The 72,089-nt window shown below is 39.8% G+C and overlaps 2 protein-coding genes across 2 annotated transcripts; both read right to left on the minus strand.

Moving 5' to 3' along the window:
• Nucleotides 1-23,498: 23,498 nt before the first annotated feature.
• Nucleotides 23,499-24,566, minus strand: LOC100761586 (C-C chemokine receptor type 1). Its single transcript, XM_035443252.1, has one exon. The coding sequence runs from the start codon at nucleotides 24,564-24,566 to the stop codon at nucleotides 23,499-23,501; it is 1,068 nt and encodes a 355-aa protein (XP_035299143.1).
• A 17,929-nt stretch (nucleotides 24,567-42,495) lies between these two features.
• Nucleotides 42,496-43,566, minus strand: LOC100761868 (C-C chemokine receptor 1-like protein 1). Its single transcript, XM_027415556.2, has one exon. It carries the CDS (start codon nucleotides 43,564-43,566, stop codon nucleotides 42,496-42,498), a length of 1,071 nt encoding a protein of 356 aa, XP_027271357.1.
• Nucleotides 43,567-72,089: the final 28,523 nt, after the last annotated feature.

Genomic DNA, 72,089 nt, shown 5'->3' on the forward strand with positions numbered 1-72,089 from the left:
CAGGTTGGAAAGGGTGGTGGCAAAGGCTGCTTGGTAAGGCAGATCCTGGAGATGACAAGGTTTGCAGCATGTGTAGATGAAATTGGAGTAAGGTGAAGATTTGAACTCAAGAAATTTGTGAGTAGAAAAGTAAAACCACTTGCCTAGATCACAAAGTCACTTTGAGTGATGGGATTTGAGCCAAATTTGACATTCATAAAGATATTTAGAACATGGAGCAAACTCAGAAGGGTCAGAGGTTGTGAGGAAGAAGAGGGAGAAAGATATGCTGGCAGCTGTCATAGTTTGCCATGAAAAAAGGTCTTTGTAAATAAGTCTTAAAAGAGAAATTCGGGTGAAAGTGGGGTTTGACTTTACAGCTGTGTTATTAACCTCCAGATGTTTGGGTATCTCTGCACTGTGTCTGGTACTGGGGACAAAGAAATGAAACACGGGTGTTGCCTTCAGTAAATGCTCAGATTAGTGGGGAAGGCAGACACAGAAGTGATTTGACACTACAGAGTGGGAACAGCTGTTGGAGCCAGCCATGAGGGCATGGCCAGCTTGGTGGTAAGGCCAGAGTTGTGAGGAAGGTAGAAGTTAAGTACTCAGGGAAGGCTCATCAGGTGGGGTCATAGCAAGAAGGAGCCTTCTGCATGCAGCAGGAGAGTTACATGTCTGGAGATGAGAGCAGATGGTGCTCTGTTACATGAGCATTTTATCCTGATGGCTTCGTGTGAAAGAGAGTGAGTGATGAGCGCAGTCTGCATCTTAGAATCTGTGAAAAGTCCAGGTGTGATGGCTTATGCCTGTAATCTCAGCCCTGGGGAGGCCAAGGTAGGGAGATTACTCAAGTTCTAGCTCAGTTTGGCTTACTTGGAGAATGTAGTCTAGCCTGAGCTACAATGAAGGACCTTATCTCATAAAAACAAAAACAAAATCCCTCGAAATAGGGGGAGGGAGGGAAGAAACAAGGGAGGGAAAGAGAGGGGGGAAAGAGGAGAGGGAGGCAAGGAGCAATAGAGAGACAGACAGACAGACAGACAAAGAGAGAGAGAGAGAGAGAGAGAGAGAGAGAGAGAGAGAGAGAGAGCACATTAACAAAGCACACAGGCTTTCACCATGTAAAGTACACCCTTAGACCTATACATGGAAAGAAAGCAGGTTCACATTGTGTTCTCTTTCCTTTCAAGAAGCTTCTTTTATCGTGACTGGTATGTTGTTTTATGATGAAATGTGGTTACTATAAAAGGGGAACACTATAGAGCTACCAGAACCACATTTTCTTGGCTGTAAAGAAGTCATAAGAAACACCAGAGGATACTCTCTCTGATTGCACAGCAGGCTTCCTGCTAGAGTGGTAAATGTATGCTTCAGGAAGGACTAAGAGGAGAAAGCCAGGAAACTAACTGGAGAATCAGCAGGTGTGGTTGTGAAGGTGAAGGGCTCTTAGCACCTCTGGCTCTACCATGAATCAGGGCAAGAAAGATTGCCCTGATTCCAGGGGAAGGTGGGTTGGAGAGGTAGAAAATCTTGAGAAGGAAAGTAGAGCTTGATGGAGGTACTAGAAAACTTGACAGAGGGACTGGGGAGCTTGATAGAGAGCCAATAGAGATTGATGAAGGGAACAGAGAGCTTGATGGAGAGACAGCTGAATAGACAGCCTATATAACTTGATGGAGGGACAGAAGAGCTTGACAGAGGGACTAGAGAGCTTGATGGAGGGATGGAACAGTTGGGTTCGAGGTCCTTACTCAGGTTAGACATGGGAAGGCAGAGCTCAATGAAGGCAGTTTCAGGGCACTATCGAGACATAGTGGACATAGACTTTGGGACATTGCATCTAATGGAAGCTACGTTTCCTGGTTTTGATCATTATTCTGTGACTGTGTATAGAAATGTCTTTGTACTTGTAAATGTGCACTGAAGTATTGAGGAAGTTCTTAAGGGTACAATCTCTGAAACTTAAGAAGATAACATGTAAGAACAAAGGCAGCTTGAACTACATTCAAAGGCTAGTCTGTAGGGCTTGGGATGGGTTCTAGTCACACAGAGAGGCCAACAACTCTCTGGACCAACAACTTCAGTAGTAGGTCTTGGGATGATGGCTGAGCATATGAGTTGAAGGAGTCACAGTCTTGGAGGTTAGTGTGTGACCCCACTGGAGTGATCTGGACAGAGTCAGAACATTGAGAACCTTACCTTATCATCACAGTCAAAGCTACAGTGGTGATCATGTGCCATAACAGTGACAACCAGAAAGCCTGTTCAAGTCCCTCCTAGGTCAGATTTCAAGGACTCAAGCTCTTCAGATACTAGGGATTTTTTTTAACCTGTTAATGTGATATACCTTAGATGGACAGTCCTGTGGAGGTCTTTTAGAACTATTCATTGACAAACTACATATGATGAATTTGTACTCAGTGGTAGATCATTGTCAAGGGTGTTCTCCCTTGTTGAATGAACTTTTTCTGAAGAGATGTGTACAAACATTTATTCACTCCAGACAGGAAAACAACCATAGAAATGGAGAAACGATTCTACCCAAAAGTCCCTGAGTTAGCCAATGGGTTTAATTTGGGCTACTTGCAGAAGCACAGGTTAGGAATTACTGGCAGGAACATGGGTATCTTACATGTAGAAAACATTACTGAAGAAAAAATTTCTCCCAGTAACTGTTAAGTGCCTATGAATCTTTGGGGAGGGACAGAGCCTACTGAACCCCTCTCCCCTTGATGGAAAGTGAATGGGGTCAATCTTGTGCAACAAAGAGAGTTTCAGAGAGAAAATAGCTGTGTCGTGCCTGGGGGCAATATTCCACAATACCCACCAGCTCCATTGTCCTTCCCTCTATACATAAAAAGATTGGATATGTTTTCCATTTCCTCCTATTTGGGCTGATGTTTGACCAAGGATGACATTGATGCACTGGTACTTCCAAGCCTAGGTCCTGGCTTGGCAGTTTCTGTGTTCTATCTACCTCACCTGCTCCCTCTAGAGATCTGGGGCTTCAACAAAAAGTCCAGTCGAGAGACACGTGGCGAGGATGGAGTTCCTGATCATCATCCCAGATGAGGTCCTGCTTGGACAGCCAGAAACCACCAGCAACTCTGTGATGGAGGCCAGTGTATCTTTCATCCTCCTAGCACCTTGGCCAACACCCTGTGGAGAGAACCAGCCAGTCACCATAGAATCTATTTTTATTTTAAGCTATTAAGTCTTAGGCTGTTTTACTTAATATTCCAATTGATATGAAAACATGATCCAAACTAATCAGATGAATGAGGTAGGGATTATAAAGAAGCCATTGGCAGATGAGGTAGAAGCTGCCTAAAGATAGAATAACTTGTACTGAATCAAGTTATCTTGGAATAACTGAAACCCAGGTATCCATGGTTACTGTTGCCTGATCTACAACTTTCTGGCCTGGGACTCAGAGATGTCAGGGCTGGAAAAATCTTTAGAGATCATAACTCCAATAGTTTCGTGTCATATATGGAAATTGAAACACAGAAAGGGAAAATTATCTGTTTGATTCATGAAGCTCGTTGTAAAGCTAGGCCATGGATCATGGGTTGGAAAAAGTCTCCCCTTTCCCCACTGCCCCAGTTAGAAGAAACAGCCTCTAATGGCTGCCCCCAAACCATCTCTCTTTGAACCTCCCTGTAGCTGACTCTTCTCTAAAACTAACCCAGGGAACTACAGGGCTGGGAGAAAGTAAGTGTGTGCCCAAGGCCATATAGAGACTCTGGAATCTAAAAGTTTAATGAAATAGCATCCATCATCAAGGGCACCATTCTCTTTTTTGCCTCACTTCACAGGGTGGGTTCAGGATTCTGGACTGAGTTTGACCTTCCTGGTGTAACTTTGAGTCAGCTATCTGGCTGTTTGAGATGAAATGGGAAAACATTGCTATACATCCAACAATGGTCAGTTAACCTGAACACTTGTACAAAAAACAAAAACAAAAACAAAAAAACAAAAACAAAAAAAAAAACTCAAGGCACAGCTAAGTGCAGCAGAAATACTTGTACTTGGGAGAAAATTCCAGTACTTGAGGTTGAAGGAGGAGCTGTCTCCTGACAGCTTGGGAGAATCATAGCAAGACACTTAAAAAACCAAAACAAAACAAATAAACAAACAAAAAAACCCACGAACCATGTTGTATACCACCTGTTAGAAATGCATTAATTTGATGAGATTTGATGAAAGCGCTATTGTTTTTTGCTTTTGTTGTTTGTTGTGTTTAGATAAGGTCTCATACCAGGTTGGCCTGGAACTCGTTATATAGCCCAGTCAGGTGGCTGTGTTAGCTGGGGTTTCTTCTATTTTCTTTTCTTTTCCTCTCTCTCTCTCTCTCTCTCTCTCTCTCTCTCTCTCTCTCCTTCCTCCCTCCCTCTGAAACCTCTTGAGCCAGTCCCCACCCAGTCCCCAGTTCAAATCATTTTCAGCACCATTGTCTTCTGTGCTCTGCCTATTAAGCAGTGCTTAAACCATTCTACTGCTTTCCTAACCCAAAGTACCAAAGTTCAAATTCCTACAAACAAAAACATGATCAGGGGTTAATTCTGTTGGCAGAGCCTAATATTGACTCTATTGTGTGATATTAGTGCTAACACTAATGAAGATTTATTATGAAAAGGTGCAAACTAAGCAAGTAAAGATATAAAATGTATAAGTTGAAGAGGAAAGGAGCACCAGGAAATGGATTGAAGCTCAGTCCTATGTTCAAGGAGATAAAAAAAATTTAAGAAATGGAATAAAGAGACTGGTGAATTCAGTACAAGATCCCACCCAGTTAAGTTTTCAACTTATGAAAAGGAATTAAAGAAAAGTTTAGAGCCAGTGTGGTGGTGCATGCTTTTAATTCTAGCACTCCAGAGGCAGAACCTGGCAGATCTGTGAGTTTGAGGACAGCATGCTCTACAGATCCAGTTTCAGGACAGCCAAGCTTAGGTAGTGAAAGCTGGCGAAGATGTAATTGAAGGAGCAGGCCATGTTCCAGACCCAGTAATTATCAATTTTGGCCACATAGTTCTGGCATCAGAGTCAAGCACAGGTGTTATGGAACCTTGCTCCATGACTAAGGTTATAGGCTTGCTGTATATTGCCTTTATTATGTTTATTTATGTACCTTGTATTCCAGATGTCTCCAAGACTTTTATCATGAAGGGGTGTTGGATTTTGTCACAGGATTTTCCATCATCTAATGAGATGATCATGTGTTTTTTTTTTCTTTTCTTTCAGTTTATTTATATGGTGAATTACATTGGCAGGTTTTCATATGATGAGCCATCTCTGCATCTCTGGGATGAAGACCACTTAGTGATGGCAGGTGATCTTTCTGATGTGTTCTTACATTTGTTTTGTGAGTACTTTATTGAGTATTTTTGCATCAATGTTCATGAGGGAAATTGGTCTGCAGTTATCTTTCTTTGTTGAATCTGTTTGGTTTGGGTATGAGAGTGACTGTGGCTCCATAAAATGAACTTGACAATTTTCCTTCAGTTTCTATCTTGTGTAATAATTTGAGGAATATCAGTATTATCTCTTCTTTGAAAGTCTAGTAGAATCCTGAGTTAAAACTGTCTGTCACAGGGCTCTTTTTGGTTGGGAGACTTTTAATGACTTCTTCTATTTTCTTAGGGATTATAGGTCTATTTAAATGGTTTATCTGATCCTGATTTAACTTTGGTAAGTGGTATCTATCAAGAAAATTGTCCCCTTCTATTTGATTTTCCAATGTTGTGGAGTACAGATTTTGGAAGTATGATCTAATGATTCTCTGGGTTTCCTTGGTGTCTGTTGTCATGTCCCCCCCCCCCCCCCGTTGTTTCGGTTATTGTTAATTTGGATATTCCTTCTGTGCCTTTTAGTTAGTTCTGAATAAGGGTTTGTCTATCTTGCTGATTTTCTCAAAGAAAAGTGAAACAACTGTGTTTCACTGATTCTTTGTATTGTTCTCTTTGTTTCCATTTTATTGATTTCAGCCCTGAGTTTGAGATTATTTCCTGTCATCTTCTCATGTTGGTTGTGTTTGCTTCTTTTTGGTCTAGAGCTTTCAGGTATGTTGTAAAATTGGTAGTATTAGATCTCTCTAATTTTTAGTGTGCAGGCACTTAGTGCCATGAACTTTCCTCTTAGCATTTCTTTCCTTGTGTCCCAGAAGTTTGGGTATGTTTTACATTTATTTTCATGAATTCTAGAAAGTTTTTAATTTCTGTCTTTATTTCTTCCTGGACCCGGTCATCACTCAATAGAGAGTTGTTCAGTTTCCATGAGTTTTTAGGCTTTCTCTTGTTCTTGAAACCCAGTTTTCATTCTTGGTGGTCTAGTAAGATACAGAGGGTTATTTTAATTTTCTTGTTATTTGTTGATACTTGCTTTGTGACCTCTTATGTGGTCAATTAGTCCCATTATGTCTCCATTTAGTTTCTGTGTGGATGACCTGTACATTGTTTAGAATGGTGTATTGAAGTCTCCCATTATTAATGTATGAGGTTCAATGTGTGATTTAAACTTTAGCAATGTTTCTTTTATAAACATGGGTGCCACTGCATTTGGGGCATAGATGTTAAGAACTGAAATGTCCTCTTGGTGTATTTTTCCTTTGAATATCTTTTGATTAATTTCAATTTGAAGTCTATTTGTTAGATATTAGGAAAGCTACACCAGTTTTTTTCTTAGGTCTATTTTCTTTTAAAATCTTTTCCAACCCTTTACTCTGAGGTAATGTCTGTTTTTGAGGTTTCGAGGTTTTCTATGCAGCAGAAGGATGGATCCTGTTTTCACATCCATTCTTTTCGGTTGTGTCTTTTTATTGGGGAATTGAAGTCTACTGATACTGAGAGATATTAATGACCAATGATTGTCAATTCCTGTTATTTTGTTGTTGTGTTTTGTTGGTGTGAAATTATTTATTGCCTGTATTTTCATGGGTGCAGTTAACTTCTTTGGGTTGGTTTTTTCCTTCTAGTGCTTTCTGTATGGTGTGTGGCTAGATATTGTTTAAATTTGACTTTGTTCTGAAGCATCTTGTTTTCTTTACCTACGGTCATTGAGAATTTTGTGGGGTATAGTAAGTCTGGGCTGGCAACTATGGTCTCTTAGGGTCTCCAAAACACCTGTCTAGGCCTTTCTGGCTTTCACAGTCTCCCTTGAGGAACTGGTTTTAATTCTAATAGGTCTACTATTATATGTTACTTGGCCTTTTCCCCTTGAAGCTTTTAATTTTTTAAAAAATATTCCTTCTTTGTTCTGTATGTTTGGTGTTTTGATTGTTATGTGGCATGGGGACTTTCTTTCTGATTCAATCTAGTTGGTGTTCTGTAAGCGTCTTGTACCTTTATAGACACATTCTTCTTTAGGTAAGGAAAGTTTACTTCTATAATTTTGTCAAATATATTTTCTAAATTTTTGAGTTGGGATCCTTCTTATATTCCTATTGTTCTTAGGGTTTTTTTTTCAAAGTGTTCTAGATTTCCTGGATGTTTTGTGTTAGGAGTCTTTTGGATTTAGCGTTTTTTTCTTTGACTAATGAATCTGTTTCCTCTATCAAATCTTCAATGCCTAAGATTCACTCTTCCATCTCTTACATTTATTCTGTTGGTGATGCTTGTTCTGTAGTTCCTGCTTACTGATCCAGACTTTCCATTTCCAGAATTCCCTCAGTTTGTGTTTTCTTTGTTGCTTGTATTTTGATTTTCATATTTTCAGGTCTGGAACAGTTTTCTTCACTTTATTTATTTTTCTTAACTTTTTTTGGCATTCTTTAAGGAATATATTAATTTCCTCAAAATTTTTAGTTGTCTTTTCCTTGATTTCTTTAAGAAAGTTTTTAATTTCCTCTTTAAAGGATCTCCATCATCTTTATAAAGCTGTTTTTAAGGTTGTTTTCTTGTGCTTTGGCTGCATTGAAATTTCCAGGTCTTGCTGTCCTAGGAAAGCTGGGCTCTGGCAATGTTATATTGCCCTGGCTGTTGTTGACTGTATTCTTACACTGGCATCTAGGCATCTCAGTTTGGGATGACTTGGTCTAGGACCTGATTTCTGAGTTTTTTTTGTTGTTGTTGTTGTTGGATGGGTTTTTTGGTTCCTGCTTTTTGTTTCCTATTTGATCTTCTAGTCTTTGTGGTCTGGATTTCTGGTGGCCAGTATGGCCTCTGATCTAGTAGGGAGTCTCTGTCCAAGTTGGGGACTGGCTTTCTTGTGGTTAGCTTGGCCTTTGTTCTAGCAGGGAGTCTCTGCTCTTCTGACTGATTGGTATGGCCAGCACCTGAGCAGGTGTAGTGTGCTGGAGTTGGGGGGAAGGTAATGAGGTGGGAGGGCTTGAGAGCTGGAATGAGTCTTTGAGAACAGAATCTAAGAAATGAAGCATTTCAGAAGGCCAGTAGGTCATTCACGTATTTTTCTGGCTGGTGTGACCTGCACCTGAGCCAAGGGAGTCTCCTGAGTTGGGGGCATGACCCAACAATAGTGAGGATGATGAAGCAGGAGCCTTAAGGTCTGTGGGGTAGGTACTGGGGAAGAGAATCTAGGGAGTGGGGGGGTGGCTGGCAGAAGGTTCACTCACCTGTCCTTCTGACTGGAGTGGCATGCCCCGGAGCAGTGGGAGTTATCCAGGATCGATAATTAGGGTTTCTATTGCTGTGAAAAGACACCATGACCACATCAACTATTATAAAAGAAAACATTTAATTGGTTCTTGCTTATATTTTCGGAGGTTTAGTCCATTATCATCATGGCGGGACTTGGTAGTGTGTAGTCAGACATGGTGCTGGAGACAGAGCTGAGAGTTCTACATCTTGATCTGTAGGCAGAGGAAAGAGTGTACATACACCACACACTGAGCATAGCTTGCATATAGGACACTTCAAGGCCTGCCCCCTGTGCTGACAGGCTTCATCCAACAAGGCCACACCCACTTCAACAAAACCATACCTCTTAATATTGCTACTTCCTATGGAGACCATTTTCTTTCAAAACACCACAGTGGTCTTGAGCAATCCTTTTGACTTAGATTAGGGAGTACTAGGATTAGAGGGGAAAGCCACTGTGGAGATACAATATTATATCTCTTACATTCTAAGAGACTGAAACTAGGGGGGCCCTCATAGCCAGAGTCAATATTATACCTTCAGGTCACTTAAGACTTAAGACTGATATTGTACTGTTTACTCAGCTTATTTTTTAACCTTCTTTTAAGAGAATGATGTAACAATCAACCTTCTTGCCTTGGATTGCACATAATCCAACTTTTACAACCTCAGTTAATGTGAAATTGTATTCTTAAGTTATATATTCTGCTTGCTCCTGACCCAGAGTAATGCATCTGAGCTTTAATAATCATTTACTGAAAGCAGCAAAAATAGAGGTTGAAAGTAGTTCTATAAATCTTGAACACAACATTTGGTCCTTGATAAACAATGATGTTTGTAATACTGTTTGCTACATGGGTCAGCCAGGATCAGTTGGAATTAGTGATTTCATTCCTTGTAAAACTCTGTTAAACTTCCATCCTTCCCCATATGATACTTTCTGTGCTGTTCAAGAAATACAGGACCAAGCTCTTGTTAGAGTCATATAACAGGCAGATACAGGCACAGGGAAAGATTCACCAAACAGCCTTCAGGATGGCACAGATAGAGACTCATGCAGCAGAGAATTCAAATCTGTGTTGCTTCTTTGTTAAATGACACCAAAGGGAAGTGCTTTGATGTATTTACTTAATGTAACACCAATGGATTATTGGTGACTTGGAGCTTATTACTGTAATCAAACTAATTGCAAGATACCATGTTTAGTTGTCTTTCAAGAAAGACTCTGAACCTCCACTTGTCTCTTGAAATACCTAATTTCTTTATCTTAGAAAATAATAAATAAAGCTGTATTTGTTTTCTCCACTTCTCTCTTTCTTCACTGTTTTATTCTGCCTTTTCCCAAAACTTTTTCTTGTCTTACCTTGTCACTTTCTCTTCCTGCCACTCTAAGTCAAGATTAAGAATAATGATCTCAAGTAAGGCAGGCTTGGAAAAAAGCAAGTGCTAGAAGGACCAAGAAGCTAGAGAGGACATGCCACCAAAAGGCAGATCCATGCCCAATCCTGCTTGGCAAACCTTTGCTGTAAAGAAGCAAATAGTGTGTACAGGCTTCATGAGCCACTTATGATTTCTGTTGTATAGTTTTTGTTTTCTAAAAGGCATTATTAGCTCCAGGCTGGTACAACAAAGGCCAAGAGATGTTGTAGGATCCTGATAGGTGTCCCTTGTGGGTAGGGAAAAGTAGGTGCAACACCAATGACATAGGCATCAGGAACAAGTTGAAACAAGCTCAGTTTGTTCCAGAAAAGGGGAAGCCTTATATACCCCTCAACCCTGCCCCATGGTAGGAGATCCCCTGAGCTGGCATCTGCTGATGTCACGGTCCATAGTTCTATGTCATCTCACATCAAACTTGGCTGCTGTTGTCAAGGCCCTCTGACTGACCCAGGTTGGCTGTCAAGAAATATCTACTACGCATGCTCTTACTATTGGTCTAGGCAGGCTGTCAGGAGATATTAACTGCACATGCTCTAGGCCAGCTGTCAGGCCCATTGAGGCTTAGTTTTCCCACAAAGAGACAGATTTAGTGTGTGCTCTGATACCTACTAACCTCTGGCTGGTGATTACAAACTTAGTTTGGCTCAGTGTCTGGTTCTCTAAGAACAAGAAACTTAAATTTTATTTGAAATTTTTATTTTATTTTATTTTTATCTGATTACCAAATTCTGGCATTTAGAAAACTGTTTGAGCCAGGCGTTGGTGTTGCACGCCTTTAATCCCAGCACTCGGAAGCAGAGGCAGAGGCAGAGGCAGGCGGGTCTCTGTGAGTTCGAGGCTAGCCTGGTCTCCAGAGTGAGTGCCAGGATAGGCTCCAAAGCTACACAGAGAAACTGTGTCTCGAAAAACAAAACAAAACAAAAAAACAAAAACAAAAAGAAAGAAAGAAGGAAAGAAAGAAAGAGAGAAAGAAAGAAAACCATTTGGAAGCTCATGTCTGGGTGTGGATTAACAAGTATGGTGCATCCAGAACCCAGCTAAGTACAATGTTCTGCCCCATGGGATCACCATTTCAGCCCATACAATGCCCTCTAGTAAAATGCCGAGCGCAGATGGCTGGTATTTCTGCCCATGCCCTTCTAATCACACAGCTTTGTTGACTCTTCCTCATTGCCAGGTTGAGTTGTTATCATTTCATCTCTTGGAGTCTACAGCCTTCTTCTGACAGTTCTCTCCTGCACTACCCCCTCTTAGTACTTTTTGTTTACATCCAGAATGATCAGTCTAAACTTGAAATCAGATTATATCATTCCTGAATTTTACTCATTTGCTGGTTGAGTTTGTTGTAGACCTAAGTGTGGCTTACGAAGTGTGTTGTGGTCTGTTGTTTGCTGACTCCAGTTTCCTCCCTCTTCCTGATCATTCAACCTAGGTTGTGTTCCTGTCCTTGTGGGTTACTTTCAGTTCCTTCAGTGAAACCAGTTATTTTTCACTTCCACATCTTTGCATCTGTTGACCCCTCCTACCTACACATCCCCTAGCCTTCCAGACATGTCATGTACATAGCGCAATAAGTTGCTTTTCTGCTTAGGCCATCCTGTTGACTCCAGTCAGATGCAAGAATCCCTGCCTATGTGCTCAAGCTGAGTCTTAAGTACTAGTTGATTTCCTCCACTCTTTGGATTTAACATAAAGCTTTTACTAATGATGTTTCCTCTTTGAAGGGCCACTTTTCTCCTTCACACCACAGGACCTAAAATACAGGCTCATTCCCAAGGATATTCAAAAAAAAGGAATGTGACTCAGATAACAAGATTAACTTTGTGCAAGTAGTTACAATGCATCACAACATCCCAAAGACTCTTCCATTCCTGCTTTCTTTTTTTTTTTTTCTTTTTTCTTTTTTTTGGTTTTTCGAGACAGGGTTTCTCTGTGCAGCTTTGGAGCCTATCCTGGCACTCTCTCTGGAGACCAGGCTGGCCTTGAACTCACAGAGATCCTCCTGCCTCTGCCTCTGCCTCTGCTTCTGAGTGCTGGGATTAAAGGCGTGCGCCATCGACGCCCGGCTGCTTTCTTTAAATGTTGATGGTTCTGTTCTCTAGGTATTTTTCTTCTATTTTTTCTTAATGATCCATGAAGAGTCCTCACTTTCTTTCCATTTCACACAATTATGTCCTCATGTGAGCACATTTCAGACTTTATGACCTGGGACCTACCTCTGTGCCTAATCACTCCTGAGCAATGGTTTCTAGTGAATTTTGCGCTACTTTTATCTCTAGAGTATTGACGTTTGGCTTTATCAGGAAAACAAATAAACAAAGCTTACCAGTGCTTGCTAAATTTGTAGTTCTCTTATAGTAATTATTTTATACTCCTTTACAAACTAGGGTACTATGGGTCATATACTATCAATTTGAGAAGGAACAGGTGGGAATACTAATGCAGAAATAAATGGCAAAGGTGAAGGAAGATTCAGAAAGATCTTCACAGACCAGGCCACGGAACCAAGACTAACAGCTGAAAGTTAGAGGGAAGAAAGTAAATTAATGCTTCTGTTCATGAATTAGTCATCCAAAAGAACCAGAAAAAATAAGAGCTATGATGAATAGTAGCTCAAAGGAAACTGTTTTGTGACTAGGTTGTAAGTAGGAAAGATGTAGAGTAAATTAAGTCAATCAAAACCAATTATGAGACACTTGCTAGAAAACTGAGCACAAGGATATGATTATCTCTGGGCTTAGAAAACAAGTGACTTGGGTACCCAATATTCAAGAATTAAAGCAACCCTTTAAGTTAAGTTACATCTCATTGAAACCAACAACCAGTTAGGGAACATATACAATGACTGCTGTACATGGAACCTGGCAGCCTCATTTCACTTACTTGGCCAGAATTAGTGAAAATTAACCTTCAGAATTATAGTAGAAAGCAAGTTCCTAGAGGAAGAAACCTGCTAGAGGAACACAGAGGGGCAATGACCTTCTTTTGGCCTACCACAGGGGGATTCCTGACCTGGAAATAACCTTATGCGGACTCTTTAAGCTTTTGTGAGGGATGGAATGTGGAAGTGAGACACTGCAAGTGACCCTAGTCTTGCAACATCTATCTTAGTGGCTATAAAGATATTCTTGAGATGGGCTTTTAAATATGAAACATATAGCCACACTTTAAAGTCAATGTCTATAATCCCTGCATTTGAAGCCATTGTGAGTTTAAGGCCAGGCTAGGCTACATAACCAACCTGAGGCTAGATTGAGCTACATAGTAAGAACTTGTCTCAAAAACAAAACAACATTAACAATAACAAAATAGACACAAGGAAGACATTTGGGATCATGTGTCCAGATGGGAAAGGAATGAAGAATAGCCATCAACTCCCTTTTGGTTGGCTGGCTAGCTGTAAGAAAGGTAAAACTGTGACCATGGTGTCTATATGAATTTCCTGTAGCCACTGTAACATTTCACACAGAACTGTGGTTTTAAAATAACACAGATGCAATCTCCTACAGTGTGGGTGTCAGAGGTCTCAAATGACTCTTACTGGGATGAAAAGGACTGGCTTCTTCTAGTGACTGCAAAGTCCCTTCTATTATCTGTATTTAAGACCCAGTTATCTGTACAGGCCATTACTTAGCCAGTGTCTTTCTAAGAGGGCACTTTCATCTTGGAAGGTGCTCATTCCTGAGCATACCATGAATGGCTCTCAGCACAAGGATGGGTTTCTACTACAGAAAGTCAAATAGGTGGTTACAGACAACAAAGATTTAGGGTCTATGAGAGTGGAGGGAGTGTAAAGTATTCAAATATAAAGGTGTTAATGTGAAGACAACTCACCACACTGTCAGATGACTAAACTGGCAGTTTAGTTCCGTATACACATTTGCTTTGTTTCCTGTTGCAAAACTGTTCTACTGAAACGTCTCTGAAAGTGGGATGTCTAAGAGAGAAATCCCTTGAGAAATATTGGTTGTATCCTTTTTAAATAAGAAGACAAAGTTAATTTCTAAAAGCCATACACATTAAAAAATATGTCAGATGGAAGCAAATATCTAATTTAAAGTTCTGAAAAGCTCTTAAGTGCTTGTTCTATTACTTAGTCACGTTTATTAAAATAGAACATCCCACATGAACTCCTTATTCAATAGGTGATGACTCCAGTCTTACTACACTAAGCTTATGTGAGACCAGCTGTGAGAGTGTTCATGTTTTGAAGACTAAATATCGTAAAGAAGCATTCCAGAGGAAGTAGGAGAGGGTGCTCTGAGTCTTGTTAGCTTGGCAAAAAGATTCTGTATTTTAAATTCTGGGATTTCTTAGGGAGCTGATAATTGATGATATTGCACTGGAATATTGTACACTTAACAAAAATGCTATTTATGAAGTGTTTATAATGAAATGGTCTGCCTAAAATGGTGACATTAATCACATATAGGCCATAATTATCATAAGCCAAACTAAACACTGAACACTAAAAAAGCAGAATTCTTTCTTTCTTTTGTCAGTAGTTTCTTCAAGTTTCAAATATTCTTCAGGGATAAAAGTCACATAATTTTAGGGGCTGGAGAGATGGTTTAGTGGTTAGGAAGATGTCCTGCTCTTGCATAGGACCCGAGTTTGATTCCCAGTATTCATGTCAGGAGGTCTACAACTGCCTATTACTCTAGTCCCTGAGGATCCAACATCCTCTTCAAGCCTCTGGGAGCATTGCATATAATCACACATACCACACAATTGAAAATAAAAAGGTTTTTTAAACAATCACATAAATTTTAGTAACTTTATATGTTCAACATATTATAAAATATATTTACTCCATGTATAAGATACAATAGTATTTTAATGTTACTTGGTGTAGTCATCACCCTAAGTTTGTTTTTGTTATTCCTCTAACAAGGTTCACTCATACTCTTCATAGTTAGTCTATGTTTCCAGCCCAGGCTCTTTCAAGCTGATCTATTTTCTGTCTGTATTTGTTGTCTGGACTTTGCATGTGAAAGAAATCATGTCAGAGGTGATTTCTTGTGGCTGAATCATTTCACATAACATAATGTTTCTGAGGGTCTCCTACCACATAACAGATGCCAGTATTTTGATGCTTTTCATTGTGAGACAGGATACTTGCTACTCTTGCAGAAGACTTGGGTTGATGTTCTGTTCGGGAAGTATCTCCTGTGTCATTGTGTTCAAGGCTATCCCAGCTATCCCCCAGTTTCTCTTCTATCAGGTTCAGTGTATCTTGTTTTATTTAGGTCTTTGATCCACTTGGACTTGAGTTTTGTGCAGGGTAATAGATAGGGATTGATTTGCATTATTTTACATGAAGAAATCCAGTTAGATGAGCAACATTTGTTGAAGATGCTTTCTTTTTTCCATTGTTTCCATATTTCTGGCTTCTTTACCAAAAATCCAGTGTCTGTGGATACGTGGATTTACATCTGGGTCTTCAATTTGATTCCACTGATCAACATGACTGGTTTTATGCCAATACCGAGCAGCTTTTATTATCACAAATCTGTAGCAAGCTTGAAATCAGGGATGGTGATACCTCTAGAAGTTCTTTTATTGTACAGGATCGTTTTAGCTATCCTAGTTGTTTTTTTCAAGGTCCGAAAAGAATTGCATTGTAATTTTGATGGGGATTGCTTTGAATATGTAGATTGCTTTTGGTAGGACGGCCATTTTTACTATGTTAATCCTACTAATCCATGAGCATGGGTAATCTTTCTATCTTCTGATATCTTCTCCAATTTCTTTCTTCAGAGACTTAAAGTTTTTATCAACAGGTCTTTCACTTGCTTGGTTAGAGATACACAAGATATTCTATGTTATTTGTTATGTTTCCTTGATTTCCTTCTCAGACTGTTTGTTGTTTGTATGTAGGAGGGGTACTGATTTTTTTTTTTTTTTTTTTTTTAGTTAATCTTGTATTCAGCTACTTCGTTTGAGTTCCCTGGTAGAATTTTTTTTGTACAAATAGTGATACTTTTATTTCTTCCTTGCCAATTTGTATCCCCTTGATTTCCTTTTGTTGCCTTATTGCTCTAGCTAGAACTTCAAGAACTATATTGAATAGATATGAAGAGAGAGAACAGACTTGTCTTGTTCCTGATGCACTAGGGACACTGGTTTCACTGCCAGTGGCCCCATAGACTGCCCTAGCCCCCATGTGACACCCACATTCAGGCCCAGTTCGGTCTTATGCAGGTTCCCCAACTGTCAGTTCAGAGTTCATGAGTTCATGCACAGGTTAACTGTTTTTGTGGGTTTCCCCAGCATGGTCTTAACCCCTTTGTTCATCACTCCTCCCTCTCTACAACTGGATTCCAGTAGTTCCGTTCAGTGCTTAGCTGTGAATCTCTGCTTCTGCTTCCATCAGCTACTGGATGAAGGTTCTATGATGGCATTTAAAGTAGTTATCAATCTCATTACAGGGGAAGGGCATTTAAGGTAGCCTTTCACTATTGCTTAGATTCTTAGTTGAAGTCATCTTTGTGAATTCCTAGGAATTTCCCTGGTGTCAGGTTTCTCATTAAGCCCATAACAGCCCCCTCTATCAAGGTATTTCTTTCCTTGCTCTCCTTCTCTGTTCTTCCCCCAACTGGACCTTCCTGATCCCTCATGTTCTCCTCACCCATTTCTTCCCCCTCTTATTTCTCCTCCCTCCCCACATGCTCCCACTTTACTCAGGAGATCTGGTCCCTTTCCCCTTCTTGGGGGTACATCTCTCTTAGGGTCCTCCTTGTTTCCTAGATTCTCTGGGGTTGTGGATTGTAGGTTGGTTATCCTTTGCTCTATGTTTAATATCTACTCATGAGAGAGTATATACTATGTCTGTCTGTGTTTCATTTATCTTACTCAGGATGAGTTTAATTCTAATAGGTCTACTATTATATGTTACTTGGCATTTTCCCCTTGAAGCTTTTAAATTTTTTTTAATATTATTTCTTTGTTCTGTATGTTTAGTGTTTTGTTCATTATGTAGCATGGGGACTTTTTTCTGATTCATCTATTTGGTGTTCTGTAAGCTTCTTGTGCCTTTATAGGCACATCCTTCTTCAAGTTAGAAAAGTTTTCTTCTATAATTTTGTTAAATATATTTTCTGAGTTTTTGAGCTGGGATCCTTCTTATATTCCTATTGTTCTTGGGGTTTTTTTCATAGTGTTCTAGATTTCCTGGATGTTTTGTGTTAGGAGTTTTTAGTGTTAACATTTTTCTTTGTCCAATAAATCTGTTTCCTCTATCAAATCTTCAATGCCTGAGATTCACTCTTCCATCTCTTACATTTATTCTGTTGGTGTCTGTAGTTCCTGTTTGCTGACCCAGACTTTCCATTTCCAGAATTCCCTCAGTTTGTGTTTTCTTTGTTGCTTATATTTTGATTTTCATATTTTCAGGTCTGGAACAGTTTCCTTCATTTGTTTGTTTATTTTTCTTGACTTTTTTGGCATCCTTTAATGGATATATTGATTTCCTTCAAATTTTTACTTGTCTTTTCACTGGTATGTCCTGCTCCTATTGTTTGTTTGCTTAACAACTCTTTAAACAAAGATTTAAAAATATGGATATGCAGGTCAACTGGGGAAGTACTTGCTTTGGAACATGAGGACCTGAGTTTGGTTTCATTAGCCATCTTTTAAAAAGTCTAGGTTTGGTGACATGTACTTGTAATTCCAGGAACTCACTGGCCTAACTGGCAAGTTCAACACCTGTGAGAGCTCCTATTTCTTTTGTTTGTTTGCTTGTTAATTTTTTAAATTTGAATTAGAAACAAGATTGTTTTACATGACAATCCCAGTTCCCTCTCTCTCCCGTCCTCCCCTACCACCCCCCCCCAACTAAAACCCTATCTATCACATATCCTTTCTGCTCCCCCTGGATGGCGAGGCCTTCCATAGGGTGTCATCAGAGTCTATCGTATCCTTTGGGATAGGACCTAGGCCCACCCTCGTGTGTCTTGGCTCAGGGAGTATTCCTCTATGTGGAATGGGCTCCCTAAGTCCACATCTATACTATGGATAAGTACTGAACTACTACAGGAGGTCCCATAGATTTCCGAGGTTTCCTCACTGAAACCCATGTTCCTGGGGTCTGGATCAGCCCCATGCTGGTTTCCCAGCTATCAGTCTGGGGAGCAAGAGTTCCCTGATGTTCAGGTCAGAGAGCTCCTATTTCAAAACCAAATGGAGGGCTCGTTAGAAATGACTCGAGGTTGTTTTCTCACTTCCATGCTAGCACACACACATAAACCTTCTCAAACATGTGCACACTTGTGTGACCACACATAAAATCTTGCTTGAATGTTTTCTTCTAAAAGTTTCATTGTTTAACTTTTACATTTAAGTCATCTATCACTTGTTTTTATTTTGGCTCTTTCCCCCTCTTTTAAAAATTCTTCTCACATACTTCACATACTGACCATAGTTTCTCCTCTCCCCACTCCTCCCAGTACCCACCCCCAATCTTTCCTGTCACCCAGACCCATTCCTCCTTTGTTTGCTTTCTAAAACAGGCAGACTTCCCAGGGATAACTGGCCAAGATATAACAAGCTATAACATGTCTAGGCATGGACCCTCACATCAAGGTTGGACTAGGCAGTTTAGTAAGAAAAGGGTTCCAAGAGCAGGCAAACATTATGACCTACTTTTAGTTAATTCTTGGGCATGATATAAGTGTGGGTCCAAGTTCATTTTTGTGCATACATATAATGAGTTCTCTAATGCTATTCTACATTATTACTGAGAGTAGGTTAATACTTCACTCAATGAGGATATTATGAATAATGTTGACACTGGTAAGACACTGTCTTTCCAAAGAATGTACTGATTTGTAGCATTTGTCAGTTTCTCCAAACACATTCAGTTACAAACTACTGCTGAAAGCCAAATCATTGAGGTGGAAAAACTCACATCATTGGTTTTGAACTCTTTCATTCTAGCTCTAGCAGAATACTGAATCTGTAGATGGAAGCCTTTTTCCTGCTTGGACCTGCAGCCATTTAATCCCAAATAAACACACAGAGGCTTGTGTTAATTATAAACTGCTTGGCTGATGGCTCAGTTATCTTATTGGCTAGCTCTCTCTTAATTATTATCCCATTTCTATTCATCTGTGTATCTCCACATGGTCTTGGCCTACTGGAAAATGCCCAGTGTCCTATCTTCCCAGTAGCTACATGGTGTCTCTCCCTCCACTCACTCTGTGTTCTCCTCTCAGCCTTCTCCTAGTCTGGTAGCTCTGCCTGTACTTTCTGTCTGGCTATATTCTTCCTTCTCCATTGGCCAAGACAGCTTTATTCACCAACCAATAAGAAAAACATATTCACAGTATTCAGAAAGACATCCGCCATTACAATCTGTTTAGTTAACCTACTTAGGGCTGTCCCCCTTTTTACTCTAATGGAACAGAACATGCACAGAAAAAAGAATCAGTCTATCTACACCTGTTACAAATAAAGGTGGAGTTCTTGGGGGTTTCTAGATCTCCCTAACTATTTAAATAGCTGTGGCTTCTTCAGCTTTTCTGTGGGTATGTTATTTTCATCTATCACATTTACTTTCAGGACAACTCTCAGCTTTGTTTTCTTATAGAGATAAGAATATTTAATAAAGGAGGACCCTAAGAGGGATGGATGTATCACCCTGGGAAGGGGAAATAGAAGCGATATCCTGGGTAAACTGGGAGCAGGGGCAGTAGAGGGGAGGGGATGGGACATGAGAACATGAGGAATGGGGATGGTCAAGTTGGGAGAGGGACAGAGTGGGAGAACAATGAAAGAGATATCTTGATAGAGGGAGCCATTATGGGGTTAGGGAGCAATTTGGTACTAGGGAAATTCCCAGGAATCCACAAGGATGACCCTCGTTAAGACTCCTAGCAATAGAGGAGGGGTGCCTGAACTGGGCTTCCCCTATAATCAGATTGGTGAATACTCTGTCACCAGAGAGCTTTTATCCAGTAACTGATGGAAGCAGATACAGAGATCCACAACTAAGCATCTGGCCAAGTTCTGGGAGTCCAGTCAATGATGGAGGGGGTCAGGACAATGATGGGGAAATCCACAGAGACAGCTGAACCAAGCTGCTGGGGACTCGTGAACACTAGACCGACAGTTGGGGAGCCTTCATGGGACTAAGCTAGGCCATCTACATGTAGGTGACAGTTGTGTAGCTTAGTTTGTTTGAGGGGCCCCTGACAGTGAGACTGGGATCTGTCCTTGGTGCATGAGCTCAGCTTTTGGAGCCCATTCCCTGTGGTAGGATGTCTTACTCAACCTTGATGCAGGGGAGAGAGGCTTGGTTCTGCCTCAACTTAAAGTGCCAGGCTTTGTTGACTCCCCATGGGAGGTCTTACCATTTTCTGAGGAGTGGATGAGGGGTGGGTTGGGAAAGAGGCAGGGGAGGAGTGGGGAAGGGAGTGGGAGGGGGAACTGAGGTTGGTATGTAAAATGAATTAAAAAATTAAATTAAAAAATTTTGATTTACTATGCTAAAAAAAGAGAAGTAAAAATTGTTCAAACTTTTGTAATCTCACATATACTGATTCAAAATTTAAATTACAAAGGTGACTCACCTTCCCTTATTTTTCCTTCCTTCTTGGGAATCAAATATGAAATTAAGAAAATGCCAAAGAGCAAAATATTTGCCTCCACAGGCACTCAGATGACACCAAGTGCTGCTTCCTGAAGGCACCAGAGGGACGCAGTGCCACAGGTCTGTGACACTGACGCAGCTTCCTGTCCGTGTCTGGTCAGATGTGTTTAAGAAATAGCTGTTGGAATGTATGTGCAGCTACGGGCATGCAGAGCTTTAAATACATTGTTACAAAGTGGGGAGAGGTTCCAGAGGGGAACTAGGAGAGGTGAGAGAGTCTGGAGGAGCAGCCTGGTTTGAGTTCCTGTTATTACTTGACAATGTCTTTATTCAATGCCTTTATAACTGCCATTATTTTAACTACCCGTTTGGAAAGGAAGGATCAGAGACATCAAAATGCCAACTCCAGGCCTTTGACTTGTAAACACCTGTCCTTTTAAAGCTTGTGTTCAATGTGAGCTGTGAGTATCATGACCTCCTGCCTGGCCAATGGTCCATTCCCTAGCACCCTGGCTCTTTATACACTATGAGATTATACCAAACTTTGTGCCATAATCCAAGGGTGTCAGGCTTCTGGGATTTGTTCATATTAAACCCTCATCTTGGAATGATCATGTTGTGTTTTCTTCTAAGAAACATTTGTTTGCCATTTTATCTCTTCCGTCTTTCCTCCTCAACTTTCTCCCTTTCTCTTTTCATCTTTTTTTCCTTTCATCTTTTGTTTCATTCTTTCTGTTCACAAAGAGTGGTTGTCCTTATGATATTGCTGTGTGGAAAGTTGGGCAGTATTGAAAAGTGGATAGAATATAAGCATCATTCATTGTGTAGGCTTTGTAGGTAAGTCTAATTCAATTAGAACTACATTCACCAGAGTTCTTTTCCTGTGGGGTTTCAGAATAGCCCAGGCAAGAATATCTATTTATTTATTTATTTATTTATTTATTTATTTATTTGAATTAAAGTTTAAAAAAAAGTGTGTGTGTGTGTGTGTGTGTGTGTGTGTGTGTGTGTGTGTGCTGTCTGTCTGTGTGCCATGTGCATGAAGGTAATAGAGGATGCCTGAAGCAGGTGTTCAGTTTCCCTGGAACTGGATTTACAGGTGGTTGTAAGCTGCCTGATTCGAGCTCTGGGAAGAGACCATTGACCCTCTGTAGGGCATCAAGAACTTTTAACTGCTGAGCCATCTCCCCAACCCCCCAAAATAGCTACTTAATGTGATATTTAGAAGAAAGTGATATTTAGAAGAAAGTGGAGCCAAGGCTGTTGTGTTGTGTTGAAAAGAGGGGAACATGTCTCAGTTCCTGTGGTGGTTTACACACACAATTATCTACCTGTTGGATCAAACCCTGCCACACCTATAACCACTGAGTGTCTTCTCCTTGATATGATTTAGAGTCAACTCTAAGGACTCATGTTGGTGGCTTGATTCTCAGTATATGGGTGGTAAGACCTGTAATATCACTGAGCCAAGTGTGAGGTGATTATGTTATCAGGGATATTACTCTTGAAAGGGAATTCTCAGAGGACCCCAAAAGAGATGGGTCTTTCTAGCTCTTCAGCTCCCTGCTTTTCTATGTGGTTTTTGCTTTCTCACCTGTGCTCTGGTCATGAAGCCTTTACTGTGTAGTGATGCAGTGACACAGTTTTTATGGGAGCTGAGTAGAGGTGGCTGTCATATTGAGCTTCCAAAACTTTGAACTAAGTAAACCTTTATTATTTATAAAGTACTGGCCTTAGGGATCTTATTATAGCAGAGGAAAATGTATTGGTGTATCCTTTTATTTTGTTCTTTTTGTATGTAAAATGTGGACCAAAAGTATCTTATATTTTTAATTTTTACATTGATTTATTTGTGTGTGTGTGTGTATATATGTGTGCACTTAGGGAAATCAGAGGACTATTTGTTAGAGTCAGTTCTCTTCTTTCATCACGTGGGTTCTGAAGACTGAACTGAGGTTGTCAAGCTTGGTGGCAAGTGTCTTTAACCAGCTGAGCCATCTTGCCAGTTTTTTTTATTTTTCCATTTTAATTTAATCATATTATGAACATATTCCCAGATCAATACAAATTTTTCAAATATTTATGTTTGTATCATATGCCATATTGACTGATATTTAATATTTCTGAAATTATTAAACTATATGGCATTTTATTAGTATTTGCTAATATTACTCTAAAATGGGCTACTTAGCTTTTTAGTGATCTTGAACTTTTTTAAATTGCTTCTCAGAAATGCTTCACTAATATACATTTATTTCAAACCACTTGTCTGTGACTATTTTTGCCTTATCTGGACCTGTACTGTGCATTTTCAGTAATAAAATGAAATAATATTTCTTAATCACTTTTAGCAACCAAAAGAATTATTTTATTGTTAATTCCTTGTGGTCAATATTTTTATACGAATGCTATTGCATTTGTTCTGTGATTTAGTAGTATCTTTGCTAATTATTTAAAATAACTGGATAAATTAACTTCAGTTTACTACAGTTTAAGTTTTTGGCGTAACATCTTAGGCTTTATAATGTATGTCAATATGCGAGTATGTGGAATTCTTTTCTATTACAATACTTTTCTTGAAATTTTCTCAGAATATCACATCATTAGGAATGGAGTGTAGTAAAAGTTCAGTTCAGCTTTGTTTGTTAATGACCACAGATCCTAACTCATGTTGGGCCCAAAAGGCCTTCATTGGCACCCGTTAACCCACTTTGTTCATTCATCTACTTTCCAACAGAGAGGCATTCAAGGAAAGTGTTGAAGAGATGACTTACACCAAACCACCTTTAAGTTCCCTCTGACCCTACAAGATTGCTAGTTCCCTTTGTGACAGCTGCCAGTGTTTGTCCCTCACTCTCTCCTAGACCTTGGTTCATGCCCAGGAATCTAAATCAGAAGCCAGCAGAGAGCTCATGCTCTCCTGTGGATGGAGACATGGAACTGGCCCTTTCTGGTTGGTCCACAAAGCAGGAGGGCAGCCATTTTGCCAGGGGTACAGCCACATGCCTTTGAAACAGCTGCCGGAGGTACTTCCGGAACCGCTCACCCACAAAGACATAAATGACCGGGTTGACACAGCAGTGGGTATAGGCAATCACCTCAGTCACCTGCATGGCCAGGTCGAGCTGCTTACTCTGCTCACACTGATTGGTGAATAGAACATCTTGGAAAGCAGAAACAAATACAGTCAGATTATAGGGTGTCCAGAGGAGGAAGAAGAGAAGCGTGATAGCAAATATCAGACGCACTGCTTTGGCCTTCTTCTCACTGGGTCGTCGGAGCAGAATGCTGATGATCCCTGTGTAGCAGATGATCATGACTAACAGAGGCAAAATTAGCCCAAGGAAGTTCAGCTTCAGAGCCTGAAACCGCTTCCACTGCTTCAAGCTCTCATAGGGGTAATGAGGACTACAGGTATGGTGGGTGAACTCCCACTGGGCTTGGAAAAAGTATAAGCTGGGGACCGAGGCCAAGATGGCTAGGATCCAAGTAATGATACTGGTGATGATGCCAAAAGTGACAGTCCGAGCCCGCAGGGCAAACACTGCATGGACAATGGCCAGGTACCTGTCAATCGTCAGCAGGATGATAAAGAAGATCTCACTGTATAAGCCCAGGTAATAAAACCCAGAGAGGAGTTTACACATGGCATCACCAAAAATCCAGTTGTCTTTCAGTTTGTAGTCAATCCAGAAAGGCAAAGTGAAAAGGAAGACCAGATCAGAGATGGCCAGGTTGAATAGGTAGATGCTGGTCATGCTTTGAAGCCTCCTGTACTGCATGAGCACCAGAACCACCAGGACATTGCCTGTCACTCCAATGATGAACACCAGGGAGTACAGGGGGGGTAGGAGTCCAGCCCCAAAGGCTCTTACAGCAGCCTTTTGGCATGGGGTGAAGTCCCCATAGTCAAATTCTGTGGTTGTATAGTAGTCTTCTGTGGTAGTTGAAATCTCCATCAGGAACTGATCAGGAATGACGGCCTCTGTATTAAAGACAGAGGGTTCTGGGCAACAAAGACAAGACAATGGTTACATTTCTTTAACCAATAAACTCCTGATTGAAGCTTAGAAATTACAAAATCCTAGTGATGAAATGGAGGGCAGGAACACTTGCACTTTCTATTCACATGGACCTTATACTCCAAGAGGAGCACAGAACAAACAAATGAGTGTGTAAATAATTCATTCAATTATTTCAACAGTGACTGTAAGAATTTCAATGGATCAAACACAAAAGAGGACCCTATCTCACTGTTGTAACTAAGGATTTCTAAGTGACCCCAAGCAGCTGAGTTGGGACTTAGTGTTCAACACCTATTAAGGGGGCAATGCCTATTAATGGGCATTTTAGAATGAAACAAGGGTGTATATTGCCGCAGGATACTACAGTGTAGCACAAGACATTAGAAGTGATTGCACAGATGTCCATATTGCCCCAAGTTACTGCACGTGGTACACGATACAGAACAAGAGCTAAAGTAGAAAGCCATGAGTGTGTTGTTCAACTCCAGCACCGAAATTATTTGACTCTCCTGCCTCTAATCACAGTGTTGGCTCTGCCAGATGAGTTGCCATGAAAGCTCTGAGAAAGAGGATAGTCCTAGATAAGAATAAAACATTCATAGCTATGGGAAGTTATTATTATATATCTTATTCTTCAAAAGACTAGAAGATGCTACTTTCAGTTGGTAATGTGACAATGCATGCTTTTTAATGGAAAAGAAATAATTCTATGCCAAGATCTATCTATCTAGCAAATTCCTACTAGAACAACCTATCACATTATAGGTTGAGACTCAAGGTATCAGGCTGATTGTTTGGCTTAAGTTGATCCATATCACATGGCTTTTATGTGGTATAGGTAGTTTTACAGTTAATTCAGTAGACCTCTGTGAGCACCATGAGAAGGCTAGAAGGCCATGACATGGAGACAGAAATGAAAAATGGGCTCAGGGAGGAGGAGATGCCTGGATCCAAAAGGTGATGCCTCATAGGAGCTACATGGAAGACAGGATTCTGATGAAATGAGTTCAGAGTTGTTGTTGTTATTATTATTATTATTATTATTATTATTATTATTATTATTATTATTATTTATCCAGGATTTCCTCGAGATAAACAAAAGACCCAATAGATTGCTTGTCACTGTAGAACTTCTTCCACACCATGCATGATTGTACACCTTTTGAATTCTTTCCAGTCAGCTTTTTAAGCTACTCTCCAAAAAGGGAGAGTAAGGGCTTTGTTATAACATGTTAGTGGTGTGTCCTTGGATGTATTAACCTGTTTCTTTGAGCCTAAGTTCCTAATCTGGAGTGGGGGAGAGTAATGAATATATACCTTGCAAAGATGCTATGCAGCCCATGTTAAAAAAAAATGTACCTTCATCCCTAGACAGTAAATACAAGGGACCTGGCTGTCATGCAGTGGTCCTGCTCTAGAGCCTGTCATTTCCAGACATCCTGACCACAATGTCTGCATTCCTTCTCTTCCTACTAAGGTTTCTTCAGGGGTAACATAGATTGTTTTTGGTTTCTCGATTGTCAATGACAGTTCTTCCATATGAAACATGCTATAAAAACTCCAGAAAACTGGTCTCACAGAATGAGAAATTCAAGTTGTGTTTACAGAGCCTGAGGAGAGTTTGGGAGAAGGGTGGAGAGAGGACAGGTATCAGGACAGCAGCAGGGCTATTCTCATGCTCTATAGCACAGTAAGATGACTATGGCCAATAACACATACTTTAATATTTCAAATTAGCTAAAGAGGAGTGTTGAGGTATCCAGGTATCCAGAGACATCCATGACTCTGGCTGACCATTGCACACTTTGCACATGTATTGAAATGTCTCCTGTATCCTTGAAATATGCAGGAGTGGGAAACGTGATATAAAACCTAAACAGATGGAAAATAAGCAAACACTTCAGTATGTTGTCACTAACCAGAGTTTTAGTATTTGACCCAAACATCTATCAGTAAAGCATGCTTCACCCTCTCCATTAGTCCTGTGATCATCCTGGACTTCTACTTCTCTCCCTTCTGGGGTCCTTAGTGAATGCTTCCTGATTACAAAATCCACACCTGAACGGTGGTCTTTGGACATTAAGGCACATGGCAGGAAGGGGGAAACTTCTGCTGAAGTGACAAGGGATGGCCTTCATTTCCTGTCAGCTCTGTCTCTGTGATTCTTCCTTCTTGTCTTCACTGTCAGTGCTCCCTGGAGAGAGTGGCAGTCAGGGATGATTGAGGCAGAGCTTTTTCCTTTCAGCTGCTCTTGATGGTGCTGAAGAGGAAAGACACTCAGCTTGGCAATCAGGACTTCTAGCTAGGATGGCAGCTTTACAACAGAGTCAGTGAAAGTTGGGGAGCAATATCATCTGGGGTTAGGTGGTCTTTGGGAGCCCATATCCTTGGCATCCTAGCCAAGGTGAAGGCAGGTTGAGTTCAACACTGTCAGGTGCCATGTTCAGCAGCTATCTGCCTACTGAGGTGCCCCAGCTCTGTCTGTTCTCCCTAAATTGTCAGGTGGCAACAGTTCCAGGGTACACTGCTGCTAAGAAGACCTGACCCTGGCCATGGGTGGAGGAGAAACAGAAGGCCCATGTTGTCATTGACTCTCCCAGGCCTGTGAATAGCTGCTTGCAGAAGTCTGCCCCAGGGCCCTTTCACAGTGCTCATGCATAGCCCTCGAACCTGGAATCTTCTAATAGTAGTGTCCTGTAGCTTGTTCATTTGTGAAGTGTCTGGGCAGACATTATAAGAAGTACCCAGGCCCAGGGTGATGCCAGATGCTTGTTGTGGTTCATAAGAGTCAGTTGTGTGTATGTGTTCAATCTTGGCATACCATGTGGACAACTTGTAACTGTCCACCATAGAAGCCAATTAACATCACCAACCATGGCTCTCCATTTCAGGCAGGGGTCAGCTTTTTGTATTTCCTAGCAACTCACCAAGGTCTTCTTGGTTGAATAACCTGCAGCTGCCATGCAACCTAAGGTGAGTCTATTGCTACTTATTTGCTAGCAGTATATGGTTTCATTGGGTTAGGAACTGAGAGCTTCATGCTGCGTGGTGTGTAGATAATCTTAAGATCGGAAAATAATGTCTATGAAAATCTAAGGGTTTCTTGCTCTTTGAAAATTTGTAGCTCTCCCACGTTTTCCTAGCCCATAGAAGGAAAGGCAAGATGGGTATTTGCTACAATCAGTCACATCCAGCTTTTTTCTCCATAAAACCATCACACATCATATTAGAGTACAACAGATATATCCCAAGACTCTATCTGTGCATCTGCTACCTCTAGGTGGTGACTTTCCACCTCCTCCATGACAGTAGTCCTTGTTTTGTGATTCTAATTCTAATCTTACAAAATTGGTTCATTATTCTGTCACTTTTGCATTTGCAACCTTTTTCCTCACTAATATTTATTTTATTTCTGCCATTTCTCCATATGCCATATTTTGTTGGCCTTTATATGAAGAAGTTTGGCAAGGATATCTTTGAAAATACTTCATTTTTCATAATTTCCAAATATGGAAAAATTTTATTTTCCATAAAAGGCATTTATTGTCTCTCTGTACTGGTTCACTCTCTTAATCATCAACAAAAAATTGTCAAGTTTACTTTCTGGAAAGAGTTTTATACCTGAACATCCAGCCTTAGGAATACATACAGCATCTTCAGAATTTCTTGAGTATTAACTGCTTTATAGAGGAAGCCATAGAGTACATAGGATCAGTGTAGTTCTCACAGCATTGCCCATTGTTGAGAATTCCTGAGCTGCACTCATTCATGCCCTTAAAATTTCCCGTTACAGTAACTAGCAGCATAGAAAAGACAAGAACCACTTACTCTGATTCCAGAGGATTTTCCCCGCAAAGACTTTGTTTCTGAACTTTTGAGAGTCTCTATGAATTCATGGTCAAGGTCCCGAACAAGTAAGAAGTTCTTAGCTTCCTGTGAAATGGTGGAGATTAGACTCTGGTTTTATAGTCTTTCAAAATGACAAGAAAAGTTCTTCTTTTTGTATGGTTGATTGCCTATGAAGCGCCACGATGCCCACCAGAGGCCAGTTCCTGGGGTCTAAGTACACTACAAGTATTTTTTCTGTCCTCTCTGATACAGTTCCAGTAAAGTTCTAGTCTTCTCAAAAGGAGCTCTGCCCTACAAGGATTGCGTAGGTTGTGGTTGGGTGGAGTTGAGTTGGACCATGTGAATGACAATGAGTTGTTCCCCAGGACTCATGAATGTGTAAGTGTGGGTGTGTAAATGTGGTGGTTGGTCACAGAGTTCTTGTGGTCAGTGAGGAGCCTTTTTTTTTTTTTTTTTTAAAGATTGCAGTTAGAAAGACCTAAAGAAGAACCCCATGTCTTGTTCCTCAAAATCATCTGGCTGATGAATGAGGTCCTAGAGAGGCATCCCCTTCTCTTTGGGGTTCTATACTGACATTATTTCTATTTGTACTTTATCTGCTCCCCATACCTCGTCTCTGCTCCCAAATGTCTTGCCAACCTCAAGCACATCTGGCATGAGAGTGTACGCTGTTTCCCCTCCTTTTTTGATAGATGTGATGGTGTATGCCTTTAATCTCAGCACTCAAGGCTGAGGTAGAAGGATTTCTGTGAGTTCCAGGCCAGCTTGGTCTACATAATGAGTTATAGAACAGCTAGGACTACATAGAATTACTGTCTTAAAAACACGCAAGCAAATCACACATTAAGACATTGGAAATGTTAAGGGTGGTATGGCTGTAGATTCCTCTTCTCTTCTTGATACTCTTGATTTATATATGCACTGACCAAACATGGTCCAAGTACAAAGCCCTTGGGTATGGATCTAAACAGAGAATTCTCAAAAGAGGAAACCCAAATGGCTGAAAAGCACTTAATGGAATATTCAATATCTTAGCCATCAGGGAAAGGCAAATCAAAACTACTTTGAAATTTTATCTTATACCAGTCAAAGTAGTTAAGATCAATAAAACAAATAAGAACTCAATGCTGATGGGGATGTAGAGTAAGAGGAATACTCATCTATTGGTGGTGGAAATGAAAACTTGTCTAGTCACTATGAAAACCAGTGTTCTGGTTTCTCAGGAAGCTGGGAATCAATATACCTCAAGATCCAGCTATACAACTCTTGGTAACATACTTAAAGGACTCTTCATCATACTACAGAGATACTTGCTCAACCTTGTTCACTGCTGCTCTGTTCATAATAGCTAGAAATCAGAGACAACCTACATGTCCATCAACAGATGAATGAACAATGGAAAATGTGGTGCATTTACATAATGGAGTATGACTCAGTCACTAGAAAAATGAAATTTGCAGATAAATGGGTGAAGCTAGAAATAAATTATCCTGAGTGAAGTAACTCAGACCCAGAAGGACAATTACGGTATGTTTTCATTTATATGTGGATGTGCTATAGATTAGCAGAGTGTAAGAAACAAGCAAGGTATTTTTCTCAGTCAGTTCTTTTGCTGGCAGGTTGCATTTTGTGGTTACAAAGGAAGGATCAATCATTTTATTGCTTATCTCAAAAGATAATCTTATAAGGAACCTTAAAAGAATCACAAATCTAAACTTTTATAATATGAAAAATAATGTCATCTCTACTGTAAATCTTCAGGACACATACCCATTCATAAACACTTTTTTTTTTCATCACAAAACTGATGGCAGAAATGAGTACAAGGAATTAATCATCATCTTTGATCACCAACCAATCCTAGCAAGAAAGGCACGTCAGCTAATAATAATTGGGCTGCTTTGTCCTTGTTATTTGACCTCAAGGAGTCTCTCACTCAGCTATTTGCCTTTCTAAACTTTAAATTGTTTCCTTGCAGTTTTTACCTCAAAGCTATTAAACAAAACGCCTTAATTTAACATTAATTTATACTTTAAAGCTTTGTTTTAGCTATGATGCACACTGAAACCTGTGAACACATCTCTCAACATTAAGATTAAAAGAATTTGAGCTAGCTGGGCTTCTGGGACTCAATTATTTACTTAATTGTTAATCTAAGCTATATGGCTCCTCGTAAGAAACTAGCTGTATGATACTTCCTTGTTCTTATTTTCTATCCTGTGCAGCCCCTGCTTTATCAGGGGTGAGAGGCAATACTGTGTCTTGGTTTTATTTATATTAGTTTCCCCACTAAGCTAACCTCTATTAAAGACCCCCAATCCTGAAAATCCTATTTAAACTAACACTATTATTGTATATATAAAATATTTGCTTCAGTTAAACAGTACACCACAGGAGGAAATCATCTTCATAATAATCCACAGGTAAAAATGCCTAGTAGAACAGGATATTTCCATGAGATAATTGCATCACATTAAAGGCAGAGGGGATCTTCCCACACCCATTCACATCATGCCAGATATCAGAAAAAAATGACATCGGCAAACATGTAAAGGCTCAGCAGAAGCAAGAGACATTTTGGGGCTGAGGCTCTTGGGATCTTACCTATCAGAGCTTTACTTCATGGTTGGACTACTTCCTGAACTTCAACTGCCACCGACTGCTCCTCTGACAAGGCCACTCCCATATAAGCAAGTTACAATTAACATAACCACAGAGGTTCTATGTGGAGTAAGGGACTAGGGGAAGAGATGGATCTCCCCAGCAAGGGGAGATAGAATCAATAGCTATGGATGGATAATGGCTGGGCTAGAATGGGAAGATCAAATGTGGAGGGGGAGGGAAGAGGGAATTGGGGGGGACAGGAGGAAAAAGATAGAAAACTAAGGGCCATATGAGGGTCATATGGAAACCAAATACAGTAGAAGCTTCCTAAAGTATATACACATGAAGTTGATCTAAATCAAATCCCCAAATATAGGGAAGATAGAATCCCAGCTGGACACCTCTTGTCCCCAGATGAAGCTTCTAGTACCTGGGAAGGTTTACACATAATCGAGTTGTTAGCCGAAAAGTCCCATTGGAACTCCCAAACAACCCATACTATTGCCAAAGCTATTTATTGGTTGCTTCCCCCACACTGGTCCTATTGCTGAAGATAACACCTGCACAACTCATTGAACATGCCTGGTGTCTACTAGAGCCTTTATCTCTGTGTACTAATAATGTTCACAATACTGGAAGGTATTCTGCATGCTACCAAAGGAGAAAGGTAAAAACCAACACTGCTACATACCCTTTGATCCGCAATGGCGACTTGGTGCTTTAGTGGCACAAAGCTTATGGGAGTAACCAACCAAGATCTGATTCAATTTAAGGTCTACTCCCTGAGATGAAACCCATACGCAACACTGCTCTGGTAGCCAAGAGCCTGACATTAGATAGGCCAGGGATTAAGGGAAAAATAAAATACTACTGTTTTGCCAAATTGGTGGTTCTCAACATGTGGGTTACAGCCCTTTTGGGGTCAAATAACACTTTCACAGGGGATGCATATTTGATATCCTGCATATCAGATATTTACGTTGTGATTCATAACAGTACTAAAATTACAGTTATGAAGTAGCAATGAAATAATTTTCTGGTTGGGGGTCACCACAACATGAACTGTATTAAAGGGTCTCAGCATTAAAGGAATTATTAAATGTATTAAAGGAAGGTTGAGAACACTGTGCTGAAGGAACATAGCAATAAATGACTTCTAATAACATTTTGCTATAATCATAGATCAGTGCCTAGCTCAGCTAGCTTCAGAGAAACTTATCCTGTAGCAGATGGTAATAAATACAAAGACCCATAGCAAGATAATGTGTGGAGGGTGATAGATCTTGGAACACTCAGCCCTAAATGGAATGTTTTCATCAACAGCATCTCTTTGGGGCTCAGGGAACTCTACAGACTAGGAAGCACAAAGAATGCAAGAGCCAGAGGGGATGGAAGACCCCAAGATAACAAGGCTTTCAAACCATAGAATGACCAGCACACATATGAACTTCCAGAGACTGTGGTAACATGTACAAGGCTTGCACAGGTCTTCATCAGATGGGGTCCTAGAGGAAAAAAGACAAATGGACACATGACCCAATTCCTAACCCAGAAGCTATTCTGAACTGATAACCACTTGGAAATGGAAAATTAGTTTTCTCTAAAGGAGTCTTACAGGGAAAACAGACCCTTAAAGGTAACCCCCATGTTCAAACTCAAAATGAACTCTGGCATCTTTGGAGGTTATTTGTCTTATATTGTTGTGCCAGGGCATTTATTTGATCATTTATTTACCTTGTAGGCCCTTTGCATGTGCATTATTGTTCCTAGTGTTTTTATGGGATTCCTGTGTGTGTGTAACATGTGTGTCTCTGCATCTGTGTTTCTTGCGATTTTTCTTTTTCTGTTCATTTGTTTTGTCCTATTCTGGCTGGTTTGTTTTTGTTTTTATCTTACTTTGCTTTATTATCATTCCTTAGATGCTTATTTGTTTACTAATCAGAGACATAAAGAGTGTGGATCTGCATAAGAGAGGAGGTGGGGAGGAAGAGTTTGTGTAGGAGAAACTGTTATCAGAATGTATTATATGAAAAAATGTATTTTCAACAAAAAGAATAAAATCTGAACAATAGTGCTCCCAGTGATAGAAGCACAGCAACCATCACTTTTCTCATTGTGTTTGTGTTTCTGTGAAATGGGAATTCTCTAAACCTTCCTTATTGCAAAACAACATTTTAGAGAGTATCAATGACAATGTGCTTTGAAAATGTCCATTGGTCAGTGAGGTCATAATACCAGACTAGGTTATGTAGGCTGAAGAATTTTTTTCAGAGACTTTTATTCAGATGTAACTGAGATTTGAATAACTTACAGAAAATGGTTTCAGGATGGGCTGGTTTGAAGTGTGAATTTAAGAAAAAAGTTTCAGATAAGGCTGAGCCAACTCTGTGTTATATCAACTTTCAGAGTATTTAGCCTTGAATGATGTCATTTTATCATATATATACTTGACTGGAGTTACTACATTTTGAGCATAAATACCAAGAAAGAATGACTCTATATCATGTTTATATAAGTAAGCAATCACTGTTTGCCAGCATACCAGGAGGCAAAACATTATTTATTTATGTCAATAAATAATGACTTTTGAGAACATACCACATCATATCATCCACTGTAGATGGGATCCCCTTACGTTGTACAATAAAAAAAGGAACATCTAAGACTTACATGTGGCAAGTATGCTAATTACCCTGTCAGTCATCTTGAGCCTGTTTCAAGAAAATTGTCACAGTGAAGGACCCAACTTAACTCTTGGTTCCAACTTAAGCTTAGTAACACAAACCACTTCAATCTGAACTTCACTTGGCCTGCCATCCAGACCTACACTTGGTATTTCTGCCCTTGAACAGGTATGAGACTGCAGTAAAGACTTCTTATCTGGTCCTTATAGACTTTTCCTTATATGACGGGGGAAGTACTTCTGTGTATATTTATCTTATTGATTGTTAAATAAAATACTGTTTGGCCAATGAGACAGCAAGTAGATGGGACTAGGAGTCAAAGAGGATTCTGGGAAATATAGTAGAGAAGTGTGATCCAGGCAGGAAGTGACATAGCAGGGAGACTCATATTTAAGTGAAGGAGAAACAGGAAGCGTCTCTCTTTTCCCCTCCGCTCCTGCTCCAGCGGCACAATGTGAGCCACCAGCAAGGAGGGATGCCAATAAGGCGTCCAATAAGATAAGTCTTATAAAATATATAGGTTTATGATAGTTAAGACTGAGCTAACAGATGAGAATCCTAGTCATTGGCCAAGCAACATTGAACCTAATACAAGTTTCTGTGTATTCATTTGGGCCCTAACTCGGGCGAGCAGCTGGCATAAAGCTCACACATGGCGGTGGGGCTCAGGCAGCTTTTGGTGGAAAGATTTATCGTAACACTTATAGCTGTATTAAGTTCCTACCTCACACTTCAGGATAGCTTCTCTGAACTCTGAAGCCTCTTTAACATTTTCTTCACCATTCTTTTTTTTTTTTCTTTTTACAGATTTTATTTGAATGAGGTCAGAAATTGGGGGATTCCTCTCCCATTATTTGTGCTTTCAGCTGCTGGCCTCTTGTCCCCTTGACACACTGTAGGGGAGGCATCCCAGCGTCACTGCTCTGCTCTGGTGCCCAGCAGGCTTGACAGAGGAGCCCCAGGCTCATGGAGCCCCTCCCTCCTAGCATCTCTGGTCTCACACCTTGGGCTCTGAGTTGCTCTGAAAGTCTGGAGACTGGTACCTGATAGAGCAGCTGTTTCCCAACTTCTCCTGGCTTTGTGATTGTATTAAGGAGTCTCTTTGCTTGGTTTCAACTTTACAGTATCAGATTCAGCGAATAAAGCTCAATAGGTTGGCTGACACTTGAGAACCCCTGAGGAAATCTTCTCTTGAAAGCCTTGCAATCTTCTGGAAGGTTATCGATTTGTTAGTGGTACTTAGAGCCTCTTCATCTCTCTTCCTCTTGGAATGAGTCCTGCATGCCTCCTACCACTGTTAAGATGTCCTGTCCAGTCACTTCATGAATATATGTTCTGATTTTACCATGGAAATAAAATTTGAGGAAGAAATAAAGGAATTTCATAAATCCAGACACAGGCACATTTTAGTGAAAGCATTCGAATAGCCATGTCTAAAGCTGGATGGGTGAATTACAACATCTCGGCATAGTAAAAATGAAAACAGATTTTAGCTTTGAATACGAATACCAAAAAGTGCCTGTGGTCTCCTCTCCTTCACCATTCTTAACCTGAATATTTGTATACCATTATGTTAAGTGTTAATGTGTGATACAAGAGCTAATTTGTAATAATTAAAATGCTGGGGTGAGAGTTCATTTGGTAAAGTGCTTACCTTGCAAGCATGAGGACATGGATTGATCCCTCATATCAATTCATATTTTAAATCATATTTTAAAAGCTGGGGTTGTTGGCATGAGTTTGTGATCCTGGTGCTGGGGAGGAGGAGACAGGCATATATCCCCGTGTCTCACTGGCTAGCCAGCTTAGCTTAGTGAGATACAGGTCAATGGGAGAGCCTGCCTCAAAAAACAAGACTGAGGCTAAAAAATAGTTCAGTGGTTACTAAGCACTTACTGTTCTTCAAAAGGACCAGAGTTCAGTTCTCAGAACCCACAATGGATGGCTTACAACCACATATAAATTGAGCTCCATGTGATGCTATACTCTCTTCTGGTCCTCATGCCGCCCCCCATGGTATTCACATACATAAAGTAAAAAGAACTTTTAAAAAGGTGGGTGGTCAGTAATTGATGGAACTAGATGCAGACCTCCACAATTAAGCATCAGGACAAGCTCTGGGAATCCAGTCAAAGAGAGGGAGGAGGGAATATATGAGCAAGAGAGGTCAAGATCATGATGGAAAAATCTACAGAGACCGCTGAACCAAGCTCATGGATTCTAGACCAACAGCTGTGGAGACTCCATGGGACTGAATTAGACCCATTGTATGTAGGAGACATTGTGAAGCTTGGACTACCTGGGAGGGGGCAGTAGAACCAGGATATAACCCTGGTAAATGAACTAGTTTGTTGGAGTCCATTCTCTAGGGCTGCCATGCTCAGCCTTAATGCATAGTAGAGGGGCTTGGTCCTGTCCCAACTTAATGTGCCAGACTTTGTTGACTACTCATGGGAACCCTTACCCATGAGGAGGAGTGGATGGGGGAAGGCTGGGGTGGGGGAGGCAAGGGGAGAGAGAGGAGGAGTGGGAGGGAGAAATGTGGTTGAAATGTAAAATAAAATTTAAAGATTTTTTAAAGGTATATGGTATTTGAGGATATTGAGGCTGTCTAGCCTCCACATGTGTGTATGCACATGTGCACACACGAACACACAGGTAACTACACACATATGAACACACACATTATTGGAATAAAGGAGTTATTGGTGATATTATGTTATTATGATAACCATCAGCTATCCAAGCAAGACTGAGATTACTTGACAAATTACAGTTGACAAACTGATATGACTTGTAACTTTATTGCTTATTCAATAAATTTTGACATTTTTGGAAAGACACAGTATATCCTTCTATTCCTGATATAACGTGCTCATGGCATATAGATTTAAACACAGAGGAGAACAGACATGTAACAGGAGAGTAGGGCATGCCCTATAATGGGTATGGCTGCTCAAGAGAGGGGAATTATCACATATAAGTTTTTTTAAAGAAATATTTGAGACAGCGTTTGTTATGTAGCTCAGACCAGTTTCATATTCATGATATTCTTACCTGATCCTCCCAATTTCTGGGATTACGGGATTACAGGTATGTTCCATATGCTCAATACAGTTAGCAATCACTGTGGAAAATGTGGTAGTATTAGCTTTTTAATCTCACTGTGTTTATTTATTTGTGTGCATGCACATGTTTAAGCATACATGCAAATGTGCAGGCATGTGTGTGAATGTGGGTATGATCATGCCATGGCATGTGTGTCAGGGGACAATTTCAAGTGTTGGTCATTGACTTCCACCTTGCTTGGATTTCAGTGAGGAAACCTCGGAGATCTATGGGACCTCCTGTAGTAGTTCAATACTTATCCCTAGTATAGGTGTGGACTTTGGGAGCTGTGTGGACTTTGCTTGAGACTGTGTCTCTTTGTTGTTCACTGTTGGACACACCAAGCTAACTGACTCAGAAGCGTCCCCAGATTCAGTCCCTGCCTCCTGTCCTTCTGCAGGAGAATTGGGATTATTGATGCGTATTACCACCTCTGGACTTATATGGGTTCTGGGGAATCCGAACTTGGGTTCTCGTGCTTGTGCAACAAGCATTTTACCCAGAGACCCATTTCAGTCTTATTCTTTGAGACATATTCTTAGGTTGACTTCAAATTCCTTAAGTTCCTGCTTCTGCCTTGAGTTGTGATACTGTGTCATGTTCTGTGGTGCTAGGGATCATACCAAAGGCATTGTATGTACTAGGCAAGTACTCAAAAGAGTTACACCCTCAACCCAGTAAGTGTTTTGACAATAGCTGTTTATAGGATTGGGGTGGCTATTAGAGTTACATTGTTTGTTTGTTTTTTCTTTGCAGATTTTTTATTTGAATTAGAAACAAGATTGTTTTACATGACAATCCCAGTTCCCTTCTCCCTCCCATCCTCCCCTACCACCCCCCCCAACTAAAACCCTACCTATCACATATCCTTTCTGCTCCCCCTGGATGGTGAGGCCTTCCATAGGGTGTCATCAGAGTCTATCATATCCTTTGGGATAGGACCTAGGCCCACCCCCGTGTGTCTTGGCTCAGGGAGTATTCCTCTATGTGGAATGGGCTCCCAAAGTCCACACCTATAATAGGGATAAGTACTGAACTACTACAGGAGGTCCCATAGATCTCCGAGGTTTCCTCACTGAAATCCATGTTCTTGGGGTCTGGATCAGCCCCATGCTGGTATCCCCTATCAGTCTGGGGAGCAAGAGTTCCCCAATGTTCAGGTCAGCTGTTTCTGTGGGTTTCACCAGCCTGGTCTGGATCCCTTTGCTCTTCACTCGTCCTTCTCTGCATCTGGATTCCAGTTCAGTTCAAGGTTTAGCTGTGGGTGTCTGCTTCTACTTCCACCAGCTGCTGGATGAAGGCTATAGGATGCCATATAAATCAGTCATCAATCTCATTATCAGGGGAGGGCATTTAAGGTGGCCTCTCCTCTGTTGCTTAGATTGTTAGTTGGTATCATCTTTGTAGATCTCCAGACATTTCCCTAGTGCCTGATTTCTCTGTAAACCTAAAATGTCTCCCTCTACTATGGTATCTCCATTCTTGTTATCTTCTATTCTTCCCCTGACTCAACCTTTCTGTTCCCTTATATCCTCCACATCCCTCCTTAGAGTTACATTGTTTAGGGGATGTAAAATATTATTCAAAAATGTTTCAGTATTAAAGTGGGAAAAAGAAACTTTCTCCTTATAAAGTTTTAAAAACTATTCTTTAGTGTATATTTATATTATGTGTTTATGTGGGAGTGGTGTGCACATGCCACAACATGTGTAAGAACAACTTCCAGGAGTTTGTTCTATCCTTCTGCCATGAGTTATGGAATCTAACTCAAGTTTGTGCAGCAAGTGCTTTTACCCATGAAACTATCTCACCACCTCAGGAACTTTCTTTTAGTAATGAAATCCTAAGGTGATTTCTAAACATAGTTCAAAATAATGTTTATAAGATTTTCCTGAATCTTGGCCCATAGTAGTGAAGGGCCCCTTTTCCTTCCCACATTCCCTTGGATTTTCTTGTGTTCCTAGACTGCCTCATCTTCGTGATTCAGATTCATATCTATAAAACTGTCATCACACAGTTCATCCCCAAAGAAGCAGAGTCTGTGTGTGCCTGGATGCTTGTAATTGTGGAAACCCAGAGAGAACATAGGTTTGTAAGTCCAGGTAATATGTGAAAGGATCAGATTTCCTGAAAGGAGGCCTTAAGAAGTCCTTATACATGAAACTGTGAAAGTCAATTCTGAGTTTCAGTGAAGACCTCAGAAAGGAGGCAAAGTCAGGACTGTGGGATGTGCACTGAGGAAAACTGTAGGCATAGAGTGGAGGCAACCTGGGAGTTATAGGACTGGGGTTTTCTGAGACTGTTGGAGACCAGATTATTCTATCATGCATCTCAGGTGCCAGGTGTGGAGCAGCAGTGTTTATGTTTTCCCTTTTGGATTTTCATCTTGCTTTGGACTGGTCTTCTCTCCTTATTCTCCCTTTCTAACTTATGGAACTGGAATGTTGACTTTGTGCTGTTGTATATTGGACAATGCAACAACCAATTTCAAAAAAGTGATTAAAAAGTATGTCCTGGGGAATGATTTTGTAATCCAAAATTTCCCCCTTTTCTTCTATTAAAACCATATCAAAACTTTCTATTATTGCTGTGGAGCAATATTTTTATATACTCTGAATATTTGTTACTCTCATTGGTTTAATAAAGAGCTGACTGGCCAATGGTTAGGCAGGAAAAGGTTAGGCAGAACTTGTGGATCATCAGTGAGAAATGCAGAGGAGCAAAATGATCATGCCAAGCTGAAAAAAGGTACCACAACGTAGTAGAGTGTAGATAAGAAATATGGGCTAATTTAAGTTGTAAGAGTTAGTTAGTAACAAGCCAAAGCTATCAGCTGAGCATTTATAACTAATAATGTCTCTGTGTGCTTATTGAGGAGAAAACAGTTCTGACAAAAAACTCCACCTGCATATTATAGTATAATTTAATATATAAATTGTATCTCTATATGTAATAAAAGTATTGTTTTTCATACAAGAGTTATAACTCACATTTTTTATTTTACAGGGGCTTCCAGGTAAGAGATAGACTGAGACATATAAGAGAGACTGCATTTACAGTTTTGAACAATTTTGTATTCGTTAAGATGCTGGAGACTTCTGGATATGGAAATTACCCTGTGTATTATGAGTTGAATATGAGACTCTAGAGCCCAAAGTTGTCAATTTGATAAGGGGTATATTTGTGCTGTCTAATCTTTCCACCATGATGAAATTTAGGTTACCTTAAATACAAAGTTCTGTACATTTTTATGAAGTCATTCCAAAGAGGTTTACCTGAGGTGGGAAAGCCCATCCTGAATATGGGTTGAACAATTCTATGGACTGTGGTTCTGGGCTAAATATAAAGGAGAAGGCAGTTGGAACACTAGCATTTTTCTATCTGCTTCTTATTTGAATGCATTATGACCAGGCAACTCTCACACTTATCATGAAGCACTGTGAATTCAAACTGTGAACCAAATGCACCCTTCCTTAAGTTTCTTTTTTTTTGTGGGGTGGGGATAGGGGTGGGGGACTATTCTGTCATAGTGATGATAAAAGTCACTAATATACAGGGCAAAGTTATATTTGCCCATGGAAATGGAGGGACTAAGCTGCTCCAGGTGGGCAAGATGGCTGGTGTGTCAAGGTGATGCTTGATGGGTTCCTATTATGGAGGTATGGCAGGGGACAGGGAGCATCTGGAGCAATGCTTTTATGAAGACAGCATCCAGATGTGGCACAGAACAACAGTCTACCAGTTCTTTTAGACATTAGCTCTTACTCTAGAAAGTGAGAATGGGAAGTGAAAAGACTAAAAACAAATATTGGGCAATTTTAGAAGATGCAGAGCTGCAAAGACCAAATCCATGCACTGCATGAAACTCTACAGAGAACAAACAAAATCAGCCTATGCCAAGACTTTTTAATGCTCCTGTTGACACTGCCTTCTAATTATGAAAAAGTAAAATTATTTTTTTCTGGTTGGTATTTCTGAAGCTTCAATTATTAGAATCATCTGTTTTTTGCTGCATCTTCAGATACTCCATGACTTACAAAAATATTTTAACTACATATGTTTATTTTAAATATACAGTCATTTACATGATACTATACTCACATGGGCACTTTGTGTACACTGTCAGTTATTCTTCATGACAACCCCATCAGACAAATGCCATTATCATCTACACTTCAAAGACTGGAATAATTAATTTCTGAGAAGTTGAGTAGCATGTCACAGTTACATGTCAGATTAAACATCTAAAAAGAAATATTGTAGTGACAGAAGAAAATATAAGACAAATTAGAAAAGATGGGCCCATGAAAACTTTAAACAATATTTAAATAGCAGAGGCAATTTTTTTAAAAAAAAGATGAAATTTATTACATCAAAATTAGGGATTTCTAGCTGGGCAATGGTGGTGCACTTCTTTAATCCCAATACTGGAGAGACAGAGGCAGATGGATCTCTATGAGTTCAAAGCCAGCAAACTCATATTCTACTGAGCATGTTCAGGGCAGCTAAGGCTATCTAGAGAAACCCTGTCTTGAAAACCCAAACTAAACAACAAACCAAACAAATAAAGAAGACCCCTCTCCAAAACCCAAAACCAATCAAATAAGCACCGTTCCCCCCCCAAAAATTGGGGATTTCTATTCAACATAGTGTAAGGTCAATGAAGTAATACGTTGATAGAAGTCATTTGTGATGAATAAAACATTGCAAAATAAAATTCTTTTTTCCATCATGGGATAAGAGTGGTAAATGGAGTTATCAAATTAAGTGAGGTCTCCTGGAGAAAGCAGGTAACAGCTACTGAAAATGGAACCACTGGGTGAACCAAGTTCCAAGGTCAAACATGGTAAAATAATTCCTGAGTGTTTCTCACACCACACATATTGATCATGCTGTTAAGCAAAGACAAAGCACTAGGAAGTATTTTTCTAGACTAGATACATAGGACCTTCAGGATTAGAAAAGGTAACATAAAGACTAATATACAGTACATATATTATATTAATTATATTTTGCTATATTATATACCAAGAGGCTTCTTCCCTTAGGGAGAAGAATATAATAGGGAGGGTAAATGTCCTTCCCTATTTACTTGCCATAAGTCTTTGGTTTTAACAAATGTAAATTTCTGTCTAGTGATTTTTCTAGCCAAATGATGAAGCCATACCTCAATAGATCTCAAACGCAACCTTGAATTCCAAGGTTTTCAAGAGTTCAGGCCCTGAAGAGGTGGTGCAGTGGAGGAGGTAACTGTGAACTGCTATTGACTTCAAGGTGCAAAGTACACACAGTTGGAGACTTAACTGGTTCAACAATCATTGGGAATAGGGTTTGCTTTATTTGACAATCCTAATGAGCGCAACCCCTACCTCTTGTTGAGCTTAAGCCTTTCCTTGGAACCTATTGACCCAGTCTTTGGAATATCACAATTTGTTCATACATCTTCTTTCTGACAGGAAGACAATCATGGCCAACATTAAAGAATTGACATATAGCTAAGCTACCTGCAAGGTCCAGCTGATCTACCAGACAATGAATCCTCAGACAGTATCTGTTTTGGAGAGTCACTCTGTCTTTTGACTCTCTCCTGGATCTTTGTTGGCATTCAGGGGTCTGAATTATAAGCCAGCAGAGAGCTCATTTTCTCCTGTGGATAGAGACATGGTATTGGCCCTCTGTGTTCGGTCCACATAAAGGAAGGGCAGCCATTTTGCCAGGGGTATAATTGCAAGCCTCTGAAACAGCTGCCTGAGGTACTTCCGGAACCTCTCACCCACAAAGACATAAATGACTGGGTTGACACAGCAGTGGGTGTAGGCAATGGCCTCAGTCACCATCAAGGCCAGGTCCAACTGTCGGCTTCTGTCACACCTGCCTGAGAATAGGAAATCTTCAAAAGCAGAAACAAATGCAGCCAGATAGTAGGGGGTCCAGAGGAGGAAGAAGAGAAGGGTGACAACAAAAATCAGACGCATAGCTTTGGCCTTCTTCTTATTGGGTCTTCTGTGTAGAACACTGATGATCCTTGTATAGCAGATGATCATGGCCAAGAGAGGTAAAATTAGTCCAAGGAGGTTCATTGTTAGAGCCTGAAACCTCAAAAAATGTTTCAGACTCTCTTTGGGTAAAGCTGCTCTGCAGTTATGGTAAGTGAACTCCAACTGGGCCTTGAAAAAATACAGACAAGGAATGGAAGCCAGGCTGGCCAGGACCCAGGTTATGATGCTGGTGATGATGCCAAAAGTGACAGTCCGGGCTCGCAGGGCAAACACAGCATGGACAACGGCTAGGTACCTATCAATTGTAAGCAGGGTGATGAAAAACATGCCACTGTACAAGCCCAGGTAATAAAACCCAGAAATGAACTTACACATACCATCACCAAAAGCCCAGTCTCCTTTTATTATATAGTCAATCCAGAAAGGTAATGTGAAGAGGAAGACCAGATCAGAGATGGCCAAGTTGAATAGGTAGATGCTGGTCATGCTTCGAAGCCTCTTGTGCTGCAGGAGCACCAGAACCACCAGGACATTGCCTGTCACTCCAATGATGAACACCAGGGAGTACAGGGGGGTCAGCACTGTGACTCCAAATGGCCGCACATCCATGCTCAAACACAACATTCCAGGAAAGAAATCATTCTTGGTGACTGTGCTGTAGTAGGACTCTGTGATGCCTGAAATCTCCATTGTAAACTCTTCTACAGGTCAGGGGAAATGGCCTCTGTATTTACTTTGCTATCAAATGCATAGGGCTCTGGGAAACAAAGACAAGAAAATGGTTACATTTCTTCAACCAACTGAACTAATTAGTAGTACCTAGAATCTATCTAAACTTGAAGTTGAAATGGTGGAAAGGGATGCCCATGTCCTTTCTGCCCACATTAACCCAGTAATCTAGGAGAGTCACCTAACAAACAAGTGTGTAAATAATTTACTCAATGATTTCATCTGTGGGTATATATAAGGATAACACAAACAGGGACATTATCATACTGTGCAAACTAAGGATTCCTAAGTCTAAGTTCAAGGGCTTAGACATCTGACTTAGTTTTCAAAACCTCCTGAGGTTCCACATTATTCTCATTTTATAGGTGATGACTCAGGGGTGCACTGAACCCCAGGACACAGAATGGTGATAATGAGAGCTGGATTGAAACACAGGACGCTCAAACCCAGCTCTGCAACTGTTGGACTTTCCTAGTTCAAATCAAAGTTCTGGCTCTGCTCCTGGAGTCTCTACAAAGGCTCTAGGACGAGACATAGTCTTGGCAAAGAGTAAACCTGAACAAATTCATGGATTTCATTCTATAAAGGTTCTGAATGAGAAGGGTGATGGCTGGCCTTGTCAGCACTTGAAAAGGTTTTCCTTCCTTCCTTCCTTCCTTCCTTCCTTCCTTCCTTCCTTCCTTCCTTCCTTCCTTCCTTCTTTCCTTCCTTCCTTCCTTTCTTCCCTCCTCCCTTCCCCCTTTCTTTATCACCTCCTACCTTCCTTCCATTATTGTTGCCTTAAAAACTGAGTCTATAACTGTCATTTGGCAGACAGGGCCATGAGTGTTGCATAATGAAGAAATCCTCCCTCTCTGACTCTATTATAGCAGAGACAAAGAATTCTTAGTACAACAACCTATCATATTATAGGCTGAGACTAAAGGTATCAGGCTGATTGTTTGGCTTAAGTTGATCCATATCACATGGCTTTTATGTGGTATAGGTAACTTTACAGTTAACTCAGTAGACCTCTGTGAGCACCATGAGAAGGCTAGAAGGAGGCCATGACATGGAGACAGAAATGAAAAATGGGCTCAGGGAGGAGGAGATGCCTGGATCCAAAAGGTGATGCCTCATAGGAGCTACATGGAAGACAGGATTCTGATGAAATGAGTTCAGAGTTGTTGTTGTTATTATTATTGTTATTATTATTATTATTATTATTATTATTATTATTATTATTATTATTTATCCAGGATTTCCTCGAGATAAACAAAAGACCCAATAGATTGCTTGTCACTGTAGAACTTCTTCCACACCATGCATGATTGTACACCTTTTGAATTCTTTCCAGTCAGCTTTTTAAGCTACTCTCCAAAAAGGGAGAGTAAGGGCTTTGTTATAACATGTTAGTGGTGTGTCCTTGGATGTATTAACCTGTTTCTTTGAGCCTAAGTTCCTAATCTGGAGTGGGGGAGAGTAATGAATATATACCTTGCAAAGATGCTATGCAGCCCATGTTAAAAAAAATGTACCTTCATCCCTAGACAGTAAATACAAGGGACCTGGCTGTCATGCAGTGGTCCTGCTCTAGAGCCTGTCATTTCCAGACATCCTGACCACAATGTCTGCATTCCTTCTCTTCCTACTAAGGTTTCTTCAGGGGTAACATAGATTGTTTTTGGTTTCTCGATTGTCAATGACAGTTCTTCCATATGAAACATGCTATAAAAACTCCAGAAAACTGGTCTCACAGAATGAGAAATTCAAGTTGTGTTTACAGAGCCTGAGGAGAGTTTGGGAGAAGGGTGGAGAGAGGACAGGTATCAGGACAGCAGCAGGGCTATTCTCATGCTCTATAGCACAGTAAGATGACTATGGCCAATAACACATACTTTAATATTTCAAATTAGCTAAAGAGGAGTGTTGAGGTATCCAGGTATCCAGAGACATCCATGACTCTGGCTGACCATTGCACACTTTGCACATGTATTGAAATGTCTCCTGTATCCTTGAAATATGCAGGAGTGGGAAACGTGATATAAAACCTAAACAGATGGAAAATAAGCAAACACTTCAGTATGTTGTCACTAACCAGAGTTTCAGTATTTGACCCAAACATCTATCAGTAAAGCATGCTTCACCCTCTCCATTAGTCCTGTGATCATCCTGGACTTCTACTTCTCTCCCTTCTGGGGTCCTTAGTGAATGCTTCCTGATTACAAAATCCACACCTGAACGGTGGTCTTTGGACATTAAGGCACATGGCAGGAAGGGGGAAACTTCTGCTGAAGTGACAAGGGATGGCCTTCATTTCCTGTCAGCTCTGTCTCTGTGATTCTTCCTTCTTGTCTTCACTGTCAGTGCTCCCTGGAGAAAGTGGCAGTCAGGGATGATTGAGGCAGAGCTTTTTCCTTTCAGCTGCTCTTGATGGTGCTGAAGAGGAAAGACACTCAGCTTGGCAATCAGGACTTCTAGCTAGGATGGCAGCTTTACAACAGAGTCAGTGAAAGTTGGGGAGCAATATCATCTGGGGTTAGGTGGTCTTTGGGAGCCCATATCCTTGGCATCCTAGCCAAGGTGAAGGCAGGTTGAGTTCAACACTGTCAGGTGCCATGTTCAGCAGCTATCTGCCTGCTGAGGTGCCCCAGCTCTGTCTGTTCTCCCTAAATTGTCAGGTGGCAACAGTTCCAGGGTACACTGCTGCTAAGAAGACCTGACCCTGGCCATGGGTGGAGGAGAAACAGAAGGCCCATGTTGTCATTGACTCTCCCAGGCCTGTGAATAGCTGCTTGCAGAAGTCTGCCCCAGGGCCCTTTCACAGTGCTCATGCATAGCCCTCGAACCTGGAATCTTCTAATAGTAGTGTCCTGTAGCTTGTTCATTTGTGAAGTGTCTGGGCAGACATTATAAGAAGTACCCAGGCCCAGGGTGATGCCAGATGCTTGTTGTGGTTCATAAGAGTCAGTTGTGTGTATGTGTTCAATCTTGGCATACCATGTGGACAACTTAGCCAATTAACATCACCAACCATGGCTCTCCATTTCAGGCAGGGGTCAGCTTTTTTTATTTCCTAGCAACTCACTACCCAGATCTTCTTGACTAAATAACCTATAGCTGTCATGCATTCTCATGTGGGAACTAGTAAAGGGGTAGTAAATGTTGTCTAAGTAAACTTCCATCTTTTTTTGAAAAATGTAGCACTCCCTCCAAAGACTTCTACGGCATGCCTATATTTGGGTATCACAAATATATATTCTTTCTATGAGCCTTTGCCCTCGAGTCTCATGCCCATTTTCCCAGAATATCCAGTCAGGGTCAGAAGGACTTTGGCCCTTGTCTTTTAGCTTGGGTATTGCTATTTCTTTCTTTCCCCAACCCACATGAAGTAACATTCATATCATTTCAAGAGGGTAGACCAGGTCCCAATCTACATGTATATATTTACATGTACAGCCTAGTTTCACTGTGACATTTGTATATAGTAAAGATGTACGTATTAGATGAGAGAGGAACATGTAAAGAGCAATGTTTGGTAGTTAATTGTAGAACTCACTATGTGCTTTGCCGTAAGTTACTCTGAGGGACTAGAGGCTCGACTGATCCTTGGCAGGCAAATAGGTAAGGAAAGGACTCATGACAGATAATAAATATGGCAAATTTCTGGCTTCTTCCTCACCTTTCTGATCTGGGACAAAGGCCAGCAGAGACTTCCTTCTGGCTGACTGGTCCAGACTGGTCAGATATGATAAAGCCATTCATGAACATGTGTACCTGAAGCTGACAGCCTATTAGCTCCCCTTTTTTGTTTAAGTTGACCAATCAAACATGGGTGAACATCCCAAGCCACCCAAAACACTTTTAAATCTCATCCCTCCAGTGGCAAAACAGATTACTTTGTCTCTAGATCTTCTTTCTACTTTTTGAGGGGTCCTCCTTTCTGCATTGGTTTGTGTGGGGTGCCTCAACTTAACTCTTTGTGGATACTGAATCAGCCCATTTAGGATTTTGTTACATGGTGACCTCTGGCTAGTATAAGAGCTCTGAAGGTACATTCTTACATCTTACCATCACTTCTTCTGCATTCTAATACCAGAGACACTCACTAAGCCAATCCGCACTCAAGGAAAAGCTACTGAGTTACCATGTAAAAGAGTATACAAGAAGGAGAGTATATAAGGCCATTGTTTAACTTCTACCCTAATCTTCAATGCACACACTTCTGTATTAAGTAAGCAAACAAGCAAACAAGCATCTCCAGGTAGTTTCCTCACTTTTTGTTACAGTAGTTACTTGACAGAGTTGTCTTTATATTTGTTTACTTCCTTTCACTCTGTTCTTTCTGGAACTTAGTTTCTGCTGCTGGTTCCTGTTTAGAATCTTATCTTGAAGGCTTGTGTGCTCCAGGCACAGTCTTTGAGCCTGCATTCTCTTACTTCCTTCATTTCTAACTATATGCTATTTTCTCAGTAAGGCCGTCTTTTTGGTTTGTTTTTTTTTTTTTTTTCCTCTGTATTGTTTGGGAGCCTGTCCTGGAACTCGATTGGTAGATTAGGCTGGCCTAGAGCTCACAGAGATCCACCAGCCTCTGCGTCCTGAGTGCTGGGATTAAAGGCATGCTCCAGCAATGCAGGGCTAGAATTTGGATAGGGGAAAGGCCATCTTTAACCATCTTATTTAAAGTAGAATTTGTAGTTCTTTCATTGTTTTACTTATCACTACCTAACATATAAAAATTATAATTTAGCAACTTGTTGAATGTTCTCCTGTAACATGAGCTGGGAGAAATTGGAATGGTCTCTCTTCTGTTCATAGCTATAATTCACAGGATATTGTTCAATAAGCACATTTAAATGATTAGAAGTTCCAAGTTGGAGGTTTGCTACAAGGAGTTTGGTTAATAGAACAGCTGTGTAGCTCCATCTGAGACTCAGATGTCTCTTATACAGTATGCCTTGCCCTGTTGAGACCAGCTTCACTTGGGGCAACCACATGGCTGCTAGTGTCATTCATACCCAGGTGTGATGATACCCAACAGAGAAAGGAGTTCTCTTATCAGTTGGTAGACATAAGGAATCATGGACAGACACTGTGAGAAAGCAGTCACTTTGAAGGGAATTTCCTAGGTGTATGTAAGTAAGACAGAAGTATGTGTATGTACACTCATAAGAATAATCCATTAGAGCAGCAGTTCTCTACGTGTGGGTCATGACTCCTTTGGGGGTTGAACAACCCTTTCATGGGATTTGTATTTCAGATATTCTTAATATCAAATATTTACATCACAAAAGTAGCAAAATTGCAGTTATGAAGTAGCAACAAAAATAATTTTATGGTTGTGGGTCACTACAACATGAGGAATTGTATTTTAAAGGGCTGCAGCATTAGGAAGTTTGAGCACCATTGCATTACAGCATTTTTAAAAAATAGCAAGACAGAAAACAAAAGTTAGACTGTGGCCTTGAATGGATGAAGTAGGTTGGGGTCCTGCACAAAATGAAAACAGGGCTAGGGAGAATAAAAGGGCTAGGGAGAAGCCAGAAATTTGCCATGTTTGTTATCTATATATGACCCCTTTCCTTAGCTGTTTGCCTGCCAATGATTTTTCTAGCCTCTAGTCCCCCAGAGTAACTGAGAGCAGGGTGTAGCCTGAGCTTCACAATTACCTACCTAACAAAGAAAACAGATGAATAGACTTTCTCATCTAGTAGACACCCCTCCACTGTATACATATGCCAAGCTGCATCTGCCTTGGCCATGTCCACTGCAAGGCAGTGGGAAGTATGGGACAGATACCTCCTTTCAAGCCTTCAGCCACAGCAAGATGTACAAAGCAGACACAGGGGGGCAGGATTTGAGAGTTTATGAATACAGGAAGAGCACAGTTCTGGCTCCTAAGTTCTTTCCTTTCCTGGTCCTACATGCTTTGTGTGATGGCTCTTACTGGCAAAGGCCACTGAACAGGACCACAAAGGGCTGCTTACCAGGACAGCAGCACATTGTGGTCTGAGCCTAGTTAGGGGGTAGGCAGGAAAGAAGAGACTGATAAAATGATAAAAATATTTTGTACTCCAAGCTCAAACCTCAGACAGTCTAGTGCACATACCTGAAAGCTAGCTGTGGTACAGCTGGATCCTGTTGTGTCTGATGTCTACTCCCCTTTATGCCAAGCTTGTCATGTCTCTGAAGTGCATGTGTCCTCCATGGAGTCCTGGGTAGTGTGAATCAGCCAAAGCCAGGAACTAGTGTTACTCCAGGTGACGTGGTGGTGCAACAGTGTCATTAGGATCTAGCTGGACATATGGCTTCTGGGTCCAGCCCCTCTCAGGGGGAGGAGCTACCTTAATAAACTCATTGCGTGTGTCTTATTTATGCTAGACTTTGAGAATCCTTGTCAGACCTTTGCGAGTCAGTGATGGCAAGACCTGAGGGCCAATCAGAAACACAGACACTGTCCCACAGGCTACTGAATGGAAGTCTGCACTTTCACCTGATCCCCTGGGGACCTGTTTATACATTGCTGCGTGAATGTATTATGGTCCAGTCAGATATAAGTCTGCATAGAGTTCAAGAGACACCTGGGAGAGAGATGGTTGGAGTAAAATCACACATTGTGAAGATGCGCTCGGTCAGGGTCTAGTAAGACAAGTTTGGGTTAGCCCGATGATCTGGGAGTAGGAGATGGCCACAGAATCTGAATAGGGAGTCAGTTACAGTGACATATGTTATTATTGGCTGTGACCTAAGGACAGACCCACTATGTTGTATAGATAGATACCTACTTCTAAGTCCTATTTTGATTCTGAGACTTACTGAGGGCCACTGGAGTCTGTTCTGACTTCTGAGTGGTGTGTGTGTGTGTGTGTACACGTATGAGAGTGCACATGCATGCAGGAAATGTCATGTCTTCCTTTTGCTGGTAAAAGTGGAAATGAAGTTTCCTGCCACAGGGGCTGTTTGGTTATATTTATGACGCAGTGGGTATATACTTTGATCCAACAATTACATTTCTAGGAATTTATCTTACAGATTATAAGTTATGAGGAAAGGATGGTTGCTGGGGGTGTGTAAGTGTTGGCTAGTTTTACATGAAACACTAGACAACCTTGCATCCATACTTAAAATAAGATAGAAGGCCAGAAAAGTGAACAAATGCAGTGTGATTCTTCAGTGAGTTCCTGAGCAGTTTCCCACTTTGAGATTTCTCTGGTATCTCTGGAAGAAAACTCAATGAACTGCTAGTACTCATGGTCTCTAATGAATGGAATTGAGTATCTATCTACAGTCCTCAAAATGTGTTCAAAGGATCCTTGGGGGTTCTCAAAATCAATGCAAGGGGTCCCAATTATCTTACTATTCCAATTATATGCCTGTATAAAGTTGGTTTTACTTCATGAACTTTGGTCAAATCAACATCATACCTGATCTTTTGGAGAAGAGCAGCAAGAAGTCAATTGACTTGTACTGTGCCAGGCAGTATGCAGTTTGCAAAAATGGAGAACAATGGCATTATGCTCACAGAAGTCTTTCATTTTGGAAAATATTACTGCCACTTTTCAAATTTTCTTTTTAAAATTTTTATTTTTGGGCTGGAGAGATGGCTCAGAGGTTAAGAGCACTGACTGCTCTTCCAGAGGTCCTGAGTTCAATTCCCAGCAACCACATGGTGGTTCACAACCATCCGTTATGAGATCTGGTGCCCTCTTCTGGTGTGCAGATAGACATGGAAGCAGATGTTGTATACACAATAAATAAATAAATCTTAAAAATTATTTTATTTAAATAACATTTTCCCATTTATTTTATACACTGAGCACAGTTTCCCCTCTCCCCTTCTCCTTTCAGTACTCCCTCCACTTCTGATTTGAAGACCACCTATCTATCTAAATATATCTGTTTAATCAACATACCTAGTATGACTACAACCTTAATTATTATAGATGACTATTGACCTGCATTTCTTAATTAACCTAAATAGTTTGTAATAATAACTTTCAAGGACTAGAACTTCACATTACATTGTTAAATAAGGTGTATAGGAACAATACCTTAAGCAAGAGTAGAAACATATATGCAATATGTTATAGCAAAAATAACCTTAGTTTGTTTCAATATATAAAAATTCATACCAATGTAAAAATATTGAGACAGAGAGTTGCTTTTTAGCTCATAAGTAGATTCAATAATCTACCCTTTTATCCTATCATTCCTATGTCTCCCCTTTTTGTTTTCAGAAAGAGATCCTTGAATCCAATCTCCCTTGTTTAGTTTCCTCTCATACCATGACCAGTAACAATTTGAAACCAACCGCCCTTAACAATGACAAACATTCATAACCCACCAAATGACCAAAAACCACCCACCCCATCTCTTGTAAATGTGGGTATCATGTTCTTAAAATAACTTCCTGTTGTCTGGGGGAAGTGGCATCTTCGGGGGACCCTGAGAAAATTGAGATAATGGTCAAGTCCTGGGAAAGCTAGTTGTATCATTTGTTATCCAGTCTCTGTGTAATGAGAAGGGTATGAAGTCCTGACTGAAGTAGTCTGCAAAGCTGGACCGTCTCAGCTAGCTGCTTTGAAGTTGTTCTTGATGCATTTTTTTTTTTTTTTTTTTTTTTTTTTTTTTTTTTTTTTTTTTTTTTTTTTTAGGAAACAGCAATGGAAGCATTCTATGAGGTTGTATCACCTGGACTACTTGTCTTTATTGGTGGCTGGCCTTTTTTTCTGAAAACATACAAACTTTTAAAAGCAACATGCCTATCTGTGTTAATACAAGTATGGAATGTGCAGTGTACACAAATCAGGTAAAGATGTCTCTGCTCTATGTTTGATCAGGTAAAAGGCATCTGTCAACTATATAAGTCCATTTGGACTGCATAATAAAACTGCAAAATAATCCCCATCCATGCCATATGAAAGGATGGCATGCAATAATAAGCCATGAGGACTCTGTAGCCAACAAGATTCATTATGTCTCATCCAGTCTCAGAGCTGTTCGCATGTTGAGGGATTAGTTTATATGCCATCTGTCTTGTAGTTTTTCTTGGTTTCTTCCTTAATGTCTGTAGACAAGATTTTCATGAGGTCTCCTCCAGTCAATCTTGTCTTTATTAATTTCTAAGGAATCCATAGCTTTTCATTTCTTGTGGAAACAAGGGCATAACCTCTCCTCAAACACAACAGATTTCCTGACTTCCCTTCTGAAGTTGACATTCTTAAAATGTATAGACTGGTTTAATTTAGCAGTTTTTTTCTATAATCCAGTGTCTCTCGGTGGCATTTGCCCTTTACTTATCAGCATACAAAAAATCAGTCAATAAAGCATCACACAGGATCTAGATGTCCTGTTTTTCCCATCCTTACGTGGCTTATTCTTTTTATATTATATCACTCCTTCTTTAAAAACTTCACTTTATTGCTTTTAAGCTATTTATTTTTTTTCTAGGACTGCCTATGCCCGTTTTCTTTTATTTCTTCGGCACCTAAGCACATTTTCAAACATGTTGCACTTGTTTTCTAGGTCTGGACCTAACTTTTTGCATATCTGCAGCCTTCTCTAACTACATGAGCCAAACTTAAAACTGCTAGGAAGCAGCTAGGTTACCCACCACACAGCTCCACTTAGCATATAGCACTGGCAGCTGGCTCTTCCCCTTTTGGATCCAGCAGCAACTGTGCCTCTATACACTGAGAGTCCAAGAGACCATGGTTGCTAAGGAGCTCCGTCTCTACATTCAGAACTCCCCCCACCCCCCGCCAGTCTCAGGTCCTATGTGGATTTACATGCCCCAGTATTGGGCACCATTTGTAGTTTGGCTTGCCTTTGTTCTCCCAACTCACAAATAATGACACAGAGACATATTATTAATTACGAAAGTTTGGCCTTAGCTTAGGCTTTTTCTCAACTAGCTCTTATAACTTAATTAACCCATATTTTTAAAACTATGTTTTGTCACATGACTCAGTTACCTCTCCTCTGTATTATATGTCTGACTCCTTTAGTGTCTCACTGGTGTCTCTTGTGCACCTAGATTAATCCCAAATTCCTCTCTCTGCTCCGGAGTCCCACCTATTGTATCCTGCCTAGCTATTGCCACTCAGCTCTTTATTAAAGAAATTGTAGTGACACATATTCACAAAGTGCAAAAAAATTCTGCAACAAGACCTCTCTTTCATGACCCTCACTTTATTATTCTTATCCCCATAATAATCTCCTTCTTGCATCCAGGGGCTTTCAGGTACCTGTCTTTTGTGTGCTCTCTACAGGGTCCCAGAGTCTTTCCAAAGGTTTTGGTTGGAGTAGTGTTTCTCAAATTAGGTAGTTCTGAAATTGATGAGACATTCTTGCTCTTAACCACTTAGCCATCTCTCCAGCCCCATAGTTCTATGTATTTTTATTTTCTTTGAGGCTTTCCTTTTTTGTTGTTAGGTTTGTTTATTTGTTTGTTTGTTTTGAGACAGGGTTTCTCTGTGTATTCCTAACTGTCCTGGAACTCACTCTGTAGATCAGGCTGGCCTAGAATTCAGAGATCCACCTGCCTCTGCCTCTTGAGTGTTGTGATTAAAGGCATGCACCATGATTTTATTTTTGACACATATATTATTTAGAAAAACATTTCTGAAGTTTCCAGAAATTTTTCCATTTTTCTTTTATTGAAAATAAAAATAAATTGTTTTCATGCAACATATTCTGATATGGTTTCTCTTCCACCAAATCCTCTGAGCTCTCCCCATCCTCCTCCTATCCAAATTCACTCCTTTTCTGTCTTTAGTTAGAAAACAAACAGGCACCTGAAAAAATAGTAAAATGGGATAAAACAAACAAATTGGAATAGGACAAAACAAACAGAAGAAAAAGAGACAAAGAAAAAGCACAACACATGGATGCAGAGACACACCCATTTGCAGAACATTTACTATCTTTCTATTATTAAATGTTACTTGATTCCATTTGTTTTAAGAATACACTCTTAGATGTGATTTATTTTGGTGACTACCAAGGCTACTAAACAAACTTACTGACTGTGAAGTCATGTGACTTTAGTTATATATGGGGACACTTTCCCGCTTAACATATCCAGAGAAGAATTTTCATGACTAAACTCTGAACAACAGGGAAGTGACATGCACTGAACTTCCTGAAACCACCCCACCCCCGTCATTTGTGTCATTGATGGCCAACTGTTTTCTTACTTGCAGCCCAGTTTCCAGGTCTCTTTCTGCTTCTAGTTCCCCAGCTTCTCAAGTGTCACTGGCATCTGTCTTGTCTTCCTCCTCCAGACTTACATCACACCCATACACTAATCCCAGTTCTCTATTTTTTTTCTTCTATATAGATTTTTTTCTGATTTTAAAATTTGCATTTTCATCTACCATTTCAAAAAGATTTTATTTGTGACATTCTATTTGTCAACCCCCCCTTTTATCTGTGGTACAGATGTTGTGAGGAATAAGTCATAGGAAGTATTTTGTCTAGTATCTCTAGAGTTCTTGAACAACATAGCATAATCTTGATATTATGGTGACCTCTGAAATTTGTTTTTGGTGTTTTATATCTCTCAAAGAGGAGGGAACAACTGTAATTGATTTGTTTTGCTTGATGTTATTATTACAGAATCTATTCATCTGCTCATATCCTTATGATTCCACATTGCTTCAATCCTCATCTGCAAGTAGGAAAGCCATAGAGTTTGAAGAATAAATGTGATATTGTATGATTAAGAAATTGGCATATGACAGTTCAACAGACAGTATTTCTTCTTTTATGTTTGTTTTTATTATTACTGTTTTATGATAGGGTCTGGCTATGTAGCTCAAGCAAGAATCCAATTCACAACCCTGTCTTTGCCTGTTGAATTCTAGGATTACAGGTGTGTGCCACCACGCCTACACTGAGGACAGTTATTCTTATTTATGCTTGATTGCTTTGTTGTTGTGATGTTCTGTTACCAATGATGCTGATATTAGAATCTTTCTTCTTTCTCTTTCTAGCTTTTCCTTTGCTGGCCAGATAGCTATATGCCAAATGAGAGCATGTATACATGGTGCCTAGGCATGTAGGTGGCTACATTTCTAGCTTGTCTAACCTTGATGTGTGATTGTTTCACTGAATGAGCCAATGAAAGGGACAAAGTGAATGAGAAATTTCTGGAGTTTCTCTGTGTCCCAGAAGTCTCCCCCAAATAACCACACAGAGGCTTATTGTTAATTATAAATGCTTGGCCGATAGCTTAGTCTTGTTACTAACTAGTTCTTACAGCTTAAATTAACCCATATTTCTTATCTATGCTCTACCAAGTGGCAGTACCTTTTTTGAGCACAGCATGTTCATCTTGCTTCTTTCTGTGTCTGCTCAAAAATTCCCGAGACTACATGCTTTCTCTTCCCCATCATTTTCTCTGCCCTGAAAATCCTGCCTAGGTATCAACCAATGAGCTTTTTATTAGCAATGAGAGAAACACATTTTCACAGTGTACAGAAGGATTATTCCACAACATAGAGTGGCCTATAAAACCCTTCCGTGAACATTATTTTTAAGTATATATTTTGTTAGTTCTTTGAGATTTTTACACATCATTAACATTCTTTTATACTTTCCTTTTCTCTTGGGTAGCTATGTGAAATGTGGTCTTGCATACTGACTTTTATGACACCAGAACTGCAGCATGAAAGGTGCTTTGATCTCTGAATTAATGCTTAGAGGAGACTGCTGATCAATTAGAAACCCTCATTAGTGCTACATGAGCAATAAATATACTCATCTATTTCAGCCATTTTACATTTTGGAATTTATTTGCTATAGTACCTAGAATTTTCTTAACTAATACAGAAATTAGTACCTTGGAGAGGGAGGCTGCCATATAAAACTTAAACAAGCAGCATTTGCTAAATGTTAAGGAATCCTATCTTCAGGACCAGAAGCAGTGGTTATCTAGAGTCTGAGGTGGAAAAAGGATACTCTATGAAGAAACACAAGTAATCTAGTGTGATAGACAGATTCTTTGTTTATAGTAGAAATCATTACAGTTATAAACAGCTGTGTGCTGGCTAGTTTTTATGTCAACTTGATACAAGTTAGAGTTATATGGGGAAAGGGAGCCACAATTGAAGAAATGCCCCCATCAGATTGGCCCATAGGCAAGCCTGTGAAATATTTTATTGATTGATAATTAATGTGGATGGGCCCAATCCCACAGGGGACAGAGCTACCACTAGGTGGGCTGCCAGTGGCCATACCAGAGGAGCAGCAGGTGGCAGTTGAAGTTCAGGAGGTTGGCCTACCAAGAAACAAAGCTCTGATGGGTTAATCTTGACTAGTTAAGGCCCCAAGGGCTTTGGCTCCAGAATGTCTCTTGCTACTGCTGTGCCTTTACATGTGTACCAATGCCACAAAATATACAACAAAACCCACTCTGAGAGTTTTATTAGTAAAGAGTGGGAAAGGGGGAGGGAGTGTACACAGGCCTATCTGGAAGAAGCATGAAGAGAGAGAGAGACAGAGACAGAGAGAGAAAGAGAGAGATGGGGGAGGATCGGGCATGTCTACTTTTGCATGCATATGGGGGCTTACGTAGCCATACCACATATGTGCATAGGTTACATAGGGCCCTGGAATGATTAAGCATTTTACCTGAATGCTGATGACACATGTGCAGCAGACCCTGGAAATGCTAACACCTGGGGTAACTTAAGCATTTTTGTCTGAATGCTGATGGCCATGTGTGTAGCAGTGGGACCCTGGGTGTTGGAAATGATAACAGTTAATTTAGTGGGAAAAATTAATACATGGAAAGGTAGGATATAATGTTGCCTTCACCACTGGGAAAGCAAGAGCTGCAGAGGATAGCAAATAAGAACAAGGAAGTGTTACACAGCTAGTTTCTCTTGAGGAACTGTGTAGTCTGTGACTTAGGTTAATGATTAAGAAAAACAACTGAGTCCCAGAAGCCCAGCTACTCAAGTTCTGTTAACCTTAATGTTGGGAGGTGTGTTCCCAGGTTTCAATGTGCATCATAGCTAAAACAAAGCTTTCAACAATGACTTAAGGTTAGGTTAAGATGTTTTTGTTAATGGCATTAAGGTAGAAAATCTTGGAGAACAATTTAAAATTATTCGTTTAATAGCTGAGTGAGGGACTTGCTGAGGTCAGGGAGCAGGAACAATGTTAGTCTGGCTACCGTGGGCTGATGTACCTTTCTTGCTAGGATGAGTTGGTGATCAAGGGTTATTAATTCCTTGTACCCATTTCTATCATCGGCTTCCTGATATAAAAAAAGAACTGTTGAGTGGATATGTACCCTGAGGATTTAAAATAGAGCTGACTGATTGTTCTTCATATATGCAAGTTTAGATTTGTGATTCCTTTAAGATTTTTTTTATGATTACCTTTTGAGACAAATAATAAAATACTTAGTTCCTTCTTTGTAACAGCAAAATGCAGCCTTCCAGTAAAAGAACTAGCTGAGAAAAATACCTTGCTTGCTTTCTCTCTATTAATTTATGATAAGTTGCCTGGACACGAATGCATGGGGTTCTTGGGAAAATTTGTTTTTTACTTGTAATGTGTAAAATGTTTAAGCATGTAAAAGATATGAAAAACATATTGTTTTTTTACTTGTATTCATTATAATCATTCACTTAAAAATAGAATGTAACCATATTGTAATTTTATACTGCTTGAAAGAGTGTTCCAGGGTATATAAACTGTAAGAAAAAAATAAAGTTAGTTAGAAGGAAAAAAATTAAGAATAGACAGAAGGGAAGCATCATTTTAGGAGAACAAAACAGAAAAAATAGAGTAGAACAAGCAGCAGAAAGAATAAAATAAAGAACTAAACTTTGACCCTCAGCAAAATCCTCATGTGTCTGTTTTTTGTCCATTAGTTTGCCTACTCTGCATCTTCTCTTCAGTTTCTGTGACCTGCTGAAAGCTTGCCATTCATCAGCACCCTAGGTGAGATCCTGATATATTGGCGGTGTGTGTGTGTGTGTGTGTGTGTGTGTGTGTGTGTGTGTGTGTGTGTGTGTTGTGTCCCTTTTTGCCATCGGCCCCAAAGAGTTAAGTTTTGTACCCCTTGTCGGCCTCGGAGAATTAAGTTTTACTCCCTCAGATAGAATAATCAAGTTGAATATTTACTTCACCATCTCCATGGATCCCTATCAATCCCTGAGCTGCTGAAGGTTGACCCCCACGGCAGCAGTGAGTGGTCCTGAATGTTCTAAGAAAGCAAGCTGATCTTGGCATGGTAGCATATGCATTCTTCAATATTAGTACTTGGGAGCCAGAGGCATGTGGATCTCTGTGAGTTTAGGGCCAGCCTGGTCTACGTAGTGAGATTCAGGACAGCTGGCACTACACCGAGAGATCCTGTCTCAAAAACAAAACAAAAACAGTCTGAGCAAGTGATGAGGAGCAAGGCAGTAATAAGCACTACTCCTCCATGGCCTTTGCATTGGTTCCTGCATTGTGTTTTTGCCTTTACTTCCCTGGATGATGGACTAGAAGCTGTAAGATGAAATAAATCTTTCTCTCCCCAAGCTGTTTTTGGTCATGGTGTTTTATTCCAGCAATAGAAATTGAAGATAAGAGAAGCTGTCAAGATATTTTTTTAACTGTAGAGATTGAATGATATAATTTGGTGTGCATTCATTATAGTTAACAGCTTGAAAAGTTAACATAGTAAACTCCATGTTTTAGCTAGGATCCAAGTAATCCAGAGACCAGAGCATCCAAACATGGACAGAGGACTGGAGAATGTAGCAGAGCATTTATTGCCAATGTCCACACTCTCTCCTCTGGGAAGAGGTCTCACTCTTTATAATAAAGCCACCACATGTAAATTTTATTCATTTTTTAAGATAAGGGTAGAATTAAAACAAAAATGTTCTGACTTAAGAACAATTGCCTGAGACTTGGTCTTGGGACATTGGAAATCTAGGTGCCCACAGAACACTCTCTCATACATAGCCACATGCCACTTGCACATTCGTCGTTTCGGCTGGCATATGCTCAGAGTTGCATTGAGATGTGGCACTTAGAAACAGGACTGGAATCTGATAGATAGAACCATTCCAAGTTGAGCCCCAGTCCTTTCTTGGTGTGTAATTGTTGCCTTGTTACTTAACAGTTTGCTTCAGTTCCTCTTCTGATAAGCTGTGAAAAAACAAATGCACTTACCTCACAGGCTTGCTGGGCAACATCTCTTGTAGAATGTCAGTAAACTTGCCCCTTCTTCAGGCCTTCATCTATTCTGGTCACTGTGTGGTTCCTTAGATTGAACACATTAACACCCCTGGGATTCAAGACTGATACCCCTTTCCATCAGCTTTCCCATTGGCTCTTTTCTTTTGTATTTCAGAGCAGCTACCCTAGTACATTTTAAAATTCATTCACTATTTTCCCGAGCAGAAACTTTGATGTGTTTCTGAAGCTCCTAGACTAGTCTTGGAGGTGGCTGCAAAACATCACTCCAAATGAAATGGACTCTCTGAACTCCCAACCCTACGTGGTCCTTATATTGTGAATCTATTAATAGATTAGTCCATTGATTGTGTCAGGGGCCCCATGGTCTAATCACCTCCCCACCTCCTTATAAAGCCTCTAAACACTGTACTGTAGACCCAGTTTTTAATATTTAGTTTATTTGGTGAATACTTTTTGTCCAAACAACACTACTGAGTATCCTCTCCATGCTTAGCTACCGGTAGGCACAGGCATGGGGCTGTCATCAAATCATAAGCTCATAAGACGTTCACAGCTTCCCTAAATACTAGTATAACTTCCACATTCTTAGTCTTTTTTGCAAAGTGGCCTACTGTGGGAACGTGTTTTTTTTGTTTTGTTTTGTTTTGTTTTGGTAAGACTTGATGCTGTTGTTTGGGCTCCACAGAGACTGGAATGCTTTGCAAAGTGGGGCACAGAAATATATCCAATCGCTACTGGGAAGCATAAGAGTATCTGCATAACATTTCTACTGCTTTTCTTGGGGAAATAATAGTAAGCAGAAATCTTGACTGGAGTCTGACATTTCTGTCTCAAGTGGATACAAGACTCTTCACTGTGGGACTGTGTAACAAAAAAACCTGAATGTTAGCAAAGGAAGCACTTACTTCTCCCTGCTCTATTTTTTTCCCTGCTGCTTTAGCAATTACTTCCTTTCACATGCTCAAGGTTACAGCTTGACCTGGGTTCTCCTGCAAGAAAATTCTGGCTTTTTCATAGTTCTGATGTGTGTTTAGAGACAGGGTCTCCATATTGCCTAGGTTAACCTCAAACCCATGCTGGGATTACATGTATACACTACCAGACCCACAAGAAAGGTTTGCTTTCTCTTTACATTCTCCTATAAGCCTAATCTGTCTTATGGTGTTGTGATTTGGGAATCTTTTCCCCAGAGATGTTTTTCTTTAGTGTAAAGTGACACTGACAATTGGAAGGTTAGAAAGTATAAAAATTTTGTTCGGGATTTCCCATTTGCCTCAGTTTACCCTATGAGCTAAGAGTCCTAAGCATACAACTCCAAAATAAGTGCCTCAAATACTTTGCCCCGTTTAGAAAGAGCCTAGAGAGTACAAACCATTCTCAGTTTCAGATAGAAATGTTGGGTTTTGCTTCCCTTTGGGTTTGATGCCATCTTTAGCTGAAGGATGGCAGACACCACCTGGCTATAATAAAACAGCAGAAAAGAGAACTAGCCCTTCTCTCTCCATGGCAGTTACTAAGTCTCTGAATCACTTTTTCCTTATACTTATAGAGATAGCAGGGTCAGTGTTACTAACCCAGGAACTTCTAGGGACATTTCTAACAAAGTGAGGTTATAAGACTAAAGTACCTTGTATGGGCTATGTGAACCATGCAGCAGGTTATCAAACCAGTGCCTCCCAGAGGTTCCTAGGAAGCCTGGTCTTGAGGGGTGTTGGAAGTTGTTTGAGATTAATGTATTTTTCCCTCCAAGTTTTAAGCAGGTTTATTACTACAGGATTTCTTAGGGACTTTAATGCATCATATATCTCCACAAGGTTAATTTCCCTCAACAGTATATAAAAAAACCTCTCCTCTAAATTTGATGGGTCCATGACATACACTTTTAAAAAGACCATCTTAGACAATATCATGGTTCTTGGATGGAGGACACAGCTACTTGACTTAGTGCCAGCTATGAAGCTAATGCTTGTATCTTAAAGGAGTAAACATGGGGATTGATCCTTGGTTTAATCATTGGGGAAGCTATATTCTCAAAGGTAAAGAGGCTTCTTGTCACCTGTGAGAACGATGCAAGATCTCCCAGGGCTATAACCTACTACTCAGAATTACATTCTGGCTCCAGCATCAACACATTTTCATCAAGAACCATATGTAGATGTTTATCCTCATACAAACTAACCCAACTTCTACTTTCTCAGAGACTTAATCTTTCAGCTGGTGGTCAACCATTGCCTTTTCTGTGCTTAGCAGCTGAGTTTTATTTGAGTTTTCATTGTTTACATGTGAAGGGCACAGTGAGTCTACTCCTGGGTTACTGCTGATGCCATTCTTTCTTTATTTTTTATTTTTAAAATAAAAATTTAAAATAAAAAATGAGGATCAAAAGTTCAAGGATAGCCTAGCATATATAAAGAGACCCAGTTTAAAAGACATCACAACAAAGTCAAAGAAGGATGAAAGGAAGGAATGAAAGGACAGAGAGAGGGAATAAGGAAGAAAGAGAGAGAGTGAGAAAGAGCTTTGAATAAGAATTCATATATTTGAATACTTAGCCATCAGGGAATAGTACTACTTGAGAAGGATTAGCAAGCTCCCAATCAAATGTTTTCTTTTATAAGCTGCCTTGGTCATGGTGTCTCTTCACAAAAATAGAGCAATTACTAAGACATATGTATTAATTATACATAATGAGTTTCATTTTGACATTTTCATACATTTATGTAATATATTTTTATTGTTTCACCCTGATATTTTTTGTTTTACAGTATGTGTGTGGCACATTGTGTGAGTAATCAACCACTCTCTGATTGAATTTAAGGCATATTTCATAAAATGGAACCCATACCTGACATTGCTCAGTTGGCCATGAACCTTAGATTGGATAGGCCATAGGCTTAAGAGAAAAACAAATTATTGTTCTGGTTAAGGTTACAGCAATAAAATGACTCCTAATGACATTCTGCTGTACCCATAGATCAATGCCTCACTCAGCCATCATCATCTATTAAATGGAACTTCTTCATCAACCCCCTCTCCTCAGGTCTCAGGGAGCTATTTAAAAGAGGAGAGAGAAAGATTTTAAGAGCCAGAGAGGATAGATGACTCCAAGGAAACTGTGTCTTTCAGACACAATAGGACTGATGCAGATATGAACTTACAGTCTGTGGTAGTATCCACAGGGTTTGCACAGGCTCAAGCCAGATGGGGGTTCTACCACTGAGAAGGGAAAGTGGACACAGGCTCCCACCCCTAACCAAGAAGTTTTCTGCAATTGACACCTACTTACAAAGAAAAAATAAGTGTTTTCCAAAGGAGTTTCACTGGATATAGTAACTATAGTTCAGGGTAGACCCAAAGCTCAGCAGTAGGTGGCTAACACAAAATGAATTAATTCAATGGCATTTTTGTAGAATTTAAAAATTTTTTATATTGTCTTGTTTGGACATTTTTTTTTGTTTTACTGGTCTTTTGTCTATGTATTATGGTGTCCAATCTTGTGTTTTTATGGGTTTTGTTGTTTGTGTGTTTCTTACATTTTTAATTTTTTAAAAATCTGTTTGTTTGCTTTCTAAAGAAAGGGTAAGGTGGTAAAGTTCTGGGAGGAGTTGGGGAAAAGAAACCATAAACAGAATCAATTAAAAACAAACAAACAAAAAAACAAGGACCATTTAAAATTGAAAAAAAAACAGTGTTCAAGTGTTGGGGAGGAAGGAACCTGTCTTATTTTTAAAGCAGTTTCAACACTTCGCATTCCTGCTTGCCTAGCATGATTGTTCCAGTGCGGATGAGGGAAATCCTCATCCCAGTACAAAGGGCTGAGAGTGTTCTGCATTTAATTATGGCAGCATTGCAAGGGAGTATGTGACTGTCACATTTATTGAATTGTAAACCAAAATGGGTACAAATAAAAAATAAAAACATTGAACCATGGCTAACTTAAAGAACTGTTAGAAAGATTATTAAAACATTATGTAAACAAACAACTTTGTTTTCAAGGGCCAGAAAATACTTCCTCTTTCTCCCTTTGTTTTTCTACAGGTTCTAGAAAGCTAAATGAAGACACTTTTTAAATAAGTTTTTTAAATTACCTTTCAAAAATCTTGTGCAGTAGTATCTTTACAGGAATCTCCTTATATTTCTAAACTCTCCACAACTTTCTAGGAGATACTACATTTAATGGTTTCAGTTTCTTAGTTTCTTCTCTGCAGAGAGGTCATTTTGTAGCTGAGGTTCCTTATCAAGTCTCTGTCATTTTAGCTACAGTTTCCACTGCACTGAGTATCTCATGCAGGTGACTTGAGTGAGGCTGAGGTGAACACATGTCTAGTTTAACTAGTCCTAAGCTCTGTCTAATTGGTGATGTTAATTCTGCCACACCTTCTCCACCATGAGATAGAAGAAATCCTCAACTCTTAAGAGGTTTCTGGCAGGTATTTTATCACTTGGATAAGAAAAGTCTAAAATACCTAGCAACTCAATAGGTACCTTATAGTAAGAATCAAGCTCTTAATTTGCTCAGGAGATCTTGTCCCTTTCCCCTTCTCTGGAAGAGCATGTATATCTCTCTTACAGTCCTCCTTGTTTCCTAGCTTCTCTGGTGGTGTGGATTGTAGGCTGGTAATCCTTTGCTGTATGTCTAAAATTCATATATGAGTGAGAGCATACCATGCTTGTCTTTTTGTGACTGGGTTACCTCACTCAGGATTGTTTCTTCTAGTTCCATCCATTTGCCTGAGAGTTTCGAGAGTCCATTGTTTTTTTTCCCCCGCTGAGTAGAAAATGTACCACATTTTCTCTATCCATTCTTCATTTGCGGAGCATCTAGGTTGCTTCCAGCTTCTGACTATTGTAAATAATGCTGCTATGAACATAGTTGAACAGATGTCCTTGTTGTATGGAGGGGCATCTTTTGGAGCATGGGGGCGGGGAGAGGGAGTTAGGAGAAAGAGAAGGGGAGAAGAGGAGGGGAAAGGAGGACATGAAGGAGCAGAAAGATTGAGTCAGGAGAAGAATAGAAGAGAACAAGAAAAGAGATACAATAATAGAGGGAGCCATTATAGATTTAAAGAGAAATCTGACACTAGGGAAATGTCCAGAGATCTACAAGGATGACCCCAACAAACAATCTAAGCAATAGTGCAGAGGCTACCTTAAATGCCATTCCCTGATAATGAGATTGATGACTACCTTATATGACTACCTTCATCCAGTAGCTCATGGAACAGACACCCACAGCTAAACACTGAGCTCAACTCCTGGAATCCAGTTGCAGAGAGGTAGGAGTGATGAGCAAAGGGGTCAAGACCAGACTGGAGATACCCACAGAAACAGCTGACCTGAACAAGAGGGAGCTCATGGACCCCAGACTGATAGCTGGGAAACCAGCATAGGACTGACCCAGACCCCCTGAATGTGGGTGTCAGTTAGGAGGCCTGGGCAATCTATGGGGCTTCTGGTAGTGGATCAGTATATATTCCTAGTACATAAAAGGACTTTTGGAGCCTTCTCCATATAGAGGGATACTCTCTCAGCCTAGACACATGGGGCGGGGCGGGGGGGGGCAGGCCCTGCTCCAAATGATGACAGACTTTAAAGATTCCCCCATGGAAGGCCTCACTCTTCCTGGGGAGCAGAAAGGGCATAGGATAGGGAGTTGGTGGGGAGCAGTGGAGGAGGGGAGGGAAAGGGAACTGGGATTGACATGTAAAACAAGCTTGTTTCTAATTTAAATTTTAAAAAGGAAGGAAAAAAGAATCAAGTTCTTTTCTTATTTCTATTCTCTTTCTTCCTCTTTGTTCATCTTTCTTCCCCCCTTCTGAATATCTAATAAGTACTTGTCAAATTCATTGACCTGTCCAGTTAGTCAGTATCAGAGATTATACCATGCAGTTGCCACTATTTCTATTCCCATCGATATTAGTGAATGGGTCTAGTGTTCAACATTACACTAAGTCCCTTAGGATGCCAACATAAAGGGAAGGTATATTCCTAGTCCTGGGAAGCTATGTCAGAGTGGAATTCAACCTACACTTTACATTGGTTGAGTTCTGCACTTTACATAGAAACTTTCCAGGTTTATCTTAATTGACTTAATAACAGTTGTAATTATTAAGGAAAAAAACTGGGGTCCAGCAAGGCTGGCTCAGTGATTACCCTGAGATCATTAAAACTATGGCAACACAGCTAAAATGCAAACTCATGTCTTCATGAATTGTCAAAACCTTTACTGATGTGCTTGCCCTCATCATTGTCAGTTGCTCCCAGCAAATTTGCTGTTCTCATATTTCCCTTAAGGGGAATTTCCCACGTTGTTCTTCTGCCAGTCTGTCCATGGGTCAAAGCAATAATTATTGGGAAGCTGTCACCCCCACATCACATCTAAAATGAGCAGTGCCAAATGGGTAAAGAGCCTGCAAGACAGCTTCTGAATGTCAGCAGAATCCATCCCCAGATACCTCAACCGAGAATTGAGTATGTGCAGTAAATAGCAAAAGGAAGAACTGTAACAAGTTGATATCTTTCTGAAAACTTGCAAAACCTGAGGAGCTTGCCTATTTAAAACAGGAAGCTGTGTTGTTTACTACCTGACTGGTGTATATGATCAAATGTTATCTCCGTTTTATCGTCAGTGAGACCTAAGCTACTACTGGACTCATAAAGGGCTTAGCAAAAATCACCAGGTATCGTTTCTGCTTTTTGTTCTCTTCTGGGCAAGAAATATTGAAATTCAATAGATGTTTCATTAGAAGATATTTCTATGAAGGCTGTCAGAGCTCTAAGAAAGGAAAAATGGATATATTAGTCCAGGTAGGTGGAAGAAGTAGGTTCCAGGAGCCCTCTTGCTTCCAAGGGGGTGGTGGTGTATAGTGATTTAAAGGTAACATGAGGTAGAGTGAGAAAAGATTTTGCAATGTATTTCCATTTTCTTCTTGCTTTCCCCTTTCCCATCGTTCTGCCTCCCTCCTATACTATGATACACTTACCTTTCATACTCGTCTGAACATGAACTTTATGGCCTCTTAAGCTACATTATTCATCACCAGTCTGTACTTCTTATAAATCATACACCATGGAGAATAGCATCATTCCCAAAGTGTTACACGTGGTACTCAGTGTTTATTAATACTGACTTGTAAGATCATCATAAAAATGTAATCTATTGTGTGCATGCATGTGTATTAGCATGTAAATGTATTCATGTATTTGTGTGTATAATAAGTGATTATGTGTTTAAATGTATAGTGTTACAGTTTTCATTGGAAATTCATTCTAAGTTGGACTACTAGATGGATTGTTTGCTGATTGCCTTAGTGTTTTCTTGTCTGTATAGATTAGGTTGGTTGGCTGTATTTGGTAGATCTCTGTAAGAGGGTAGAGACAGAAAATCCCATTTAACCTTCTGAAAAACCCTAATTTGGCTGCAGTTAGATTTTAAATGGTTTTGGTGAGCACTTTGAGAGAAGGTGGTAACTTTCAGTATACAAATAGGTTGGGGCTAGAGCAGTGGTTCTCAAACTGTGGGTTGCAACCCCTTTAGGGGTTGCATATCAGATATCCTGAATATTAGATATTTATATTACAACAATATTTGTAGATATTTGAAGATATTTACATTCATAAAGTGGCAAAATTACAGTTACAAAGTAGCAACAAAATAATCTTATGGTTTGGGTCTCAACATGAGGAACTGTATTAGAGCTGCAGCATTAGAAAGGTTGAGAACCACTGGCTAGAGGATCATCTAACCCCCTTCAGAAGATGGTAATGATTACACTGAAACCTGTCACTGAGTAATTTATCCTGGCATAAGAAATGTGAGTACCCTATGACTCAACAAAAAAGGAGCAAATATGCTCAGCAGAAGAAATTAAGAGTAGTCAATGCACAGTAAAGGAAATATAGTGATTAATAATTACAATTTAAAAATCCCTCTGTAATTAATGGAATGGTAATTGCAGCAATAAGACAACCCTATATCCACCTAATTGGCCCAGTAAAATTTTTTTTAGTTATTTCCCATGTTGATGGACACGTTGTTATTTTCAGTGTTGATGGACACTTTCTATAACTGGCAACATCACCTTCAGTGCTATGAATTTATCATTGATATACATTTCCTGGAAGCAATTTGGCAAAAGCATCAAGAGCTTTGGGAATGTTATTAGAGTTTGAAAATGTGTCTTGGGGTAAAAAATTTAGGGAAATAGGTTTTAAGACACAGACAGAGATGTTTGTTGCTGTATTATTTATAGAAGGGCAAACTGGGAACAACTTTATTCAGCAATAAGATGATTAAATATCATGAAGATTTACCCAATATGTTAACACCATTATAAATTATATTTCAAATAATTTTAAGCCACATGAGATCAGGGTGTTGAATCTAAGTAACAGAAAGCAGTATCGCGCATGTGGTTGATTATAATGTGCAAACCACACAAGGGAGGCACATAGAGAGTTTCTTAGTATGCTTACTAGAAACTGGTAATGCTTGATCATGCTGATCACATTACTTTGGCAGCATAGGTATATTTACCTATGAAAATATATTCTTCATGACCATCTTGTTTACCTAAATAACATCAGTTTGTATTTAAAGCTATCAGCTATATATGAAACACTTGCTTTTAAAAGACAATGGCCAACTTTAATCTTCGGGTAAACAGGTTGGTAAAAGTCCTTGACAGGTGCATGAAGCCTAGTCACTCAAGATGAACTGACTACATTTTGAAATTTAGAACACTAGGCTGGATAGGATCCAGGTCACCAAAGCAATATTTAGTCATCTATCTAACTCAAACAACAATTGAAAATTCCAAAACAAATCTATGTAGTTATATAGGTGAAAAAGACTTGTCTTTTACAGCAGAGATTATTTGAATTTCTTAAAAATCAAAGACCTTGAGAAAAATCAACATGAGACAGAAAATAATTTTAATGAGACATAGTCTTTCCTTTTAAAGAACAAAGAAGAAGAAACTTAAGAAACTCAGAATGGCAGTTCTAACTACAAAAGAGCTTATTGAGATGTATAGACTGTGGATCAGGCTAATTTTTGGTGTGTGATATTTGTTTGCAAGCTTTTTATAATAAAGTTTATAAAATAAAAAAGTAAACCTTTTAAAATTATTTTTGAGCCAGGCAGTGGTGGTGCATGCCTTTAATCCCATCACTCAAGAGGCAGAGGCAGGGGATTTCTGTGAGTTCGAGGCCAGCCTGATCTACAGAGCTAGTTCCATGGCAACCAGAGTTGTTACACAGAGAAACCTGTGTTGAATCACCCCAAAACATTACATTGTGAGAGCAGACTAATAAATCATATATAGATGAATAAATAGATATAGACAAGTTTTAAAGGACAGAAGGAAAGAAAAAAATAAAAATCTAGTTTGCTAATAAGGCATAAAGTTTCCTAAAATCAATCCAATTTTAGGCAATTTAGTCATGAGTCTCTGTCTCTGTTCCCTCTTGTCTCTGCTTCACGTTCTCATCCTCTCCCCACCCCATTTATGTCTATATAGTTTTTATCCTCTTTACTCTTCATTTTGAAATAATTTTCAAAAACCTCCAAGATAGAACAAAATGGATCATTTTCTCCACAAAAGCACACCCTCAAACTGCACCATTTATCTAACCCACAGTGTACTGTGTCTTCCTGACGTATGTACAAACCTGCCTCTATTGCTATTTCTTGGAGCTCTAGTTAAAATATGAATTATAATTATTCATCTGGGCTAAGGATGTAGCTCAGTGGTAGAGTTCTTATCATGGTCTATGCCCTGAATTCCATTCCCACCACTGAACAATAATTCTTCACCTTTACTTACTTTAATATCCAGGAAGCTCACGGTTGCATGTACTTCTTACTACTCTAATTTTTAATATGACACAGGGCATGTCTGTAGATATACACAAACATCTATCTGTGCAGGAAAAAATTTTTATCTCTAACTGATCACAATTTTTAAATGATCACAGAACTCAATAATTGTGTAGAGCTTCTTAATCTTCCAATCTTGAGTATAAAAATATTAAAATCTTTAGGTACATAATAGTCTTTTCACATGAAAGATTTACATCTTTTTTCTAAGAAGTAAGAGGAAAGGCAGAGTTACTCTTCTCTTGGAGGAAGACCATTTTGTTTGTAATGGGTGATTTTCAATGTCTTTAACAAACTATGTCATCAGAGCTGGAGAGATGGCTCAGCAGTTAAGAACACTGGCTGCTCTTCCGGAGGACCTGGGTTTAATACCTAGCAACCATATGGCAGTTCACAACTGTGTGTGACTCCAGTTCCAGGGGATCTGACAATCACACACAGACATACATGCAAGCTAAATACCAATAAATAAGTAATTGATAGATAAATAAAATAGTTAAAAAAAACTATGTAGTCATGCCTGGCACATAGAATTTTTTAGTCAGTGATAACAGAATGTACAACAGTGGTCCCAGAAGATGGTGAGGGACCAAAAAATCCCTGTCATTTAGTGATGCCATAGCTTTTACAACACCATAGCACAGTGTACTGTCAGTGTGAACAGAGATGACGTGTGAAGAAACCTATTGTGTAGCCAGTCCTGTAGAAGCCTAGCACAAAGCCAAGGATGTAGCTCTGTGTCTCGGTATTTGCCCAACACTGAGTGTCTTGGATTCAGTCTCCAGAACTACATAAATAAACAAATTACAAATTTACTTTAAAAATATAGCAATACAATCATGTATGAAATCCACAGTATTTGATAATGATGTAGATGACTAGGTGAGTGATTTGTAATTTCTGTACTATGGTTTAATTGTTATTTTATTTATTTATTTATTTGTTGGTTTTTTCGAGACAGGGTTTCTCTGTGGCTTTGGAGACTGTCCTGGAACTAGCTCTTATAGACCAGGCTGGTCTCGAACTCACAGAGATCCGCCTGCCTCTGCCTCCCGAGTGCTGGGATTAAAGGCATGTGCCACTAATGCCTGGCTTTTTTTTTTAATTGTTATTTTAGAGTAGGCATTTAAAAATTATTCTCAGATTGTGAACTGAACTTCTGAGATACATTTTATACCTTGTTTCAGCTGAGAATCAGACCTTTAAAATAACATAGTTAAAATTAAAGATTGCTTAGATCTATGGAGGAAATAATCAGATAAACAGCCAAAAGAACTGAAAAATGATAAGTCCATTTAAAATCTTGAAATCTTTGAGGTTCCTAAAAACATTTTATGGGGCTGGAGCTATGGCTCAACATATAATAGTGCTTGCTACTCTTGCAGAAGGCCTGGGTTTGATCTTCTGTGGTGATATATTGTTTATGATTTATTAAAACCACTAGAGGTCAAAATAACAAAGCAGCCATATTAGCTATCCACAGAAGCCAGGCAGTGCTGGTGGTACACACCTATAATCCCAGGACTCAGGATTAAGAGGTAGATAGATCTCTGTTAGTTCAAGGCCACACTGACTATATGAAATTGATCCAATCTTAAAATAAACAGCTCACACAAAGATGATCTCAGCATCTGGGATCACACCCCTTTAATCCTACCACGAGGGAGGTGGAAACAGGAGGATATGTCTGAGTAGAGAAAGGAATATAAGGAGGAGGAGACAGGAATTCAGAGTCTTTTTCCTCTGAGGATTTGTGGAGACAGGGCTGCCATTTCAGCTGGGTAGAAGTAAGATCTAATGATTTGGCTGCTTTGTTTCTCTGATCTTCAGTTTGAAGTTTGAACCCCAATATCTGTCTCTGGGTCTTTTATTTATCATGTTATAGTTCCCAGCACCCACGTGGTAGGTCACAACTACCTGTAACTGTAGTTCCAGGGGACCCGATGTCCTCTTCTGGCCTCCTTAGGCTCCTGCACATATACAGTACACATAAAATCATAACACATAAGCATGTGTGAAAAAGAAAAATGTATCTTGTGTGTTTTCATATGCATGTATTTATATTTGTTACATCTACATCATGCTTATGCTTTGTGTTGTTTGCATAGCAGATGTGGTGAGTGACATGCACATAAACTAAAACTGGCAAATGAGCTCAAATACTTTTATTTCACATGACTTAAATAAATAAATACATTTAAGAAATAAATTTGAAAGTAAGATGAAAGTAAAGATACCCTTAAATTATTAGCATATATTTTGCCTAGGCTAATAAGCCAGTCTGGATTGAATGAATTTACCTTTTAGATATTTAACTTAAAATGTGTATTATTTTCCATATATCAAATATATCAACTTTTGGAGTTCTTCTTTGACAAGGAAATAAGTTAAAATACAAACTGTATTTGTATACTGT

Source organism: Cricetulus griseus, chromosome 4 (genome assembly GCF_003668045.3).
Source record: "Cricetulus griseus strain 17A/GY chromosome 4, alternate assembly CriGri-PICRH-1.0, whole genome shotgun sequence".
Classification (NCBI taxonomy): domain Eukaryota; kingdom Metazoa; phylum Chordata; class Mammalia; order Rodentia; family Cricetidae; genus Cricetulus; species Cricetulus griseus.

What these genes read in the sequence shown, in the direction of transcription:
- LOC100761586 (XM_035443252.1), bottom strand. Translation starts at nt 24,566, where the DNA reads ATGGAGATTTCAACTACCACAGAAGACTACTATACAACCACAGAATTT.
- LOC100761868 (XM_027415556.2), bottom strand. Translation starts at nt 43,566, where the DNA reads ATGGAGATTTCAGGCATCACAGAGTCCTACTACAGCACAGTCACCAAG.